The sequence below is a fragment of the Lupinus angustifolius genome, chromosome LG14 (assembly GCF_001865875.1).
Source record: "Lupinus angustifolius cultivar Tanjil chromosome LG14, LupAngTanjil_v1.0, whole genome shotgun sequence".
Lineage (NCBI taxonomy): Eukaryota > Viridiplantae > Streptophyta > Magnoliopsida > Fabales > Fabaceae > Lupinus > Lupinus angustifolius.
Window position 1 is genome coordinate 13,511,433 of NC_032022.1, and position 53,145 is coordinate 13,564,577.

At 32.4% G+C, this 53,145-nt stretch overlaps 6 protein-coding genes across 9 annotated transcripts; 3 read left to right on the plus strand and 3 right to left on the minus strand.

Annotated features, from left to right (window-relative positions):
• LOC109327112 (cryptochrome-1-like) lies at positions 9,953-14,267 on the plus strand. 2 transcript variants are annotated; one of them, XM_019560152.1, is made up of 5 exons: positions 9,953-10,462; positions 11,037-11,255; positions 11,776-12,482; positions 12,988-13,787; positions 13,947-14,267. In XM_019560152.1, the coding sequence occupies exons 1-5, from the start codon at positions 10,117-10,119 to the stop codon at positions 13,948-13,950; spliced, it is 2,076 nt and encodes a 691-aa protein (XP_019415697.1). In that variant the 5' UTR covers positions 9,953-10,116; the 3' UTR covers positions 13,951-14,267. The 2 variants fall into 2 exon arrangements, with proteins under 2 accessions (XP_019415697.1, XP_019415696.1); XM_019560151.1 differs by lacking the exon at positions 13,947-14,267 and adding an exon at positions 13,868-13,919.
• Positions 14,946-20,163, minus strand: LOC109326205 (5'-adenylylsulfate reductase-like 4). 2 transcript variants are annotated; one of them, XM_019558900.1, is made up of 4 exons: positions 19,795-20,163; positions 16,856-17,043; positions 16,653-16,777; positions 14,946-15,897 (listed from the first exon to the last, which is right to left on the minus strand). In XM_019558900.1, exons 1-4 carry the CDS (start codon positions 19,999-20,001, stop codon positions 15,455-15,457), a joined length of 963 nt encoding a protein of 320 aa, XP_019414445.1. In that variant the 5' UTR covers positions 20,002-20,163; the 3' UTR covers positions 14,946-15,454. The 2 variants fall into 2 exon arrangements, with proteins under 2 accessions (XP_019414445.1, XP_019414444.1); XM_019558899.1 differs by lacking the exon at positions 19,795-20,163 and adding an exon at positions 17,806-18,173.
• LOC109327186 (methyl-CpG-binding domain-containing protein 8-like) lies at positions 23,322-28,031 on the minus strand. 2 transcript variants are annotated; one of them, XM_019560255.1, is made up of 4 exons: positions 26,961-28,030; positions 24,460-24,592; positions 23,984-24,377; positions 23,322-23,953 (listed from the first exon to the last, which is right to left on the minus strand). In XM_019560255.1, the coding sequence occupies exons 1-4, from the start codon at positions 27,890-27,892 to the stop codon at positions 23,727-23,729; spliced, it is 1,686 nt and encodes a 561-aa protein (XP_019415800.1). In that variant the 5' UTR covers positions 27,893-28,030; the 3' UTR covers positions 23,322-23,726. The 2 variants fall into 2 exon arrangements, with proteins under 2 accessions (XP_019415800.1, XP_019415799.1); XM_019560254.1 differs by having other exon boundaries at positions 23,322-24,377; positions 26,961-28,031.
• Positions 40,111-41,165, plus strand: LOC109326404. The gene is made up of 2 exons (XM_019559088.1): positions 40,111-41,059; positions 41,149-41,165. The coding sequence occupies exons 1-2, from the start codon at positions 40,111-40,113 to the stop codon at positions 41,163-41,165; spliced, it is 966 nt and encodes a 321-aa protein (XP_019414633.1).
• Positions 41,244-42,771, minus strand: LOC109326405 (putative 4-hydroxy-4-methyl-2-oxoglutarate aldolase 3). Its single transcript, XM_019559089.1, has 2 exons — positions 42,621-42,771; positions 41,244-41,700 (listed from the first exon to the last, which is right to left on the minus strand). The coding sequence occupies exon 2, from the start codon at positions 41,676-41,678 to the stop codon at positions 41,244-41,246; it is 435 nt and encodes a 144-aa protein (XP_019414634.1). The 5' UTR covers positions 41,679-41,700; positions 42,621-42,771.
• Positions 45,266-46,339, plus strand: LOC109326406. Its single transcript, XM_019559090.1, has one exon. It carries the CDS (start codon positions 45,266-45,268, stop codon positions 46,337-46,339), a length of 1,074 nt encoding a protein of 357 aa, XP_019414635.1.

Genomic DNA, 53,145 nt, shown 5'->3' on the forward strand with positions numbered 1-53,145 from the left:
CCTTTTATTAAAAGCGTTTCTTCTCTTTCTATCTCTCCATTTCCACAAGAATTCGCAGCCACATTGCTTTAAAATATGATATAAGCCTAAACAGTGCCACAGAACCAACTACCTTTTTTATCTGCAATAATGTATATTATTATGGTAAGAGAGGTACGGTAAAAGAAATTACATGTGGGTTCTATAGCTGCTAAAAATGCAGCTATAGAGTAGTTACCTTGTGCACTATAGACCCTATATATCTTATCTAGGCTCCATTATATTATGCACAAGTTTCTTATTTTTAATAAGCACCTAAACCTTCCAAAGTGGAAGGTAGCATAATTGGTGATGAATTGTCATTTTTTTTTTAATAAGTAAAGAAATCCAATAAAAGGCATAAGGGGTGCCAACTCAAATACAATCTCACAGTCAATTACAACCAAATACTCTAAGAGCTAAAAGAAATACAAGACCTAGGATTAATACACCAATTAGAAAAATCACAATACCAATGGCCACTAGAAGAAGAGAACCATGTCCATGATCGGATTTGAATCAGATCCATAACTTGGATGAAGCTAACCTCTTTGGCCGAAAAAATCGTACCATTTCTCATAAGCCAAATCGACTATAACACAGCGAACCATAACATTCTCCAACATTTTCTACCTTTTGGTGAATTATAAAATGAATCATGCATCACTAGAAGATCGGAAATAGAGTTAGGGAGAAGAATTGGAACCTGTAACCAAGAATACAAACTTTTCCACACTACAGTTGCAAAGGACAAGTTAAAAATAAATGGTCTCTTGTCTCAGTTTGCTCCATACAAAGAACACAATTCATATCTAATCCATTAATAATATGACGTCTCTGAAGTTCCTCCTTAGTGGCCACTCTCCCTCTCAAAGCTTTCCGGACAAAGCATTAAGGACATGTTCCCGAGACTTTTCTTGTTAGCTGAGAACAAACAAGCCTTAGTCGCAGATTATGGAGTGTGGATCAATGACTTATGGAGTTGGCATATTACTTGGCGACGACACCCTATGTCTTAGGAGGAAGAATCGATTGATCATCTATACAACCTGATAAATCATCATGGTTGTCAACAAGGTGTATCTGATAGATCATCATGAATTGTCTAACATATAATTAATGAAGGCCAAATGCATGTTAGTATGAGTTTCAAATTTTTAAATTGTGTTCCAACAAGGTGTTAGTCTAATTGTGTAAGACTTTACTAGATCTCCAAGATCAAAGGTTTGATTCCTGAGAGTGACATTTATACGTTACATACCCCAAAAGTAATTAGTCTACCACAAAGGTGGAAGAATAACATTGGTAATACCAAATGTATGAGATGTGCCAAAAATTTAAAACCATAATAAGCATATACATTTATGGAAATGACTGCTTGGAAGGGAAAACAAATCCTTGGTTTCCATCATGAGCAGTTAGATTTGATTCATTTTCCATCAAGAAGTTGACTGATAAACCTTTTTAAAAATAACACCCTATTGCAAAGTCTTCGCATTGAAGCTAACGTGTAACAGATGTACATGCACCAGTAGACTTCTAAAAATATTACCCCACCTTTTTGGAATGTACCTTGTCAAAATCTACATGAATAATTTGATTAGTTGAGGTCAAAGTTTATAATTGTTATTAAAATGGGATAAAATTTGTCTAAAATTATGTTCCAAATTAATAAAAAATTAAATATTCATTATTTTTCTATTTTCTTTCTATTTTTGGTTTTTTATAAAGAAATATAGCATTAAAAGAGCACAAAAAGTGCACATCTTAATACAAAAAAGAAAACAATTCATAACTTTGTGGCATTTAACGTTATATAAAAATTAGGATACATACACCAATTAGCAAACGACAAAGATTTATGAGGAACAAAAGAGAAAAGTCAAATCCAAATTATAATTTGAAATATACTTTAGAATAATATATCATTTTCCGTAAAAAAGTGACTAGAAATTCAAAATGTGGTTAGGTTTATTCTCCTCCACACTCCCTTAATTTAAAAGTATTGGAAAATTTTCACCACCTAATCTCACCTATTCGTTGTGTGCCACTTAAAGATTCTTATGTCACTGCAATTATGTTAACTTAAATAAGACTTTTAACATCTAAAATAAGCATGCTAGACCTTGCTTCGATTTGATTGATGGATATATTCAATGGCAATATATAAACATGGACAATTGTGATATTTTAAAATAATGGTACCGATTTGGAAGTTGGAAGTGATAGTTGTTCTGCGAGTGACAACATCAAGGAAGAAAATGATGTAAAGAACAATCATACTCATACAATCATTTTTGTAGTCATGTATGAATTTTATCAACATACATATAACAGACTCGTGTGTGCTTGAGTAATTGTTTATAGAGGAGTTCTATCGTTTCAACATCAAAATTCAATAATTTTGTATTCTACAAATTTAAGTTACTTTTATATCATGTTTTATATATAGCAAAAGTTTTGTTGCACTGTTGTTTTTGGGACATTTAAGTATATAAAAATAAATAATTTAGGAGAAGAAAATGAAAAGAGAGAAAAGAGATAAATTTGTTGATTGTTTGGTTGGATAGAAAAAACGGAAAGGGTAAAAATGGCCAATGTGTATTAATCCAAGTATGCCCTTTTTGTTTTGTATAATTAAATTTTTTTGTCTTGGAAGCCATTTTTGGATATTTTGTTTTTTCACCTCTTTTCTTCATATTCTCTCTCCAAATTCGAGAGAATTTTTTTAAGTGGACCCATAAAAATTTATCCTTTTCTCTCTTACACCGAATAATAAGGAAGATTCCACAAAGTCACTCCCCTCTCTTCTCATTATCTATGAAACCAAAGATAGACTAATGGCTAAGAATAAACAACAATAAAAAAATATTTTGGTTTGGAAAATGACACATTTAATGAAATAAAAAGTAGTGGATTTAGTTCCACGTCGCATATATGGGGTGAGCGTGTGACGGGTTGAGACGAGTTAAGTATGTCTCTCACTCGTCCCTAAATATTGAGTGAGTCAATTTTTGAACTCGAATTCATCCCAATTAGGATGAGATGAGTGTGGGACGAGTCCAAAATAAGACAGGTTAAGATAGAGACAAGTCTGGTTTGAAAAATGACAAACATATATTTTTTTCTCAAATCTTTAAGTATGGACATTCAAATCACAATTCTAAGTCATCTTAATATTTAAGCAATTTTAACTCATCTTAATATTATTGCATTACTTAAAGATATGTGAAAATAATCTTTTTAATCCTTATACAAGTAGCAAAAGTTACTTTAATACTCAATCTCAATCTTATTTTTTTATACAATTGTAATCCTTACCTTACTCATATTGCAACATAATCAATTGATATGATTTGTTTTCCATAATGCAATCTTTGATTTATTATTTTTTGAATTCCTAAATATTTATTTTTTATCAAGGTATGCAGTTTAATCAATTATATGATTTGATTCAAATTACATATTCTCAAATCTTTAATTTATTTGATAATCAAACCTTAATAAAAGCATATTTTTAACTCATTCATTTTTTTTAATGAATAATTTTGAAGAACATTTTTTTGTCGGACAAAATTGAGTATTCACATTAAGGAATAAAGATCATATGATAAGTGATGTGGGTGTGGGCTACTTGTAGGTACTTTAGTTATGTTGGGTGAACTTAAAGAGTATTGATAGGTACTTATTCAACTATTTTTTATATATAACCATAAGGGGTGGGTCGGGTGGCTCGGATATAGACCTAAACCCATCCTTTTTGACAATAGGTCTATCCCTTTTAATCCAGATTGTGCTGTTTTATTTATTTGGACGGGTCAAACTAGTCCCTATGTTATCGGATTGGAATGAGTCAACAGGTCGGACCGGGTCTTGCTCTTTCCCAGTTATTTGTATAGCTCCCTATAAGATTCTTATTTTCCTTTTTGGATTTAAATATTTTAAAACGAGTGACCCACTAGAGAATAAAGTGGGAAATTGCCATTGATCTAAAAATCTATATTAAATTTTTTTAACAACTCTATAATTTATAATACATGTAGATGTATCTTACCATAGTCTCAATCATAACCTTTATCAATGGTTGGATTTGCATTTTATAAAGTGCAAACCTACGCTCTACATGAGTCAAATCTTTTATTTTTTATTAATTTCAAAATTGCAATCTGATTCAAGTGCAAGTTATCAATCATATATATAATTCTAAGTTCAAATTCTTCAGATTCATCCTTACTATTTATTTCTTACAAGAAAAATTATCATTATTTATCTTTGCTCTCATTCATCCTCGTTGAATAACGAATTACTAACTATTCCACATGGAATTTTTGAAAACTTCAAATAGATAAATATCAAACTATTATAATTTCCCTCTTCCACATGGTAAAAGTGAGTGTGATTCCTCCCACTAAAAATAGAAGTCTGTCAATTTGGTTAATAATGTGGAATACTTTAATTTGACAAATGTTATACTTATATATAATTTATTTTCCTCTTCAAACATTTTCTGCCTTGCTTTTTAGTTTTTTTACTCTTCCAAAGATAACTATTATATTTATCATCTTCAATCATGGATGAAGACATCTTAATATCTTATGGACCTTTGCTTGAAATTTGAATTCTTTATGTATGCCCAAAAAAGTAGAAATTATCTTGTAAGTTTCTTAAATAATAAATAATAAATAATAAAATATAATCTAACCACTTGCACATTTTCATGAGCTAAAAACTAGTTCCACATATTTACCTCATAAATTATATTTATACAGTATAAAGATTTATACATAATCAGTTATCATTCATCATTCATTTATATTACTTTTTTTAAACTTTGAAAAATCAATGATGATCAAAGTTGAATAATAGATAATACAATGATAGTATATCAAACTCATATACTATCATTATATACATATTTTTCTCATATTTAAATTGGGGCCTTAGAACTATTGCCAAATTTTAGATTAGACTAATTATTTGACTAGATGGAACTGTGTTGTTATGTGATACTATTCACCAAGTTGTTATTTGTATTTGTCCATAATATATTAATTTCTCTCCTTATCAATGGCAAAAGACAGTCAAACCAGCCTGCCTAATGCGATGGTCCAGCCTCAAAGATTTTTCCACACAAGACATACCTATTGTCCTTTTTTGTCTTACTATTATTCATTAATTAATTTTTTAAATTATCTTGTCTTGATATTTATTTAAAAAAATATAGATGAAGCATAGGACATTTTCCAACTTCACAAGACAAGAGTATAAATTAACATATGGGCAGAAAAAATAGGAAGGTCTTGTATGTAAATAACAACATTGGGCTGATATGGGCCAGTTTATCTTTTAATCTCATGGAGTGGAAATTGAAGAGATACACTTGTTTGGTAAAGAATAGAAAGAAAGAGGTGGGAACACACATTTTTTTACTAAAGATCTTATCTTTGTTCATTTATGGTATATATACCTTAAATATAATAATTCCTTTCTACTTTTAGGGGTATTTTTGTTTTGGAAGATAAATATGAAGATGAATATTATGAAACACGAGTTGGACATCAAAATGAAAGATATCTGGTTAAAGGTTTAAGTAATTTAATTAGTTAAATTCTTTGGTCGTACCAAATGATATTATATATAATTGACAATATATATCAAATGTAAAGATTTATATACAATTAGTATATCATCTATTGTTCATTTATATTTATTTTGGAAATGATGATTGAAAATGAATGATAAATAATGGACTCACAATGTATAAAACTTTTATATTGTTGGTGCATATATATTTTTCTCTATATAATTATATATAAATGTATATAACTAGTAATTATCTGTAAATATATTGAAGTGATATGATTTCATCCTTTTTTACCCAAATAAAAGAAAATGATAAAGTAGTGTTTTGTTTTTGTAATTTAAGTGAATTATTTGGTTTACTTCCGAATCATTCTAACTTAATATGATTGGGTGAAAATTTCTCTATGACACAACTCTTCATTAAGTTAAAACCGTAAATGAAAGTAATTTTTATATCTAATAGCACCTCCTCCCCTCACATCATTAGAAAATAGGTTGAATACTATATGTATGACGTTTTCTGAATTTCCATCGTGTCAGTGAGTCAGAACTTGTAATGAAATGGAATGAACGCATATTTTTAACTCATTCATTTTTTTTAATGAATAATTTTGAAGAACATTTTTTTGTCGGACAAAATTGAGTATTCACATTAAGGAATAAAGATCATATGATAAGTGATGTGGGTGTGGGCTACTTGTAGGTACTTTAGTTATGTTGGGTGAACTTAAAGAGTATTGATAGGTACTTATTCAACTATTTTTTATATATAACCATAAGGGGTGGGTCGGGTGGCTCGGATATAGACCTAAACCCATCCTTTTTGACAATAGGTCTATCCCTTTTAATCCAGATTGTGCTGTTTTATTTATTTGGACGGGTCAAACTAGTCCCTATGTTATCGGATTGGAATGAGTCAACAGGTCGGACCGGGTCTTGCTCTTTCCCAGTTATTTGTATAGCTCCCTATAAGATTCTTATTTTCCTTTTTGGATTTAAATATTTTAAAACGAGTGACCCACTAGAGAATAAAGTGGGAAATTGCCATTGATCTAAAAATCTATATTAAATTTTTTTAACAACTCTATAATTTATAATACATGTAGATGTATCTTACCATAGTCTCAATCATAACCTTTATCAATGGTTGGATTTGCATTTTATAAAGTGCAAACCTACGCTCTACATGAGTCAAATCTTTTATTTTTTATTAATTTCAAAATTGCAATCTGATTCAAGTGCAAGTTATCAATCATATATATAATTCTAAGTTCAAATTCTTCAGATTCATCCTTACTATTTATTTCTTACAAGAAAAATTATCATTATTTATCTTTGCTCTCATTCATCCTCGTTGAATAACGAATTACTAACTATTCCACATGGAATTTTTGAAAACTTCAAATAGATAAATATCAAACTATTATAATTTCCCTCTTCCACATGGTAAAAGTGAGTGTGATTCCTCCCACTAAAAATAGAAGTCTGTCAATTTGGTTAATAATGTGGAATACTTTAATTTGACAAATGTTATACTTATATATAATTTATTTTCCTCTTCAAACATTTTCTGCCTTGCTTTTTAGTTTTTTTACTCTTCCAAAGATAACTATTATATTTATCATCTTCAATCATGGATGAAGACATCTTAATATCTTATGGACCTTTGCTTGAAATTTGAATTCTTTATGTATGCCCAAAAAAGTAGAAATTATCTTGTAAGTTTCTTAAATAATAAATAATAAATAATAAAATATAATCTAACCACTTGCACATTTTCATGAGCTAAAAACTAGTTCCACATATTTACCTCATAAATTATATTTATACAGTATAAAGATTTATACATAATCAGTTATCATTCATCATTCATTTATATTACTTTTTTTAAACTTTGAAAAATCAATGATGATCAAAGTTGAATAATAGATAATACAATGATAGTATATCAAACTCATATACTATCATTATATACATATTTTTCTCATATTTAAATTGGGGCCTTAGAACTATTGCCAAATTTTAGATTAGACTAATTATTTGACTAGATGGAACTGTGTTGTTATGTGATACTATTCACCAAGTTGTTATTTGTATTTGTCCATAATATATTAATTTCTCTCCTTATCAATGGCAAAAGACAGTCAAACCAGCCTGCCTAATGCGATGGTCCAGCCTCAAAGATTTTTCCACACAAGACATACCTATTGTCCTTTTTTGTCTTACTATTATTCATTAATTAATTTTTTAAATTATCTTGTCTTGATATTTATTTAAAAAAATATAGATGAAGCATAGGACATTTTCCAACTTCACAAGACAAGAGTATAAATTAACATATGGGCAGAAAAAATAGGAAGGTCTTGTATGTAAATAACAACATTGGGCTGATATGGGCCAGTTTATCTTTTAATCTCATGGAGTGGAAATTGAAGAGATACACTTGTTTGGTAAAGAATAGAAAGAAAGAGGTGGGAACACACATTTTTTTACTAAAGATCTTATCTTTGTTCATTTATGGTATATATACCTTAAATATAATAATTCCTTTCTACTTTTAGGGGTATTTTTGTTTTGGAAGATAAATATGAAGATGAATATTATGAAACACGAGTTGGACATCAAAATGAAAGATATCTGGTTAAAGGTTTAAGTAATTTAATTAGTTAAATTCTTTGGTCGTACCAAATGATATTATATATAATTGACAATATATATCAAATGTAAAGATTTATATACAATTAGTATATCATCTATTGTTCATTTATATTTATTTTGGAAATGATGATTGAAAATGAATGATAAATAATGGACTCACAATGTATAAAACTTTTATATTGTTGGTGCATATATATTTTTCTCTATATAATTATATATAAATGTATATAACTAGTAATTATCTGTAAATATATTGAAGTGATATGATTTCATCCTTTTTTACCCAAATAAAAGAAAATGATAAAGTAGTGTTTTGTTTTTGTAATTTAAGTGAATTATTTGGTTTACTTCCGAATCATTCTAACTTAATATGATTGGGTGAAAATTTCTCTATGACACAACTCTTCATTAAGTTAAAACCGTAAATGAAAGTAATTTTTATATCTAATAGCACCTCCTCCCCTCACATCATTAGAAAATAGGTTGAATACTATATGTATGACGTTTTCTGAATTTCCATCGTGTCAGTGAGTCAGAACTTGTAATGAAATGGAATGAACTATAGACATATATGGAATTTGTTTTATTCATCCCATACCCATAGTGTATAGGATAAGAAGAGAAAAAGGAAAAATCTACATAACCTAAAGTTGTGGCTGCAATTTGCCTATCAATTTCATTGTATCCCCACTCAGTTTACCAATACTCTTCACTTCCCATTTCTTCCATTCCAACTTATCTCTCTCATACTTTGTAATTTGAGAAGATAAACTAAAAAAATAGAGTAGAATAATAGTATCATCTCTAATTTGGTATCACATTTCAGGGAAAAGCAAAAGGGAGGAAAAACAAGTGTTTATTTTTCTGAACATGTCTTTACATTTTTTATACAAAAGAAATTGTATAAAATAAACTTTACTTATCAACAAGAATCACATTTATGTGTATGTCTATATATTCAACTTTAAAATTTGACCTTGCGTTAATTTTATAGAGTTGTAAGAAATAAAATGTGAATACTTGAACTTAAATTTCAGTTGATGAACTGGATGATTGTTTTAACTTAATGAGGTGTCTAGAGTTTCAATTAACTTAATGAGGTGTCTAGAGTTTCAATTAATAGAAAAATGAAGCTAAGTTAAACATTTGATAGAAAGAAATCTTTCTTCTTATCAATCTAGCCCAATTTGAATAGGATTGTGTCCATAAAAATACTCCTTGTTCAAACAAAATCAAAAATATTCAGAAACATTAATTTTCATTTGCACACTATTAGTCTACCATGTCTATACCAACATGTCATTTTGCAACCGTGAGATCCTTTGATATAAACCCTTATAGATGTTTTTTTGTCCAAGTAATTAATATTTTGCTAACAATATATTGGTCTAGTGGTGTAAAATATTAGATTCTAATGAGTAATACTAAGAGTAATCACACATAAAATATATTAATTCCTTATAATATAAGAAAATACCATTAATACTACCAAAATCATCAAGATTTTTATTCAACGGAACGATTTCAATTTTATTGGGGAAAAAATTAGCTTCACCCAAAAAAAAAAGTATTCAATAAATTGGGTGAAAGAGAAGTACAACATAAGTGCCCAAACTAAAAAAAATTCTTCAAACCTAAATAATTAACCAAATAGTAACTAATTTACCTATTTTTTTGGCTTAAAGTCCTCCACTTATCATATTAGAAAGAAACACCAACCCAAGAAAGAAAAAAAAAAGCTGAGAAGTATAGACAACATAAAAAAGATAAGAGTGATTTCCTGGTTGGTTTTTTCAGCATTCAACAGAAAGGAATAAAAGAAACATGTTGCATGGTTAACAAGACCAAGAATATTGTATGCATGTGTGTGTGAATAGTTTGTGTAGAGATATGTCAAGTGGTGGATGCAGCATAGTATGGTTCAGGAGAGATCTAAGGGTAGAAGATAATCCAGCACTGAGTGCAGCAGTTAGAGCTGGAACTGTGGTTGCACTTTTCATATGGGCACCTGAAGAAGAGGGTCAATATCAACCTGGTAGAGTTTCTAGGTGGTGGCTCAAGCATAGTTTGGCTCATCTTGATTCATCTCTTAGAAGTCTTGGTACTTCTCTTATCACTAAGAGATCAACTAATAGTGTTTCATCTCTACTAGATGTTGTTAAGTCCACTGGAGCCACTCAAGTCTTTTTTAACCACTTATATGGTTAGTTTCTATTCTTTTCTCTTGTCTCAATTTCTGTTACTTAATTCATTTTTTATGTATGTTTTGTCTCTGAGTTTACTAGTTTGTGACTGTGTTATGTTTGTTTATGATAAATTCTTCATGCAAGTTACTTTATCATCTTTGCTAAAAGAACATTGGATTTGCTTGTTTGCAATCTCAAAATTAGAGTAAAATTATTCTGTTTTTAATTAGGTAGCAATATGAAAAACATGACAATTGGAATTGTTTCTTTCATTATTTTGTAAGCTTCTTGTTTTTTAATTAGGTAGCAATTTACAGAACAGGACATCTTAGTTGTATGATTTTTAGTTTAATTTTTTGTTACTTACAGTTTATGTTATAGTTGTCTATGGTCAAATCTTCATGCAAACTACTTTATCATCTCTAAGCATTTTTTTTTTATTTTTTTCTTGGATTTGTTTTTTTACAATCTCAGATAAAGAGTGAAATTTGTTCTGTTCCATGAGGTTATTTTACTTTCATCAACTCTTGCTTACTAATTCAGGAGAAAAGACTTCCTCTAAATGTTTACTTGTGATGTTATATGTTGCAGATCCCTTGTCACTTATCAGGGATCATCAAGCAAAGGAGGTTCTGACTTCTCACGGCATTACGGTACTATCCTTCAACGCGGATTTGTTATATGAACCATGGGATATCAACGATGCCTGTGGCCAACCATTCACAACTTTTGCTGCCTTTTGGGAAAGATGCCTTAGCATGCCTTATGACCCAGACTCACCTCTTCTACCTCCTAAGAAGATTATTCCAGGTCTTCTTTTGTTCAATTCTTTTCTCAGCCTCAGTCTTCTTTTAATTTTATTGATACTTTTCTGGTTGTAAAGTTCATAGTTCACTAATCTTTTGTGCTTCCTGTTAAGTACTGAATAACTTATCTACATTGGAGAAGTGACATCTATGCTCTGTTTAAACCACTTGATAAGTAGATATTTAACATATTAAAAAATATGTGAAGTGTTTTAGTTATCATGATGGAGTTTATTTTAGAAGCACAAATTCATAGTTCAGTGTGCCTAATTAACTTTTAGGCATCAAACATGGTCTACCAGATACCAAAAGTTAATACAATTAAATAAGTATTCATTTGAATTGTTGTTCAATTCTAGCTTTCAATGTCAAATTTTGTGTAGTATGCAATATATGTATTTCATTGCTTGTATAATCTCACCATATATACATTTGTACTCACCATATGCTTGTCCTAAGAGGCATTGTTCCTTTTTCAGGTCTCGGTCGATTTGCACTTATTGACAGCTAATGCTTTCTTTCAGGTGATGTATCAAGGTGCATGTCTGATATATTGGTGCTTGAAGATGAATTAGAGAAGGCAAGCAATGCACTTCTTGCTCGAGCATGGTCACCTGGGTGGAGCAACGCTAACAAGGCTTTGACCACATTCATAAATGGTCCACTGCTTGAGTATTCGAAAAATCGCAAGAAGGCTGACAGTGCCACAACCTCATTTCTTTCCCCCCATTTGCATTTTGGTGAGTTGAGTGTGAAAAAGGTTTTCCATCTTGTCTGCATCAAGCAAATTTTATGGGCAAACGAAGGAAACAAGGCCGGTGAAGAAAGCGTTAACTTGTTCCTCCAGTCTATTGGCCTTAGAGAGTATTCAAGGTACATTTGTTTCAACCACCCCAATAGTCATGAAAGGCCTCTTCTAGGACAGCTTAAGTTATTTCCTTGGGTAGTGAATGAAGGCTATTTTAAGGCATGGAGGCAAGGCAGAACTGGTTACCCATTGGTGGATGCTGGCATGAGGGAGTTGTGGGCCACGGGTTGGCTGCACGATCGTATACGTGTCGTGGTTTCCAGTTTCTTTGTGAAGGTTTTGCAGCTTCCCTGGAGATGGGGAATGAAATATTTCTGGGATACCCTCTTGGATGCAGATCTTGAGAGTGATGCTCTCGGTTGGCAGTACATATCTGGTTCTCTCCCGGATGGCCGTGAATTAGACCGGATAGATAATCCACAGGTGCACATGCTTTAGTGTAAAACCTAGTGACTTTTTGGATGTATGATTGTATCTGCATGCCTTTTAATATGTTAACCTGAAAAACCACATGATATGTTGCATAATCCTGCTATACTTTTTATAGTTTGTGCACTTAGCCAGAGATTCTATTGTGCATCATTGAGAGTTTTTCCAGAGTAATACTCTGGCTTCTTTTAATTTCTCCCAACTTTTCCCCATTGAAATATATGTTAACCTTTTTAGTCTTGAATACTTCCAAATATATGATCAATCATAACTATGAGGCCTAGAGTTATTTTTTCCAAAATTATTTTTGTTTGTTTTGCTGCCTGTCTTTGTTCCTTCAACTTGAGGGGAAATTGGATTGAATTTTGAGATTGTGATTATTAACATTGGTATTGACTTTTCAGAGTTAAGTCCTATTGAAAGCTATTTGACTGCAGAAAAATGATAAATTCTCTAGTAATGGATACACTCATGTCATTTTTTTTTTTGGATTTTATAGTTTGAGGGATACAAATTTGATCCAAATGGAGAATATGTACGGCGCTGGCTTCCAGAGCTTGCTAGATTACCAACTGAATGGATACATCATCCATGGAATGCACCAGAAGCGGTACTCGAAGCTGCTGGAGTTGAGCTTGGATCAAACTATCCCCTTCCAATTGTAGGAATAGACGCAGCAGAAACCAGATTAGAAGAAGCACTATCAGAAATGTGGCGACTAGAAGCAGCTTCAAGAGCTGTCACTGAAAATGGAACCGAGGAAGGGCTTGGTGACTCATCGGAATCGACTGCTGTTGCTTTTCCTCAAGACATCCAAATGGAGGAAAGTGATGAACCTGCAAGGAACAATTCTCCTCCTCTTGCTCGACACTACCAGGATCAGATGGTTCCAAGTATCACTTCTTCCCTGACGAGAGTTGAGGAGGAAGTAACTTCTGATATTAGAAACTCAGCAGAACAAAGCAGAGCTGAAGTACCAATAAACGTAAACACGCGGCAAAATGCAAGAGATGCATTGAACGAAAGGATGTTGCAGACTGCTCAAAGGAATGCACAACTACACTACAATAGTGGAATGCACATGAGAAATGCAGCTGAAGATTCCGCAGTAGAATCGTCAAGTATTAGTAGGAGGAGGGAGAGAGATGGAGGCGTAGTTCCAGAATGGTCTCCTTCGGCTTCTAGTTACTCGGAGCAGTTAGTAGGAGATGAAAATGGCATAGCTAGCAGTTCATCTTACTTGCAAAGGCATCCTCAGTCTCACCAATTGCTGAATTGGAGGGGACTACCTCAGACCGGGTAAGATTTCTCGAATCACTGAAGTCTGAAAGCATTAATAATCTATACCTTATACCACTTGTCGAAAAAATTTGTCGCAGGATCCTATGTTCTAAACATTTGAAGAACATAAAATGAATTGCCAATCTTCTACACTCATTATTGATATTTTAATTACAGGTGATGCATATATAAAGCAAGCAGATTAGAAGCAAGGAGTTGGAAAATACACTATTTCTTTAAGATAAAGTGGGATGGTGAACCTGCATTGAACATACATGTATTAGTTTCCTACTCCTCTTACCTGTCTCAATACAAGATTAATGGCTGACCTTTGATGTGTATGAAAATTTCAATTCATAGAGCAATACATCCACAGTTCCATTTTGGTTTCTTGTACAATATTTGTTGGCTTGTTGTATAGTATATTTTGTGTAGTGAGGGAGAAAGAGACACTATAAGATCTTTGGTCCACTAATAAACTCAGGTTTGTACTTATTATTTCGGCATATTAGTCCAGTAATAAACTCAGGCTATAGTTATTGTTTAAAGCAAATATAGTACTTTTATCAGTTTTATGATCCATGCTTTATTTACATTTTGTATGCAACTCATCTTGGTGCATAGAAAATGTAAAGTGCACCTCATTTTGGTGCTCACATTTCTGAAAATTGTGTGGCATTACAGTCTAAAATGCTGAAACACATTTCTTAATATTTATTCTTGCAAGACAAGTCATGCTTATGTGGGGAGAAACAGTCAACTATAAATGACAGGAAATCAGCAATGATAAAAGAAATGATAATGTTATTTCACATAAATTTTCCTCACATAATTTGGATAATATCAATCAACTTATTTAACTCTTTTAAAGTGGGGGTTCCACGAAATATATTAATCATTGATGAGAAAATCAATGGTTGGTATTATAATCAAATGCAAAATGAGAGGATTTTACTGATTCATCTTGAATTTATTTATTTATTTATCAATAGTCTTTCCCTTTTTCTCTTAAGTGATTGAGCTAAATTCTCAATAAACGCCATTTGCTTTCCTCTATACTTATTGTCCTTTTCTCTCTCGTCCTTGTCTTTTCAACCAAGATTACTATTCACTAGTTACCAAAGAAAAAATCCGAACAGAACTTCTATTAATATAAAATGCCTCTACAACATTTAAAATCAGATTATCCCCATCCTATTATGTTATAGCTTTTCCAAAATAATCAAGCTGTGTACATGAACATTGCATGCGATCAGTAGTACATCTAGGTAATCATTCATTCCCAACAAAATTAATTTATTAGTGATGGTCACCCACTAACCTTCAAGTAAACCTACAAGTCAAAGAATTACAGATTTTAAGCTCAAGTTTTGCTACATTTATAGTATACACATTGAAGTTTCAATTCTCTACAATGCTGGATGATGTACTTTCTTAAGGGTCCGTTTGCGACTGAGTTTTGGAGGCGAAGAAAGGGAAAATATAGGCTTGTGAGACATGAAATACACTTGTGAAGCCAAGTGATGCATTACATCATTCAGTAACATGGTTGAACTCACTCGGCATAAGCCTCGAGGGTTTGAAGATGATCTTGGTACAACAGTAGATGGCATAACTTGTAGCCAAGCCTCTCATAGAGTATATCCAAATTGCCAATTTCATGAGGGGAAACTGGCTGGTACAATTTACTTAATGGTGCATCCACGGTTGGTGCTTCCCTCTCCAATTGAAACAGTGGCAAGGGACTTGGAAGCCCATGCTTTAGCATTCATTGCTCCTTCCTGTAGATTACTTATCTTGTATGGCTCTTTCAGACATTGAAATGACTGTATTATTCGCTTCAGATATACCAAAGGATGTTCCAACATGCTCCCTAATCTAACATTTTGAATGGCTCTTCTCCAAGCAAATTGAACACAAATAAGCAGTGTAGGAAAAAACAAGAGTAGTCTCAAAACCACAAATGCAGTGGCCAGAGCCAAATAAGTCTCCTGCCTCAGTAAATTTTCTGGAGATCTAGCCCATGAAAATGGGAAACTTTCTAGCTCAGTGTGACCGTGCTTCTCACGAACTGCCAAACGCCCAATTTTCTGAAGGGATGGTTGATCAAGTGAATCAATTCTGGCCCCTACAATGACAGCCGAACAATGAACTAAATACAAGATTGCATAAAACACCATTTACTCTCGCCCAAATGTTTACCTTTAGCATGTAAAAGGCATGGTAACAACTCAATCACAATAAAGACAATTAAGGCACAGACAAAGCACATCAATGGTCAAATGTTCAAATTTATTCTCAATCATAAAGGTGCTCATCATAAAATAAATAATGCAAAAAACCAAAGAAAATCATTCACATGGACAAAATAATTAAATATAACATATTTCCTTGGTCTGAAATAAATCCATTTGTTTAAGGTTTCTCTAATGGGCTGACATGATCGGAAACTAGATTTTAATGAGATCGTACATTTAGGGTGTTTTTGAAAGCTTCACAAATGGCTTGAGCGCTCTGTCTAGTGCAGTATCCTCAATGGTTTTTATTACTAAATATTAATTATTAAGTGTTTAATGTTTAATCCATTAACATTATAATGAGTTCTACAGTGCCTGTGAGGCTGTGGACCACACAGCGCCACCTGTTTAAAAAATTGATAAAGCTTTGCTGGAAATGAAAAACACCAGTTCGATTATGTGGCACTTCCTATAGTTTAGTGAGTGTAAAAAAGTACAGTAGATCAAATTTAAGCTCTATTTATTAATTAAATAGACTAATGAGAAAATCATGTAAATCTTACTGTTATATTCATTTATATGAACAAAATATCAAGATTAAAAAAAGAAGGAATCTCTATGTAACGAGTGAAAGAATGAGCCTTACCAGTAACATCGCTGTAGAAACTTATGACCGAGTCCAGTGTCCGAGATCCATGGTAACGGACACACATGGTAGAATTTAAAATGAATAGTGTAGGGAAACCACGGACACCGTATTTTGACAGGGTGCTACAAGAATTGGACATGCGTTAAATTGAAATAAACCATGAAAGAAAGAAAGGGTGTGCATTGAATGAGAGCACGGACCTTGGCCTGACAGATGATTCTTCAATAGCAAGATGTGGAATGGAAGCACTGAGGGATGACAGGATTGAGAAAACTTGTCCAAATATCTGAGAGAAAGGACACCATGATGCATAGAAAAGTACGGCTACATACTCCTGATTATTCTTGTGAACCATGTTTAGTGCCTTCTGGAAAGAAACCTCATTTCCCTGCATATTGCAGAATGCTTAGCTTCCATGAGAATCATAATTACAATCTTGTATTAGCATCAAAACCAATAAGCTACATGATACAAAGCTTAATACAATATACAAATACACACACACACAATATATATATATATATATACATATATCAGAACATAATCTACATGTTGCACATAACTAACCGTTCCCCAACTAGGAAGCACAGATATAACACCAGAAACGGACACAGCAAGTTCTATAAATTATGAATGCGACACAACTCTGCTTCAAATAAATTTTTTACTTAAGGTTAATATTAAAACACAAATCTTAAATTAGAAGAGATGAATAATGTTTTAAAAGTCAAAATATGGGTTATTGTAGGCATGATAAAAATGCAAAGTTCATCTAATTGTAGTCGTATTTTCATCTATCATGGTATAAGAATTAAAATAAATGAAAAAACAACATAAAAACAGTCAAGAGTGTCTAGGAAGTATCCAAATAATTTGAAGTACCCATGATTCAGAACTCCTAAGGTTGTTGATGCCGACAAGGAACAATGACTAATGTTAAGGAAATAAAAGCCAAGTGGCATAAACAGTGTACCAACACAAAAAACCGGGAGTTGCAAAATGTTGAGGATTGAAGCAATCATATACTCATAATCTCAAGATTCGAGTACAAAGATACTAAATTTTCCAATAAAAAATTACAACATGTATAGTACCCAAATAAATAGAAAAAAAAATTAAATTTTAAAAGGAAGAAGAAAGAGTTAGGTACCTCGGTAGCACCAATATAACGAAATGATGGAGGAGAATGAGGAATAGAGCAGGTAGAATCTGAAAACCCTAAGATGAAATCGAAAACAGATTCCCTCCGACACACGGTGGAGAGAGAAAACCTGCCGGTGTTAGATTCCCCGGAGCAGGAAAGGGACCCACAAATCAAAACGGCAAACACGATCTCCAATCCCCAATTCCTCATCATCACTAACTAAAAATAGAAATGGATAATTAGAAACCCTAATAAATTAAAAAGAGTTATAAAGAGGAATTGGGTTGGGAATTGAGATGAAGATGAAGGGTTAAGAAGGGGTTGTTGTAAGTTTTCCTGGCATCACTGTTTTCCTTTGAAAGAGAAAGAATAAGAGAGACTCGTCACCATGTTTCTCTTCAACTTCTATCACTATGGCTGGGTTTTTTTCCTCTTTTGACATTTCTTTACTTTATTTTCTCCTAATAAAATTATTCATTATCTATTGTTTGTTTATAATAATTAATTTTGTTTTTTATTTTAATCTTATTAGAAAATTATATTTTTATCTTATTTATATTATTTATCTGAAATTAAATTATTATTATCACTAGTAATATGATAAATTTAAAATATTCTAGTATTTAAAGTTATATTTTATAGCTATAAAACTTTTGTTTAGGTTAGTATTAAAAATATGTTTGTCAAAATACTTTTGTTTTAGCCAAGAATTTATCTTATATTTTATCAAATTTATAATTAAATTACTTTGATAACAAATGTCTATATAGCATATATATACTAAATTTATAATTTTCGTATGTTGTACGGATAAAATAAACAAGTACTCAATAAATTAAAAAGATTATACTTCACAGCCTTGGACCTTGTAAGCAACAACATTCATCATATTGGATTCAAATTCAAGCCTTTATGAAGTATTTTCCATATCCTAACCTCCTTGAGGAATCTCCAATTGCAATGAGATAATATTATGAAGTAAATACATAACCAAATTAATAGTTTTAAACAACTTGCCTTTATGGTTGTAAGAATTTTTTGTTCAAATAACGTGATTCTATTCTCACATGGCAGAGAAAGAGAAGGCAAGAGAATGCTCCTACTCTCAAATAAGTAACTTGTCTAAAATACAAAGCATTCATCATGATTTCACCCATGTCTTAAAGAAGGGTTTTTCTTTCATATTAAATAAATTCACATTAGAAAAACCCTTGAACCAAGGAAAAAAAACCTTAAAATACATAAATTGAGATGTACACTTATGCACACGTCATAAAAATCATTCTTTAGTTTTTTTCTTTCCGAAAACCTCTCCATAGAAGTAATCAAATCAGAAATAAGCTTATTCACATCTTTAAAAACAAAAACATGTCCTGACATACCAAATAAACTATGAAATGCACATAACTAACCGTTCCCCAACTAGGAAGCACAGATATAACACCAGAAACGGACACAGCAAGTTCTATAAATTATGAATGCGACACAACTCTGCTTCAAATAAATTTTTTACTTAAGGTTAATATTAAAACACAAATCTTAAATTAGAAGAGATGAATAATGTTTTAAAAGTCAAAATATGGGTTATTGTAGGCATGATAAAAATGCAAAGTTCATCTAATTGTAGTCGTATTTTCATCTATCATGGTATAAGAATTAAAATAAATGAAAAAACAACATAAAAACAGTCAAGAGTGTCTAGGAAGTATCCAAATAATTTGAAGTACCCATGATTCAGAACTCCTAAGGTTGTTGATGCCGACAAGGAACAATGACTAATGTTAAGGAAATAAAAGCCAAGTGGCATAAACAGTGTACCAACACAAAAAACCGGGAGTTGCAAAATGTTGAGGATTGAAGCAATCATATACTCATAATCTCAAGATTCGAGTACAAAGATACTAAATTTTCCAATAAAAAATTACAACATGTATAGTACCCAAATAAATAGAAAAAAAAATTAAATTTTAAAAGGAAGAAGAAAGAGTTAGGTACCTCGGTAGCACCAATATAACGAAATGATGGAGGAGAATGAGGAATAGAGCAGGTAGAATCTGAAAACCCTAAGATGAAATCGAAAACAGATTCCCTCCGACACACGGTGGAGAGAGAAAACCTGCCGGTGTTAGATTCCCCGGAGCAGGAAAGGGACCCACAAATCAAAACGGCAAACACGATCTCCAATCCCCAATTCCTCATCATCACTAACTAAAAATAGAAATGGATAATTAGAAACCCTAATAAATTAAAAAGAGTTATAAAGAGGAATTGGGTTGGGAATTGAGATGAAGATGAAGGGTTAAGAAGGGGTTGTTGTAAGTTTTCCTGGCATCACTGTTTTCCTTTGAAAGAGAAAGAATAAGAGAGACTCGTCACCATGTTTCTCTTCAACTTCTATCACTATGGCTGGGTTTTTTTCCTCTTTTGACATTTCTTTACTTTATTTTCTCCTAATAAAATTATTCATTATCTATTGTTTGTTTATAATAATTAATTTTGTTTTTTATTTTAATCTTATTAGAAAATTATATTTTTATCTTATTTATATTATTTATCTGAAATTAAATTATTATTATCACTAGTAATATGATAAATTTAAAATATTCTAGTATTTAAAGTTATATTTTATAGCTATAAAACTTTTGTTTAGGTTAGTATTAAAAATATGTTTGTCAAAATACTTTTGTTTTAGCCAAGAATTTATCTTATATTTTATCAAATTTATAATTAAATTACTTTGATAACAAATGTCTATATAGCATATATATACTAAATTTATAATTTTCGTATGTTGTACGGATAAAATAAACAAGTACTCAATAAATTAAAAAGATTATACTTCACAGCCTTGGACCTTGTAAGCAACAACATTCATCATATTGGATTCAAATTCAAGCCTTTATGAAGTATTTTCCATATCCTAACCTCCTTGAGGAATCTCCAATTGCAATGAGATAATATTATGAAGTAAATACATAACCAAATTAATAGTTTTAAACAACTTGCCTTTATGGTTGTAAGAATTTTTTGTTCAAATAACGTGATTCTATTCTCACATGGCAGAGAAAGAGAAGGCAAGAGAATGCTCCTACTCTCAAATAAGTAACTTGTCTAAAATACAAAGCATTCATCATGATTTCACCCATGTCTTAAAGAAGGGTTTTTCTTTCATATTAAATAAATTCACATTAGAAAAACCCTTGAACCAAGGAAAAAAAACCTTAAAATACATAAATTGAGATGTACACTTATGCACACGTCATAAAAATCATTCTTTAGTTTTTTTCTTTCCGAAAACCTCTCCATAGAAGTAATCAAATCAGAAATAAGCTTATTCACATCTTTAAAAACAAAAACATGTCCTGACATACCAAATAAACTATGAAACCAAGAGAAAGATTATACAAGATGTGATTCTCATTCTTTATTTTTCTCCTTCTTTTTTGTTCATCTTTTCTTTCTCATTCATACATGGTTCTACCGTTTTAACATGGTATCAGAGCATAATTATTATTTTGATAGATTTTGCTTCCGCTTCTATGAACTTTCATCTTAGCTTGTTCCACATCCTTTCACCAGTGCCAGAATATAGGTTTGTAATATCATTGGAGGTCATGAAATTCCTCTAGAATCCAAATGAAGTAACTCATTGCATTTCCAACTTGTTATTTTGGGTTTCTATACTATCATTCACTTGAATTTGGTGGATCATTATATTCACTTTGGTGGCTTGGTGAGACGTAGCATGCATGCATGGTGAAGATAATATGTATTTTGATTTTCTATGATATCATTTGATCTCTCTATGAAGGGGGTGCAACAACAACATGATCAAGAAAAAGAAATGGAGAAATTCATCCTTGCACCAAGACTATTATCTTCCTTATAGTCGGATAATTCTTTTCTCACTCCATGGTCCCATTCCTAGAATTCATTCAACTACAATTGGAGGACCAATTCTCAAGTCAAGAGTTAAATCCTTGCTCATATTCTCCCTAAACTTTTCATCGAGGAGGCTGCAAGAACTATTATTCTTTCCGGAAGAAACTTTGTTGATCATACTATAAGAGACCATACAAGTGCATTGGAAAGATTCAATGGCATTTTTTATGGGAGGGTTTTCGCTTTCATATTTGATTCTGCTAATTAAAAAAGAAAGAGAATAATTTGTTGAGTTTGTATAGAAGCTTTGATGGGGAACTTGTTGGTGTTGTTGGGAATTCTTGGTTTTTGAACACTGATCATGTTTATGTTACTTGGCATTCTAGTAGAGGTGTTAGAGAAGAATCCTATGATGAAATTGTTTTGTCTTATTTTTATGGGAAATTGATTGCAAGGGCAGTTAGATTGGCCTTGATAGTTGAAGAGGTGTGTTTTCTTGATGTTTTTGATGGAGCATCATTTTCTAGGGCAGAGAAGCTTACTTCTTATGGTGGCCTCATGGGTAATGCCCATGAAAAAGCTCTTTTTGGAGATATGTGTTATAATCAACAATAAATTGAATTTCATTCATGTTTATTAAAAGTCCATACTCCAGAATGCCCCCCATTGGTCGATCTCTGTCAACACTGTAAGGTCTGGTTCTCCACTACATTTCCATTTGTAATGGTTCATTATCACTACGCATATGGGAAGATGAACACTATAAATTAAATCTCGATTAAGAGGAGAAAATAAGTTATTGATTAGGCCTTCGTTCCAGAATGTCTTCACCATTTGGCAGAGTTCTAATCATCAAGTAGTCAAATCCATAACCATTTGGAGATACTGGTCCGAAGGGCTAATGCCTAAAAAAACAAGGATCTCTCAATACTTCAGCTTGAGCACCATTTCCAATCTTCCACCAAATACCTCAGGCTAAGATCCTCTCTCTTCTTGTGTTCACTTGGGTTATTGTCAACCATTCATCGACTATGATGACGAATTTAAGTTGAAAATCTTATCATTTAATGGTTATAAAAGTGATCAGGATTTGCATAGGATTTCCAGTAATTTATGCCCCAACTAACTATAGCCAAAACAAATTAACCATTTCTAATGATTATTAAGAGTTTAATATTTATGCACGGACAATATAAGATTTTTTACACTATAATACATCATTCACCATTTATGTATATATCATATAGTAATACACATGAATGATAATAAAAGATGTACGAGTGGTATAAAAAACTTTAGCAACGATACATAAATATTAAACTCGGTCTTATGCTATGACAGTTCTTAAATAGCCTGCTAGAAAATGTTGCACAAAATGGACTGCCTCAGAAGACAATTGAACCATGAAGCAGCATATTTCAAGGGGGAAAAGTGATCTCCGAGTTATGGGAACCTCAATTCTTTCATGACCCAATTCCACCTTTTCAAATGGATAAATACCCATTTCATATACAAATCTCTAATGTCCATCATGTAAAAAATAAACCATCATCCTGCCAGGTGCAAGAAAGTATTGACCATTTCACCGCAGTCTAATGGCCATGAACAACACCACCCAGATGAACATACAAGAGAAAGGGTGGGAAAGAAAAGTAAACGAAATAGTAAAAATCCGACATAGAAGTCCAAAACAATGTCATAACAGTTACTTTCATGTCAAAGACCAAAATCCAAAGGTCATTGGGTTTTTCTCTTTCGAAAAAATAGGGGGCAAATAATCCCTTCTGCATTAGAAGGTCCTACCTAAAATTCAATGTAAGCGGTATACCAGATTAAAAAACATGTTTGGAACCAAAAAGGAGTCAAAGGAAAACCATGGATGTTTTTCTAGTCTATCATCCTCAATTATAAATTGAGAAAATAAAGGCAGAGACTTGTGGTTTGGTTTCCATAACACACTCTGCACTCTACCATACCTGTTTCATCTATAAATTGTTTCATGCACTGCATTTGTCATCAAATCTGCATCTGAATCTACCTGACTGCTATTGAAATTTTGGCATATCCACAGGATCAGTTTGAAACATCTTAACTTCACTCTGAGAAGGCTCTGACAAGCAAGATTTATTTCCATCAAGTGCATCAAGGGTCCCAGCAGAAATATTATTCACATAATCATCAAAAGCAGAAAGGTATTCATTACTCATCAACAGACTGTCCATTTTGCTCCTTTGGTCAGTTGAAATATCCTCAGCTGCTTTGCTAGGAGCAACAAATACTCCACCAGACTTGGATGCATCTTGCAGGCAAGCGCTAACTGAAACATTACCAACATAACCACCAGGAACATTATCAAAACGTTTTCCCTCAGCAGAGTCCTTCGGCATTTCAGACTGGTTTCTAGTAGAAATAATTTGTTGGCTACCATCCTTAGCAGGCTTTCCATCACTAATCCCCATGTCTTCCACTGAGCTAATAAGATGCTTACCCTCTATATTGTTGCCATGGCATCTAAAGGTGCTGCCAACAGAATCTCCTAATTTACAACCCAGATTCAGACCATTATTGGAATTCCCATCAGAAGAGTTTAGCTTCTCATTTTCAATTGAAGATGCAGTGGCCTGCTTCACAATAAGCAACTGTATAGCATTGGCATCAGCCTTCATGTCTCCCTTAGGGACACAGTCAACACCCTTCTGCATGTGTTTAAAAAATTAAACAAGTTTCTTTTGTATTCGGAATATAAAAAGAAGTAAAACATAAAAAATATTAGCTTACACTTTCCAGTGCCACATTGATATTACTGCCATCAGCATAACTAGATTTTAAATGGTTTATATCTTGAACTCCAAAATGGGAAAGCAAGTACGTTGAAACTTCCTTGTACGAGTCAAACTGGTGTCCATCAGGTCTGTATGATACAAAATTAGAAAAATTGCACAAGAATCCAACATAAGTAACAGTTATAAACTTATAACAACAAGAAAATAAGTCAAAACATGCATAGAGAATAACAATAGAATTTAGGTTTTAGCAGGCCACAAAGTGAATATTACAGTAAACCCCATTTTTAGTCTCTCAAATAAATACTTCACAATTTTGTTCCTTAAGGATTAATTTTATTGATTTAATCTTCTCCCATACTTCAGTTCCCCAATATTTTTTTATCCCTCCATCCGTTTCATTGTAAATGCTACCAAAAAATGCTGAGTTTTGACGAGTGAGATAACATTATTTTCAGAATTTTCCTTAAACAGAGTTATGATGAAATAGAAGGGAGGATGAGATTGTTGGGGATTTGATGTTGGAGGGGTGAAAAATAATTTAATTGCCGTGATACAAAAATGAGACGAGGGACAAAAAAGAGTTTACTCTAAGAGTAGTAGAAAATAGAACACAGGTAATTTAAGAGAAATTACAACTGCAGGACAGAAAACTAGAATGCCACAGTACTGCAGTCTGTATGATTCAGAGATCATATGCATGCTGAGATCCAAAAGCACATATTATCATACTCATTTGTTGGATACAATGGAAATCAAAATATGCATGTACGAAATTTTGAGGTTCACTATTAACATGGAAAGAGGGCGAGCCTTAGCGTAATGGTAAGGTTGCTTGCCTTGTGATCTATAGGTCATGAGTCAAATCCTAGAAATAGTCTAGGGTAAGACTGCATACATCTACCCTCCCCAGACCCCACTAGGTGGGAGCCTCGTGCATTGGGTTTCCCTTTACTATTAACATGAAAAAGTACGAAGACTAGTATGGCAATCAAACTTCAGTCTTCCTTCTACCCACTACTATTTTGCAAAGCTTCAACTTCCTTCCTTCTTTTCCCAGTATGCACTAATAAAATCTCCATATTAGCTCTCTTCTCCTTTTCTGGTATTACTATTAGCTTTCCTATGCTGGCATGCAATGAGGGAGAGAGCGATATTGACTTAGCTGCATTCCCTTACTATCATCAATCAATCATTCCTATGATGACATCTTGCTGCCAAAGGTTCATTCTTGTGATGACATCTCTTCCTACTGATAAGTCATTCTCGTGTTGAGTACGGACTACGGAGACAAATAGTCTCCTCATTGATCATTCAGATAGTTATATTGGCAGCAGGTATCAAAACAACCTCAGATTTAATTCCCAAGTTTACAGTATCTTTTACACATCATAGAAGATCTTTAGAATAAGTTGTGGAATCAATTAGCCATCCAATTGAGGAAACAATCTCAGGAGTTGTTTCTGGATTTTATTATATTTATTTAAAATATAATTGGAGTTAGTAGAAGGGGAGCCTTGGCACAATGGATGGATTTTTTGCCATGTGACAGGGAGGTCACGGGTTCGAATCTTCTAATTAACCTCTTATAAATGCAAGATAAGGCGGGACAACATTAGGATATCGATTAACATTACCTTATATGATTTAATGTGAATCAGAATATAGATTAACATTACCTTACGATAGCATTAGGCACCTAGACAGAAAAATACACAACACAAAAACTTCCACAAAAATTATGAAGACATTGTTTAAGAATTCGAGTAATGTTGACATAGACATGAGTTAATGGTAAACCCTATCACATGGTGGCAGCGTATATATCACTGAAACATATTTTGAAATTACAAATACATGTATATTTTGAAATTCAGTTGTAAATGTTCTGCTACGGATAAGGTTTAATGTGAGTCCAATTATATATTAACATTGTCTTAAGAACATAGTGTTTGACACACGAAAAATACGGGATGAAACAAGATGTATTTTTCTCATTGGTTCTACATATTTCAGTGAAACCAAAATGTTTCTACTTAATAATCTTGTATCCGTTCTATGTACAAAGTATCCTAACATAGAACAAACTCATATATTTGGTATTGTCATGTTATGACACGTCTACCACGCGCTACCTGAGTTATGTTATGACACACCTACCACACGCGCTGCCTGAGTTATGTTATGACACATCTACCACACGCGCTACCTGAGTTATGTTCTGACACATCTACCACACGCGCTACCTGAGTTATGTTATGACACAACTACCACACGCGCTATGGAAGTCCTATTTCTGACACAACTACCACACGCGCTGCAGTCCTGTTCTGAAACTTCTACCACACGCGCTACTTAAGTATTCAATCATTGACTTTAAACATCAATTGAAGGCAGTTTACAATAATTCCATCCATGCAGACATGCAGTTAGAGGCAGTACAACATTAAATGTTCAGATAACATTACATAACAGGAAAGGATCAAAGAGAAAAACCTTACGTAACGGCGACAAATCACCGAAGCACGACCAGCTCTCTTCTGAAGAATAAGGATAATCTTCCATTCCTTTGGCAACAAGTCACCAAGCTCACTAGCCAGCACAATTCTTCTCTTCTTCCTATCACTTCCCCATTCTCCATTCAAACCCTCCAAAAATGCTAACAATTGTTCCTCATTCTCCATCCCCCGAGTCCTCCTCTTCAATTCCTCCCCAAACGGATCACCAACCTCTCCTACAGCAACCGCGTCGAACGGTAAATCCTTCTCATTAACCATCGCCGCCGCCGCCGCCACGTCAGTACCAGCTACACCTTCCACCACCTTCTTTGGATCTGCTTTTGGCTTTCGCCCTCGCTTTCGTTTCGGCTTTGGTTCCTCCTCTTCCGCGATAACTATAGCCAAATTCTCGTTCTTCCTTGGACGCCCTCGCTTCCGCTTCCTCTGACTGCTATCTCCGACGTCAATCGGAACGTTCAGTAAAGGAACAGCCGCGGATTCTGGAAGCGAGTGTTGAAATTCAACCGGAACGGGAACGAGGCTGCTACCGCCGCCGTTTGATTCTTCGACGTTGGATTTTGGGATATGCTCCACGCCGAATAGGTCTTGGAGAAGAGAGATAATTTTTGAATTTTCTTGTTCAACGGCCTCCGAAATGGGGCGGGGAGCGCGGACAGCGGTGGCGGGGCGAGAAGCGGGTTGTTTGTCGCGGGGAATGAGGCGGAGACGAGAGTACGTTTGTTTGCGGCTGCCGGCGGATTCGTTGAAGACAGAACGGTTGATTACGGGGGCTATGTATTCTTCTCTAGAGCGTTGGGAGGGTAGAGATATTGAGAGAGAGGAAATATCTGATGGAGTGAGGTGGCGTAAATCGAGAAGCGAATGGAGGTTGAAGGTCGGGAAATGGTGGTCGGTGGTGGATTCAGCCATGGCAATGGGATTCGCCACCGTGTGTGTTTGAGCGTTTCTGAGTGAAAGAGCCAAAAGATGAGAAACTGAATCTAGAATCAGTATTGTATTTTGGTAAATGAAAACAAGGAACTATCAACTATGCTTGTAACCGTACGGATACATTGTATTTTAATTATATTATTTTAGCGTTATATTACATTTGCCGGAAAGTCGTGGACCTTTTCAAATAATTACGGGATTGGGGTACCTTTTCAAATAATTACGGGATTGGGGTATTTTTCTGAAAGTCGTGTATGGGGTCCATGACTTTGGCATAATCGTGGATGACAGGCACGACTCCAAGGGAAAGTCGTGGACCTGAGCCACGAGTTCCCTTTAATTTTCTCTCTCCTCACTGAAATCGTGGATGGGGAACACGACTTCCAGTGTCGTGGACCCCATACACGAGTTTGCATGGGTTATTTCGTTTTACGTGTTTTTTTTTGTTAAATTAATGTATTTTTTTTGTGGTTAAATTAATGTATTTTTTGGTTAAATTAATGTATTTTAGTATGGTAATTTAAGATGTTATAATTTTAGTTAAATTAATGTATTTTTGTAATTTTTTAGTATGGTATTTTTGTATTTTTTTGGAATTGTCATAATTTGTAATTTAAAATTAAAAAAATAACAAAAATGGAATTGGAAATGGAAGAAAGTTTCATAAATTGTAATTTAAAATTCAAATACATTTAATTAGCGGGAAAAAAATATCCTAATGGCGTCTATGAGATGATGTTCCACATCCAGGTGCCTTTCTCCTTCGAGGTGGTTGAACTCTTAGTTGTTGTTGTTGTTGCGATTGATTTTGTCTTCCACCTCTAACCAGTTGTGGCTGCTCCTCGTCTTCGTCTCCACTATCGTCATAATCTTCATCGTCATCGTTTGTTTGGGAAGGCATTGTCGGCTGATAATATTGTTGAGAGTTGAATGCCGAGAATGGAGTATTTGAAGTAGTGCCAAACATTGATGGCATTCCTTGAAATTGTGAAGATGATGGTAATTGAGAGAAGGAGTAGTCACCCATTGCTCCGTAAGGTTCAAACCCAAACGGATGTTGTTGTTGTTGTTGAGGAGCAGGAGTCTGAGTGTATGCCTGCGGAAAAGTATCCGTCTGAGTTTGACTCTCATATTGTTGATATTCAGGTGCAAAAGGCATTTGGAAGTGTTGTGGAGGAGGAGCTTCAGAAGTAGTTGAGGAGAAGACGGTTGGAATTAGTTGAGCAAATGCTTCCATCATCTCATTGCAGTTGTGATAGACGTCATTCAATGACTGCAACGGATTTGGAAACACATTTGTAGGAGCACAGCTATCCCGAATCATTTTGATAAAATTGTACTGAATAAATGGAAAAATTGAATTTGTTAGAATATGTGAAAAGAAAATAAAATAAAATAAAATAAAATAAAATAAAATAATATGCTATTACCGATCCGGCTGAATATGCTCCATCTGGAGATATGTATTTCCTCGTCCTTTGTAAGTACCATTGCATATACTGCGAGTAATGGTACAAAGGCTGGTTATCGGGAAAACCGTTGACCACATAGTTTTCCCGGTTATTCCAAACCTGAATCCACTGGTCATGCTTTTGAGGCCAGTTGTAGTCATTTTTCCCACGTAGATCCATCTTGTGTTGTTTCTCCAGATTAATTGGATCTTCTGGGATGGGTTGTTGTAGACCAAACTGTCTCATCACCCTATCAGCAGCATGCCACTCAACAGTTGAAAAGCATATGAGTGGTACACGTGCTCTGACTACATCAGGTATGGGGCCCACATAGGTAATGTTCCTATATGGGGTCCACACAAACTAATATATAAAAAAAGTTAGTAATTAATGAATACAAGAATAGTTAGAAATAATAGTAAATATATTAAAATTTTGAATTTGAAGAAATTACCTGATCAATGCGCAAGCGATCCAAACTACACTATCCCAGTAATTTTTCCAAAATTTGCCTCATCAGAATAAAATTTTCACTAAGTTACTCTATCAAATATTATGAGAAAAAAATGTTTGTATCCTAAGGTAAGAATTATTTTACTCTATTGTTATATCAATTCACTATTCATAGTTAAATATAACTATAGCTAATACAAATAAATAATATATTTACTTCTGTACAAATTTTATACTAAAATGAGATGATATTATATTTGCTATCAAATTAGTTTTTTAAGAAATTCATCACTATTTTATTTACTCAAAATTTAAATCCGTCACTAAATTAGATGCTAAAAATTATCATTATGACTTGAAAAATAAATTTATGTTAATATATTCATTAAGATATTATTAATAGATGTACTAATTTTTTCACCGATTTAATTTTTAATTAATAAATTCGGTGACATATTTGATTGAGGGATTATGTTGGCGACATTGCAATTTTTGGAAGTAATATTTCTGGTTATCAAGATAAAGATTTAAATAACAAAGTCAAGCTTCACAATCAACACATTGCATGTAATAATTTCTTTAATATATAATCTAAATCATTTGCGTATTAAAATACAACGAATATATCTATGAGGGAAAAGTTATACAGTTTCTTATATTCATTACTTCTTGTTCCGTTTGAAAATATATGTTTTAGTTTTGAACTTTATATATACGAATTAGATTCAAAAGGAGTGTAAAAAAGACTCATATTTTATGAACTTCATTATATATTTATAATATAGGTTATGTAAAAAATGTTACATGAAATTGATTAATAATTTAAAAAGTATTGATTCTCAAATAAAAAACATTCACCTATGACAAAGACAATGGCATATATGTACATAATTTGTCACCATATTTAGTATTTTTTGTTGATACTATTAAGGGTAGTATCTCACTTTTTTTTATAAGAAATCAATTTTTTTGAGTATATTGATGTCTCTGCCAACAAGTGTCGCTCACATGATAAATTAGAGTCATAAGTTGATGACAAAATTAATCATTAAATGATTAATGATTAATATGATAGTAAATCTATTTAAAGGAATAATTTGGCTGTCAATATAATATTAAAAAGACTAATATGTGACAACTTTCTTAGGACAAACTAGTGACAAAAGGTAATATTTAATATACTAATTTGATGTCAAATTTGGTATTTATAAATTTTTGAATATTCCACTTTGATAATCGAAAATGTAAAATTCAACTTAATACTTGACAATGATTATAAAAAATTTAGGGATTATTTTCGGTTTTCAATTTTTCATGGTCCAAATTGGCATATGAAATTTTTTAAGGGAAGGAAATAGTTTTTTTGGTACTACTAATGGTATTTCCTCACTTTTTAGTAAGTAACTAATTTATTTCGAGGTGCTTCAAGAAAATATACTATTGAAAATTCCTTAAATAATATTCATAAAAAATGTTAGATTGTCTCAAATAAATGTTGAAAACACTATTTTATTTTTAAAAAATTAATGTATGGGTTTCAAATTGTCACTTTTATACGGAAAAGGTAAAGGTATAGTTTTATGCAGCTAATGGCAGGATATCATTGTCTGTCGACAGAAAAAAATCATTCCATTCTTTTCTTTTATATAATGAAAACAAATCTTTGAAATTAATAAAGTATTGCAATTTTAAAAAATGTTTTAAAACAAGGAGACAACATTTCTTTTATTTTTTTCCTCCACACTTTTTTATTCGACTCTTTTAAAGTAGAGTTCACCAAAGAGGCGTTGGACGATCCAAGGCCAAAGTCAAGGTTTTTATTTATTGGAACAATATTTATTAGTCGGAACAATCATAAGAGATTAGTTCTTTATTTATATATAATAATTAGCTAACCTTCATTATACCATAATAAGTAGGGTTCAACAAAATAATTAATTATAAATCAAACAACTTTGAGATTATATGATAGGAAAATGAACCTCTTTTTTATAATTGATAATATAAATATAGAATTGTTTAATTGGTAAAAAAGTGGTTCATTACTCATTAGTTTCTAAGTTTATATTTCATTGTCGACTAAATAGTTCGATTTCAATGAGTGACACTTGTAGAGAAGAACATTGACACACTTCGAAAGGAATTAATTCTCCACTCAAAACTAGTGAAGGATTCACCTAAATTTTAATTTAACTAAAAATCATTAGTAAACATTTCGCCTTCACATTTAATATGTATTTTTAGAATTCAAATATAATCACTATCAATAAAATAATAATATGGTCAATAAAATTTATAAATTTAAGAATTGGAATAAGCACGTGGGATGGAAAGCATATGCTTAATTTTTAATTATGATATTCAGATTTGAAAATAATGAGAATTAGTTAGTTACTAGTTTTCCGAAATTTAATAATTATTTAATTTTGAAATTTTCTAAAGTAACTTTGGTTTTTAATTATAATAAATAAATTTGGAAATGATAAAAATTAGTTGGAAAGTTTTTATAAAAGCTAATATATATTAAACATTTATAAAATAATTCCTTTAATCTATACGACAAATAGCGAAGTCAATGTTTTGAATTAATATTTTGTATTTTTATTGTAAAGTTTTTAGCTGGTCTTATATACGAGTTGCATATAAAATAGAATATACATTATTATTAGAGTAATAGACATTAAACTAATATATTAATGCGCTAGAGTTTTGTTAAAATGAGTTGCATGGAAGAAACTACAACTAGATTGATATTAGTGAAAATGTGGAACGACGGCCCACCTAATTTTAGCTTAATAAAATAATTTTGAAATCATAGAAATATATTTTGATCGATGATTCATTATTATTTTTATTTTCTGTCAATGCAGATTCTTATTTTATAATTCATGATTATTTTCCTTTATTATCATTACACTTGATTATTTTTCTTTTATTACTTTATGGATCGCCTTGTGATACATTTCAGTATTAATAATTTCCAATTGATATGAATGAAAGTTAAAATAATATAATGTTTTTCTGGTTAAAAATAAATATTGTCGCAATATACTGAATGAGACTGCACGAAGTGTATTCTCATTTTATAAACAAGACCGTTGATATATGTTATTACAAATAAAGTCATAAAATTTAATTAAGTAAATTAACTAATACAAAATTTGTATATATATCATGGTATGTTAACACTCTTGCATAAAAGTAAATAAACCCTCTTTATTCATAGTACGGAAGATGAGAATCAACCAATTGCAATGAGACAGTGGAGGCCAAGAATACTATTGTGACTGAGGAACAATAAAGATTTAGAAAGAAATCTTGGGATTTAATCTGTCTAGGTTAAAAATGTACATTCAGTAATGAGAATACTACTATATTGGTTTACAAAGAGAAAAAGGAAAGTAGAATCAAGAATAAAGACAAAATTTTAAGACAATAATATCCAAAAATAATAAAAATAATATACGCAAAAATTACTTTTAGTATTGTTATAAGATGATGTTTTTTCTTATTGATAATTGGTTTATGGGTAAGAGAATTTATAAATTAATTTCGTCTTTACTAATAAATTAAGGAAAAAAGAGATCTACAATGATAGTGTTAGATTTTTACACTATTATTATATTATTTTTTATTCATTTTTAACAATCAATAACTTTTAACTAAAAAGTAATATAAATAAGTAGTGAATAATGCACAAGCTATATATAAATTTTTATATTATTAATACAAAGATATTATACTATTAAATTAGATATGACTGAACACTCTATAGCTTCATGGGATGGAGCCCGAAATTTTATGCCACCAGGGAAAACTCATAGTTTTACAACACAAAATATAACATTTCATTTCTAAAGACATGATTATTCTTCACATTCATATTTTGGACACATTGAATGATATTTTACTTTTAATATGCTCATAAATATCTCTCTATACAAGTAACTAAACAAAAACAATCATTCATCTCCTATATGATTTTTATATCTTATTCGTGATGATATGCATAATATAGAAAATTCTCTGGATGGTTGCAATTGACACCGATAATATAGAAGCTACCTCTAAAGTTACCTTTATGTCAAACTAATCTATTTTGATTGAAAAAAATACTTTATAAACAATATTTCTTAACCTCATTGCTATCACTTGTATGATAATCTTAATTTTTTTTGGCCTTAAACCATATTAGGAAGCTTTTTCAAATCAAATTCTAATTTTTTTCAAAGATGAAGGTAATATTCTACTTCCACATTCACTAAGTGTTTAAAGATAATATGATTCATTTGGAGGTCTTTAAATATAATAATATATACATTGTTTATTCTTGAAATAGAATCAGTGTGAGTATATAACCACAAATGAATACATGAAAACATAACCAATAGTGGAAGCAATTATACTCTTATTAATATATTATACAAATAAGATTATATTAATATTACTATACGAGTATGTGTGTATCTATAATTTTTCCATGGAGTATGCCTATGCAGTATGAAAATAGCTAAATCATAGAATATATTATACATATGCATGAGAAATGAGACAAAAAGCTAAGTAAATTAGGACGCTAATTAACCATACAAAATACAAGGAAAGGAAGATTGAAATCAAATTAAAACGTGAATTTGTTGAGTGCTGCATTGCTAGACCAATCTGTCTCTAAATTTCTGCAACCTGTGTATAACGGGAATGGGATCCTCTGTCCCTTGCTTTTATTGTTTCGATATTCTAAATCAATCAGTGTTCATAAACAAATGAAAAATACTGTTTCGATATTCTAAATCAATCAGTGTTTATAAACAAATGAAAAATAATACTTTAATTTAATTTAATTTTACAAAAATAATTTATTAAATCCACATGTTTAAATATAAGTGACCGAGAAAGGGAGGGACAAGGGACTACAAAACTAAAGGGCTAAACTTGTGAAATAAAGCAACCCTTACATATATTTATCATTTTACATCTTTCACCAAACCTTAATATATAGAAATAAGAACTCAGAAATTAGTGGGGTCAATGCATTCACACTAATACACGTTGCTCGGTCTTATATTAGATAAAAATGCAAAAATTAAAAATATAAAATTAACATATTATTATGTTAAGATTTTATCTCAAAATCAATTAGTAATATGATAAAAAGTCAACATTCATTTAAATCATTCATGAAATGATGAGGAATAAGATTTAAGATTTACTTCAAAATATATCATTCCCTCCCTAGAAGTCCATCAAATCTAACAAAATGTTATCTTGACCTATGATTTATGGTTGATATGGAATATCATAATTATTTTAAACCATGATTGTTGAGAGGCAATAATTGTAGGTTTAGTCAATATTGAAGGCAAAAAAAAAGTGTCTAATTCAATCAAAGTTGAGCTTGAGTTTGCTTGAAATAAATTATTTTAGTAAGTCCTACCTTGCCTATGATTTGAATGAATGAGGGATGTCAATATTATATTGGGTTTAAAGTCTTTATTTCAACTTGTTCGAGTTAGAAACACTTTAGTGTGTATGAACTTTCTTTTCTTCCGATACTTTTAGAGTATTGTGAAGTGTAACTTTGGCGACGACAAACCTACCTTTGGTATGCAAGAATTAGAGAGGAAAGAAGTTGTGAAGAGAAAAATAAAAGAGAGTTTATACTTTTCTCCCCTTCGGTTGACATGTAAAATAGGGAAAAGAGAATAAAAATTTGTGAGACCCATGCCCAAAATCACTCTCTTCATGAATGCAAAGAAAGTAGAAGTGAGAAGAGAAATGGTGAACAATGACAAAAATAACCTCACTTATCTTATTATCTTATTTTCTTATACAAACTACTACCCACTATATTAATTGATTGAATGTAAAAAAGTTGTGACAATTGTATTATAATGAACAAGTTTTAATATTTAACATTATAATATTTAATTTAACGTTTGTGGGATGGTTTAGATTAGCAGGCTTGTGGAATTGTTGAAGCTTCTGGTCATGCTGGTGGTATTTGGATTCTCAATAATGTGGGCAGCTCCTTTTGTACCACTATAGTTGACACATTTTCTCAAGCTATCTCAATCAAGATTGAGAATGGGGGTCGTGCTTGGATTTGTACGACTATCTATGCAAATCCTTCATCCTTTATCCGTGATTCTCTATGGGAGTACTTGGTGATATGTCAAGGCCGGTTACACTAGAAGATATTACTAAGGAGATTATGTCAATGCACTCTTTTAAAGCTCCTGGGACAGATGGCTTTCAACCTTATTTCTTTAAGAAATATTGGCATATAGTGAAGAATGATATTTGGAAGATGGTTCGAGATGCGTTTCAGAATGGATTTGTTGATCCTCGTCTTCTGGAGACTCTTGTGGTCCTTATTCCAAAGGTCAATCAACCTACAACATTAAAGGATCTGAGACCAATTAGTTTGTGTAATGTGGCTTATAAGGTGTTAACCAAGGTTCTGGTTAGTAGACTGAGGCCTTTCTTAGACAATTTAATTGGGCCCTTGCAGAGTAGCTTTATTCATGGGAGAGGGACCGCATATAATGTTATCTTGGATCAGGAGGTTATGCACTACATTCACAAATCTAAACAGAAAAAGGGTGTGTTGGCATTTAAGGTTGACTTGGAGAAAGCCTATGACAGAGTTAACTGGGAATTTTTGGAGAAAACTTTGTTTGACTTTGGGATTCTTACTCTTACTGTGAAACTTATCATGTGGTGTGTCAGATCTGGCACCATGTCCATTCTTTGGAATGGATCGCGGTTGGATTCTTTCAGCCCTTCTAGAGGTCTCCGTCAAGGTGATCCCATCTCACCTTATTTGTTTGTTTTGTGTATGGAAAAGTTATCTCTTCTTATCCAAGAAAAGGTAGATTCAGGTTTGTGGCAGCCTATTACTCTCTCCAGAGGTGGATCTCCTATTTCACACTTACTTTTTGCAGATGATGTTCTACTTTTCGGCAAAGCCACTAACACTCAGGTCAAGTTGATTTCTACAACTCTTGATGAGTTTTGTAAGGCCCCGGGAATGAAGGTGAACCTTGAGAAGTCTAAGTTCATATGCTCCAAACATGTATCCAACAGAAGGAGACATACTTTCATGTCAATTTGTGAAATGAGAGTTGTCTCTAATCTTGGTAAATAGTTGGGTATCCCGCTCATACAAGGGAGGGTCTACAAATCAGTTTTCAATCCCTTGATGGAGAAAATTCAGAGAAGCATGAGTACGTGGAAGGCGAACCTCCTCAATAAAGCCGGTAGGCTTTGTCTTGTTAAATTTGCTATTAACTCTCTACCAATTTATACCATGCAAAGTATGTGGCTCCCTCAGAGTATTTGTAACGATCCTCAGAGTATTTGCAATGACATTGATAGAATGTCAAGGAATTTCCTTTGGTGTGGTGATGCAAATAAGTGTAGTCTAAACCTGGTTAAATGGGAGACCCTGGCTAAGAATAAAAAAGATGGTGGCCTTAAGATTCGGGACTCTCGCTCGGCTAATATATCTCTTCTTGGAAAACATAGCTGGAATTTGATCCAAGGGAGTAACAAACTCTGGTGCAATGTTTTAAAAGAGATGTATCTTGAGGATTGTTGTATGATTTTTGCAACTAGTAGGCCATTTGCTTCGCCTGTTTGGAAGAGTATTGTGAAGGCTACCGAGGAGCTGAGGGGTGGCTTTACCTTGCAGTTAGGTGATGGAAATCGACCTGTTTGGTATGATAATTGGTTTGGGTTAGGAAAGCTTTGCAATTTGGTGGATTATGTTAACATCACAGACACTCAGCTACATTTAAAGGACTTATGGAAGGACTGTTCTTGGGATTTTAGCATAATTTATACTCTAATTCCTATACATGTGAAGGAAGTTATTCTAACAATTCCAGTTTTGTCTTCCTCGAACATTATTGACTCGTGGATCTGGGAGGGTAGTGCAACTGGGTTCTACTCAGCTAATTCAGGTTATTGGTGGATTAAGAATAATAGCGACGAGGTCACGACTGTTCAGATTCAGTGGAGTTGGTTGTGGAGACTGAATGTTCCAGAAAAAGTCAAATTTCTTTGTTGGCTCTCTGCTCATGATTCCTTGCCTATTAACTCTCTCCGTTTCAGGAGACATATTACCATCTCCCCTATGTGCCCTCGATGTATTAATGATAGTGAGGATCTTCTCCATACCTTTAGAGATTGCTTTCATTTTACACTCCTATGGCGTCATTTGGGTTTTAATGATCAAGGATTTTGGACTACTGAGTCTTTCATGTTGTGGCTGGCGAAAAATATAAGATCTCACAATGGGAGACTTTTTTTTGACAGGCTTGTAGTGGGTTTTTGGCGGTGGCGAAATAATTCATTTTTGGTACTACCCCATGGGATTCAAACTATGTCACTAGGAATGTTCACCTCGATCTTAAGGATTGGTTTTCTACTGATGCCCTTTCCATGGATGTAGCTTTGGCTAATACTCGCTGGTGTCGCCCGGAGTTTGGTTGGGTAAAACTTAATGTTGATGGAAGTTGCACTATTCGTGATCAAATTATTGGTGGAGGAGGAGTTATCCGGAACCATGATGGAATTTGGCTTTCAGGTTTCTCTGGTAAGTTTGGAAATGGGTCTCCCATCCTAGCTGAGCTGCTTGCTATGGATCATGGGCTTCGGTTGGTGCTTAGGATTGGGGCCATCGAGCTGTAATCTTGGAGAGTGGTTGTCTTGAGGCTATTCACATAATCACTAATAAGCTGCAGGTTCAACTTCAGCAATTGATCCAATTATTTATAGCATCGCTAATTTAGTAAACAGAAATTGGCAGGTTCGTATTCAACATATTTTTTGGGAAGGAAACATGATGGTCGACTTCCTGGCCAAGCTTAGTTTGAGTCTCCATGTCTCTTGGATGTTCTGGGATACACCACCTGTAGGAGCTTCATCTATCCCACATATGGATTTGTACCCTATGTTTTAGTTTTGTTGTTTTTTTATATTTTCGTTGCACCAAAAAAAGAATAAAACACTTCTTTATACCATAGTTATTAAAACCGTACCGTACGGCCGGTTCGACCGGAAAACCGGTGAACCGGTCCCCAAACCCGTACGGTACGCATATTATACCGGATAAGTATTGAAACCGGTGTAAACCGGTGCAAACCGACCGGATTTCGTTAAAACCGGTGAACCGGTGGGAATTTCATTGAACCGGCCGGTTTGCACATATAATATTTTAATTATTAAATAATGAAGACCAGTTGCACTGTTGCAGCATCAAAGAGCCCAAGAGGGTTTACACTTTACACTTTCCCCTTTTCACGTCACTTTCCCCTTTTCTTCCAATCTCATTCCATCATCTCTTCCATCATCTTCTTCACTTCTCCAATCTCTTCCATACTCTTCCATCATCTTCTTCCATTCACTTTTCATCAATCTCCGTCCACCAACATATCATCTTCCAATCTTCCAATATTTTGAATTTGAGGTAACACCACACTCTTTGGTTATATCTTTGTCTCACTTTTGCTGCATTTTCTCACACTAATTGTTCATTATATAGTCTAATTCGTTATTATCATATAAGTTGTATACTAGCTATTTTTGGCTCTTAACTTATGAACTTTCAACTTCAACTACCTTATGAGATTTCATGTAGCTTATAGTAATGACAAACAGAACCATAGTAATGACAAACAAAACCTTTGATGTATAAAATGAATGCAGTGATCATTATGAAGGTTCATTGTTATATTTATATGGTGATATGTGCCATTATTAGGGTGGTTAAGGTGGCTGTGTCTTCAAGTTGTGAGTGTGGGTCCTAGTTGGATGGATAAGTACCAAATTTTAATGTGTTCTAAACAATTTTCTTGACAAACTCATAGGTGTTCTGATTGTAGTAAAATATTTGTATGAAATGTGGATCATATTAATCATAATATTTAGAAGAATATACTGTTGTATAATGATGATACACATAAAAAAGAACATATAAAATTTATCTGTTCTGAAAAAAGAGTAAGGTTTTGGTCAATGTCATTATCTAATATCCTAAATCCACCTTATTTGCTATTATTATTGTTGGAGAATGGGAGAGTTTCCCTTGTTTGGACAACAAAGCCAATTAAGTTATTCTTTTTGCCTAAAAACAGTAGTATTTATAAAATGACAGCAAACAATAGATGGTAAAAATAGTAATGTTCTTAATTGTTCATGTAAGATTGTGATTTATTCCTTGTAAGATTGTGATTGAAAAATAGCCATCAATAATATAATTATTTTTAATTGTTCATATTGTAGAAATACATGGCATCTAATGAACCTGAATTACCAACATCACAAGAAGCATCAACAGAAAATACTTCTATAAGTAGTTATAGGGGGAAATCAGATCCAGCTTGGGCGCATTGTAAGCAAGTTGTTGCTGATAATGGAAGAACAATTCTATTATGTCTTTTCTGCATGAAACAAATTAAAGGTGGTGGTATCACCCGGTTTAAGGCTCATTTAGCTGGAGTAAAAGGACAAGTTGAAAAGTGTAAGAAAGTACCAGCAGATATTCAACATCAGATCCAGAAATCAATTGAAGAAATGAAGAGCAAAAAAAGAAAAGTAGAAGAGGAATATGAGGATGGTAATCCTTGTGATGAAGTTACTGATTTATTGCACACTCAACTGATTGAAGCACCTCATACATCTACATCTCAGAAAGGTAAAGGTCGCATTGGCAATTACTTTATGCCTAGAACAACTCCTAGTGCTCAACCCACTTCAAAAAGTGTCATTCAAAGTAAAGAAGTGATTGAGAAATGTGACCTCGCCATCTCTAAATGGATGATTGATGTTTCTGTGTCGTTTGATGCAACTAACTCAGCTTATTATCAACCCCTGATGGATAACCTTTGTAGCATGGGTCTGGGTTATAAAGGTCCCAACTATTATCGTGTTCGTGGTCATTTGCTAAACAAGTGGGTTGAAGATGTGAAAAAACTTGTAAACGATTATCGATCAATTTGGAAGCGAACTGGATGCACTCTTATGGCTGATGGTTGGACTGATCGAAGCAGACGAACTCTTATTAATTTTCTTGTTTATTGTCCTAAAGGGACTGTCTTCATAAAGTCTGTTGATGCTTCACATGCTTCCAAAACTGCAGATTTGTTGTTCAAGCTTTTTAAGGAGATAGTGTTGTATGTCGGTCCTGAGAATATTGTTCATATTGTTACAGACAATGCTGCTAACTATGTTGCTGCTGGTAGGTTATTGGAGAGAGAGTTCCCTCACATATATTGGTCTCCATGTGCGGCTCATTGTATTAACTTGATGTTTCAAGATATTGGAAAGATACCAGAAGTAACTGATACAGTATCACATGCTGCAAATATTACTAAGTATCTATATAATCATTGCCACCCGTTGTATCTAATGAGACAGTTCACTCATGGGAAAGAAATACTCCCATAAATAGACACATTCTTTTCACCATTCCCTTTCTTAATTGACTTGAGTGGATGAGAAGCCAAAGCCCTCACACCAATGTTACATTCATTTATCTCATCCACATCTCTAATGCACCCATTCACTACAATCCCAACCCAACCCATATTTTGTGCCAATTGACCCAAATTTCCACCCACCAATGCACACCTTTTGCTTCCACCACCATCAATCACTAAAACTCTTCCTTCTCCTTTTGTTTCAAGTGCTTCTCTAACTAACACATTGTCTTCAAATACCTTTAGAGTCATAATTGGGCCTGAAAATGACTTGGATTTACCATAAGTTTTGAAATCTGGATGTAGCACCCTCAAGTCACCATTTTCTATATGTGTTGCATTTGTGTCACAAATATCTGCAGTTGCTAAACCAGCCATGTTAATTGTATATATATTACTCCTGCACCCACATGTCGAATCAGATTAGTTATATAACACTTATTGGAAAAGACAGTCATATATCGAAAAAGATTACTTTCTTATCTATAGGGTGAAAGGATATCTTTAGTAATACAAAAAAAAAACAAGCTTCATTTAGAGTTATCCATCGATTACTAATTACATTAAGAAACTAATAGCTCCCTCATCAAGAATGGATCCACAAAATATCAAGGAGGGAAATAAATACATATGTAGTGCATATTTTTTGAATAATTATTTTTTAATATTAAAGTGATAATACATACATACAAGGCTTAAAGTTATTGTTATGATCGTAATTGTGGTTATGTTACATTTATGATAATTGTGTGAGAAAATAAGACTTATTTAACTAATAGCTATGGTTATATTGCAAAGACTTCTAAATGCATAATTATCACGACTTCAATTGCCGGCTACGATATATATCAAGATAATAATGTATCTTCTCATATCAGGAGATAACTTATCTCCTCTAGCCAGTAAAAATGTGACATGTATGCTATTTTGTTTATTTTTAAAAATATTTTTATAGAAAACGATGAAACATGACATATGTTATAATTTCACTGGTAGGAGGAGATAACTTATCTCCTTATACTAGGAGATACTTCATTCCCATATATTAATAGTAAAAAAAAATATGTTTACAAAGGACGCATGATTTATATTGTAACAAAGTTTTGGAAAAAAGGAAATGTCCTCATTTTTTATTTGTTAAATTGGTTTGAAACAACCACTATTACATGCTCATAGACATGGCTTCAAAATCAACTAAATTTTAGAATTAAAAACTAATGAGAACAAGCTTGTTTTGCATATCCAAAGTAATAAATTAATAATATCGTGTACTCTAATTACAAAGCATAAAACAAAACCAAACATATATATGGTTCTTACCCAAATGAGAATAGGATGAAGCAAGACTTGAAAGTTCAAAAGGGTTGAATGAATGATGTTGGTATTTAGGTTTATGTGAGTCAGTATATAAAACATGTTCCATGCAAAGATGACCTCACTCACTCTTCTTGGTGTCTGTGCCATTAACATAGGATTTGTATGAATCAACCAAATGTAAGCAACACGCATTGGTTCAAATGGTACATGCTTGATTCCCCTTAAGCAAGAACCTGGATTCGAGTCTTGTGGATGGAAAAAATGTCTACATGGGTATGTGAGACTAACACTCCTAGTGAGTATTTTTTCTATCTACAGTATTCAAACTCAAGATTTTACTTAAAGAGAATCAAACATGTATTACTTGAATCAACATTCGTTGTTGGTATTGGTATTAGTCTCTCTAATATGAAATCAGATCTAAATTGAATAAAGGTATGAAGATAAGGTAGTGTCCAATACCTACTTGCGGTTGTAGGAAAGCTCTTGGAAATGGGACAAACATCGTTTTCTTTGGTTGGGCTTTCAAGGACATTTTCCTTCTTATCTTTTCACAAATTATTACTATGTTGAAATAGTGATGTTGGAATATACTTTATTTGTGTGACGGTACATATGTTTTAAAGAATATAAACAAAAAGATGATTTTTTTTATATAATCAAGAATATTATGCTCTCTTTCAACAAATGATACTCTTATGAATCGAACTTTTGATAGTTGGAAAATATATTTTTCAGGGGTTTAGTAGAGTCTTATACAATTAAAGCAACATCTTGTATAAAACAAAATAAAAGATGAAATTGTTAACTAATTGTGTAGTTTATAAGGTACTAAACTATTTTATTCGGTCAGGTTTTAATTGTCGCTTTAAAATAGCACTTAGATTAAAATAAATATTTAATCTGTTAATTATAATGTAATTTTGACTAAAATATCCCCAATAATATTTCTCAAAAATTATAAATGTTATTTTTACTTTCAAGACAAGTAGTTTGAAAATTAATGCATCACAACAAAATAAAAAGGGAAAAAGAAAATATTTAGTGATTCTTGATTTTATGAATTAAAAACTTATGTGAAAAATTAAAAAATAAGAAATTGAAAATTAAAATGGAACGGAGTTAATACTAATTTAATAATAATAAGGAAATATTAACAAATTCCAATAAAACATTCATTAACACAACTCGTAATATATAAACTATAAAGCTTCTTTATTCTTAATAAGTTATTTTATTAATTAAAAAACTACTTATGTAAAAGCATAGTTGTAAAAGTCGTACCGTACCAGCCGGTTTGACTGGAAAACCGGCGAACCGGTCCCTAAACCAGTACGACACACATATTATACTGGATAAGTATCGAAACCGGTGTAAAATAGTACAAACTGGCCAAATTTCGTTAAAACCGGTGAACCGGTGGGAATTTCATTGAACCGGCCGGTTTGCACATATAATATTTTAATTATTAAATAATGAAGACCAGTTGCACTGTTGCAGCATCAAAGAGCCCAAGAGGGTTTACACTTTACACTTTCCCCTTTTCACGTCACTTTCCCCTTTTCTTCCAATCTCATTCCATCATCTCTTCCATCATCTTCTTCACTTCTCCAATCTCTTCCATACTCTTCCATCATCTTCTTCCATTCACTTTTCATCAATCTCCGTCCACCAACATATCATCTTCCAATCTTCCAATATTTTGAATTTGAGGTAACACCACACTCTTTGGTTATATCTTTGTCTCACTTTTGCTGCATTTTCTCACACTAATTGTTCATTATATAGTCTAATTCGTTATTATCATATAAGTTGTATACTAGCTATTTTTGGCTCTTAACTTATGAACTTTCAACTTCAACTACCTTATGAGATTTCATGTAGCTTATAGTAATGACAAACAGAACCATAGTAATGACAAACAAAACCTTTGATGTATAAAATGAATGCAGTGATCATTATGAAGGTTCATTGTTATATTTATATGGTGATATGTGCCATTATTAGGGTGGTTAAGGTGGCTGTGTCTTCAAGTTGTGAGTGTGGGTCCTAGTTGGATGGATAAGTACCAAATTTTAATGTGTTCTAAACAATTTTCTTGACAAACTCATAGGTGTTCTGATTGTAGTAAAATATTTGTATGAAATGTGGATCATATTAATCATAATATTTAGAAGAATATATTGTTGTATAATGATGATACACATAAAAAAGAACATATAAAATTTATCTGTTCTGAAAAAAGAGTAAGGTTTTGGTCAATGTCATTATCTAATATCCTAAATCCACCTTATTTGCTATTATTATTGTTGGAGAATGGGAGAGTTTCCCTTGTTTGGACAACAAAGCCAATTAAGTTATTCTTTTTGCCTAAAAACAGTAGTATTTATAAAATGACAGCAAACAATAGATGGTAAAAATAGTAATGTTCTTAATTGTTCATGTAAGATTGTGATTTATTCCTTGTAAGATTGTGATTGAAAAATAGCCATCAATAATATAATGAATCTGAATTACCAACATCACAAGAAGCATCAACAGAAAATACTTCTATAAGTAGTTATAGGGGGAAATCAGATCCAGCTTGGGCGCATTGTAAGCAAGTTGTTGCTGATAATGGAAGAACAATTCTATTATGTCTTTTCTGCATGAAACAAATTAAAGGTGGTGGTATCACCCGGTTTAAGGCTCATTTAGCTGGAGTAAAAGGACAAGTTGAAAAGTGTAAGAAAGTACCAGCAGATATTCAACATCAGATCCAGAAATCAATTGAAGAAATGAAGAGCAAAAAAAGAAAAGTAGAAGAGGAATATGAGGATGGTAATCCTTGTGATGAAGTTACTGATTTATTGCACACTCAACTGATTGAAGCACCTCATACATCTACATCTCAGAAAGGTAAAGGTCGCATTGGCAATTACTTTATGCCTAGAACAACTTCTGGTGCTCAACCCATTTTAAAAAGTGTCATTCAAAGTAAAGAAGTGATTGAGAAATGTGACCTCGCCATCTCTAAATGGATGATTGATGTTTCTGTGTCGTTTGATGCAACTAACTCAGCTTATTATCAACCCCTGATGGATAACCTTTGTAGCATGGGTCTGGGTTATAAAGGTCCCAACTATTATCGTGTTCGTGGTCATTTGCTAAACAAGTGGGTTGAAGATGTGAAAAAACTTGTAAACGATTATCGATCAATTTGGAAGCGAACTGGATGCACTCTTATGGCTGATGGTTGGACTGATCGAAGCAGACGAACTCTTATTAATTTTCTTGTTTATTGTCCTAAAGCGTCTGCCTTCATAAAGTCTGTTGATGCTTCACATGCTTCCAAAACTGCAGATTTGTTGTTCAAGCTTTTTAAGGAGATAGTGTTGTATGTCGGTCCTGAGAATATTGTTCATATTGTTACAGACAATACTGCTAACTATGTTGCTGCTGGTAGGTTATTGGAGAGAGAGTTCCCTCACATATATTGGTCTCCATGTGCGGCTCATTGTATTAACTTGATGTTTCAAGATATTGGAAAGATACCAGAAGTAACTGATACAGTATCACATGCTGCAAATATTACTAAGTATCTATATAATCATTGCCACCCGTTGTATCTAATGAGACAGTTCACTCATGGGAAAGAAATACTCCGTCCAGCTCCAACTCGCTTTGTCACTAACTTCATTGCATTGCATTGGCCCAAAAGGATGCACTTAGAGCTCTTGTAACATCAAGAGAATGGACAAACTCGACTTATCCCAAAGATGCTAAGGCAAAAATATGTGTGGAACAAGCGTTGGATTCAAACTTTTGGAAACAATGTGCTGACATTGTTAAAATTACTAAGCCACTTGTTCGCGTGTTACGCATTGTTGACAGTGAGGATTGTGATGGGTTTTCTTTATCAAGCATTCTTTAAAGCTAGAAATGACATGGAGAGGAGGTTTCAAAGAAACAAGACCAAAATAAAACCTTATTTGGAAATTATGGATAGTCCGTGGGATTTGCAATTAAAAAGAAATATCCATGCTGTTGGGTATTGGCATAACCCACAATGTTTCTTCAATGTTGAAGAATTTGAAAAACATAAGTTCACAACATCCGACCTTTTGGATGTTTTAGAGAAGCATGCTCATGGAGATCCTGATTTGCTAGATAAGCTAACCAGTGAGATGAGGATATATAAAGATGCTGAGTTAGATTTTGAAAGAGCTGCTATACGTGAATGTAGTAAAGTGATGTCAGGTATAATTAATCTTTCATGTTTGGTAATTGTCTTTAATGTCTATTATTAATTGTCTTAACCGTTTATTATTAAACAAGATGATGAATTAGATTTCGTGCAATGTTATAGATCAATGGTGGGAAACATATGGATGTCGCACACCAAATTTGCAAAGGTTGGCAGTCCGCGTTCTAAGTCAAACATGTAGTGCTTCCGGTTGTGAAAGGAATTGGAGTGTGTTTGAACACATCCATTCTAATAAAAGAAATAGGTTGGAGCATCAAAAACTTAATGATCTTGTTTTTGTTCGTTACAACTTGAGATTACAACAAAGGTATTACTCTTTTATTCAAAATATGACCTTAGTTGTCGTTCTTTATATATTTATATGTAGCATGTATTTATGTTTGTATATAATAAAATCTATAAATGTAGGAGTATTTGAGGCATCAAAATTATGACCCAATAAATTTAGAAACATTTGAGGATCATTCTCATTTTATATTGGAGGAGTCACCACCATTTCTAACTGTTGAAGAGATTGAAGCTTTACGAAATGACCTTGCAAACATTTCCATCCAACCATCATTTGATGAAAGTGGTATGTTTTTTATTGTCTAATGATTATGTTTTTCATTGATTTCCATCAATTCCTTCCTGTTTTAAATTGCTAACAATATGAAAACTAATAGTATTGTAGATCAATTAAATTTAGAAGATGATGATGATGCACAACTCAACCTGATGGAGAATGTGAACTTGTATGAAGACAATGTGGGTCAAGCTTCAGGCATAAATGATGAAGAAATAGAACCTCGATATGAGACAACTTTGACTCCTTGGTGTTAACATTAAAACACCAAATATATTTTTTGTAGACTGCGTGGTGAACTTATGTCATTTACTTATATTTTGTATTTGTTAAGTGATACTTTTGGATTGAATAGGATCAGTTGATTCTTTAACCTTAATATAGGTAAAATGATATATCTATGTGCAAACTTATCTTTTTGAGTACCTAGTGAATTTTGTTGTTATACGTTTTTATATATGTGTATATATATAAGCAGATATGTCTGGTTTCTATATAAGCAGATATGTCCGGTTTAACCGGTTTAATCGGCATGCGGTTTAATTACTGAACCACCGGTTGAACCACTGTACCATTATACCAGTACCCTGACCGGTTTGATAACCGGTACGGTTTTAACAACACTGTTTTATACTCTCTTTATTGTATTGATATTTTTACCATTCAAATATTTATTTTTATCTTTTTCTTTTCTTTTTCTCTTCGCTTTCTCTCATACCAAACATTATAAAAATCTAATGTAATTCTTATTTATCTCTTTCTCCCCTCACTCTTTCTCATTAATCTCTTTTCTCTCATTTTCTCCCCTTCAACCAAACAAAGCATAAATGAATTGGGTTAAGAATATGGGAGAGAATAATCTAATTGTTATAAAAAAAATCACATGCTATTATTTTCTAATTATCTTTGACAACGACTGTGGTTTTTTTTTTGTCCTGATCAATTTGAAGTTTTCACATTATTTCTTGTATTTAGGGTTTCCTATGTTGTTTCTCAATTTGTTAAAAAATATAATGAGAAAGTGACATGTTTCGCAAGAGATTGAATAACAAACGCAAGTCTATTTCATCAGGGTTTTTTTGACAATTATAATTATTAACTATACTATGTTTTTATAACATGCAATTGGTGATGCCCATTCGCAATTTCAATGACCAAATGAGTTTTCTATGCATTTCAAATGTCAATGGATACCAAGTTACAAACAAATTAAACAAATGGTAGTGTCATATCAAGTACTTCTCATTCATTATGGATTTTTACTAACAATAATTATTGTAAATTTAGGAAGGATCTTATTTTTAACTCAGTTAGGCAATCTCTTCATCGGATTATGGACTCAGTAAGGTAGAAATTTTGGCTTTGGGTCAATGGTTAGCTGGGGGAAACTCAATTCTTTATTCCGGCTGAATTGCTAATTTCCGAGTTTGTCTTAATATTGTATTGTAACTATTTTTGTTCAACTCCTATTTTTTCTCATAATTTTTTTTCTTTTGCTTAAAAAAAATTGTTGTGAATTATAATGTGTCTGTTTTTATAACATGTAATTGATGTCCATTCGCAATTCCAATGACCAAATCACTTTTCTATGCTTTGTCTAGTGTTAATGGATATAAATGCAAAAAAAAAATAATAATAAAGAATTGTAGTGACACTTGTCATTGACGATGCATTATAGGTATCCCCAATCAACAACTTTGAAGCCTCGTCAAGGGAGATGAACTCCACCTAAAGAGTGATTGTTGTTAATACATAATAACAACTCCAAGGTCTCATGCATTTCAAGCCAACAAAATCATACAAAAGATAATAAGCAAATAATTATGATGTTGAATATTTCATCTCATATAACTTTAAATTATTTTCTCTCTATAATATCCTCTCTGTTTTTTATCATGCCAATTAACATAGAAATTAATCATCATAAAAACATGTGATAAAATAACAACAAAAGTAAACACAACAATAACAATAGTGAAAACATTGATATTATTTCAAACATTAGAAGGTAACAAAGTTTGAAAATTGGAACTTTAATTATAGAGAATAACATATCTTTCATTATAAGAAGGGAAACTATCTACTTAACTGTCACTACCCTAATATCACTATAGACTTTGGATAGTGAATCAGCCACCACCGTCCACCATTATTGTTGTGTCATCTTTAGACCATAGTCGCACTGCCACCTCCACACCATCAATTTCTTCTTTATTCTTCTCCCCTCTCAATTTTCATTTTTGGGCAAAATTTAATTTGGCCAATTTTAGTGATAAATTTGAATTGTTTGATTGTCGTAGGTTTTAAAATTTTCCTTAAGTTACCAAAGATTATCTCTATTTTGTGAAAATCCACATTGACATAAAGTAGAATGTCACTCTAACCATTAATGCTTTGTTTGGTTGAACAAAAGAAAATAAGAAGAGAGAAAGAAGTGAGAAAGAAAGAGGTGCGAAAGAGAAAGATGAGAAATTGAGTAGATTTTAGTAATGTTTGGTATAAGAGAAGAATGAGAGCAAATGAACATAAATAAATATTTTCTTCTCTTTCTCTTTTGTTTGGTTGGATAGAAATGAGAAGAGAGAGGTGATGTTATGATTCAAATGACAAAAATGTCCCTAAAATAAAGAAATGAGGAGATAAATGTTATTTTATTGTTAACTAAAAATAAAAACTATAATTTTAAATAATATATTTTATTATAATTTCAATTAACATTTTTAATCGATATTTTTATATTTAAAAGAGAATTATTTATATTAATAGTATTTAAAATTAAGAAGTATATTAAAAAAATTGGAGGGCATTTATGTCAAAATGTTCATCTCCTCTCAATTTCTCACGAAAGGAGGAGAGAAAGATTTTTGTGTAGGTCCACATGCTTTTTATTCTCTCCTCCCTTTCTCTCTTTTCAACCAAACAAGATAAATTCTCATTTTCTCTTCGGTCTCTTTCCCATCCTTTTTTCTCCCTTCTAATTCTCCTGTAACAAAGAAAGGCGTAAGGAATTGAAGTGTGTGTTTTAGTTTTTTTGTTCAGCACTTAAATTTATTTGCTCTATGGATATAGAATAGAACAATAGTATTTTTATCACTACTATATTTTTGGCCTACGTCAACGCCTCCACATTCAACGGTTTTAAAAACATGGTCTTAGAGTATAAAAGTGTTGCCTATTCATTGTATTAGACCATAGTTTTTTGTAATATTATCATAGGTGTTCTCAAAACAATGATATATTATAATTTAAGACCACAATTTTAAAGTCCTTACATATCCTTTGTATTAGACCACAATTTTTTTGATATTGTTGTTATAATTATTTTTAGTACCATACTATTGGACCACAGATTTAGCACCGTTGTCCGTCTAAGTTTATTAAAACTGTTCTCTTTTATTTTTATTAATTTTTTATTTTGTTTAACTTCAACTATTACATAAACTTCTTTCATATATAGCCTTCTCGTCTCCTTCTTCAAACTACGAACCTTAACCAACGGGCGTTGGTTTAAGTAATACATGCTTAATTGTTCTTAAATAGGTCTCAGATTCGAGTCTTGTGGATGGAAAAAATATCATATGAGATGTTCCTGGCTGGGACAGCATTGCTTCAGTGCGAGAATACAGAAAAAAAAAGCTATGAACCCTAACCGATGTTAGCAGACACTTGATGTTGCTCAACAAAATCTTGGTTTATTTTCCTTCCCCCTTCTCTCACTCGCTTCTTCTCATTGAGCTCTCATTTCCTCGTTCTCCGACTGCAACGTATTTCAACGTTGTTGCTGCCATTAGCGACACCTTCACCGTCAATCTTCAGATATAGATTTTCCTTTTGTAATGAATAGTTTCAATAGAATGGTAGATTGTTGGTGCGTTAATCTTACATGTGTAGAAAATTAAAGGTTTCATTCAAGGTTACTCAGTGCCATTTTATTTTCAATTTAAAGCAGAGACTCTAACAAGGTGGATGAGCCCTTCAAGGTTGAAGAAGTAGAGACTGTAATGTGCTCTAAAGTTTGAAGTACTCTACAATTTTAAGTTCATAACCATAATACTTATGTATATATGTCTTTTATGATCTAATACTTATATATGTAGATGAACCTATTTTTAACTTCAATGTTATTATTACATTTGTAGATCATGGGTTTAATGTTGCCAGACTTAGTAGGTTTATTTGATGCTTTTTCATATTTGTGACAACAATTAGTCTTTCATGCTTTAAGTATTCCAACTACTGTTAATCTTTTTTCCTTATGATTATTATTCATGGATATTGGGATTATTATGAGATGTTAACCGTAAAGCCTGATGTACTTAAATTAAGTTGTCATGACACCTCATTTTCATATTTATCATTGAACACTTTCGAAGTTGCTACTAACACTCTATAGGTTTGTTGCATTGATCCTTTACTTTTCTCATTTCTAGATTTTGTCTTGTACAATGAATGTAAAAGTAAACTTGATAAGGCCATGGTAAAGAAAAGTTTTCTAAAACTAAAGGTTTTGGGGCCTTCTCCTGAGATATCTATAATTTATCAGAGTATTTGGCCTGGAAAGTGACACTAATGAAAGAAGGTTGAAGGAGCTTTTCATGAAGGCTAGAATGTATTAATATCCATAAGATGTATTATTTCCTTGCATTGTGAACTGAATGCTTCTACTTTCTATACCTAATGCTTCAATAATTGACTTTTTATATGTTTCATTTATTCATGATTATATCCTTTTTAGCATATGCCAAGTAGATGGAACCTCTTGTATAAATTTGAAGCACTGAATTGAGTATGTTAGGATTATTTACTAATTAATTGATAAATTTAATTAAAATTTGAATATTTATTAGTGAGTTTTCTTAAAATCAGTCTTTTACTACTGAGGATCTGAACTCATAAAATAATATTTTTTACTTGAAATGTTGCATTTAAATAATTAAAATGTTTCTTAAAATGTGTTATTTTTTAGTCCTTAAGATCAAAACTCTTAATTAATGGATAAGATTGTCAAAATAACTAGCAAGTTACCCGTGCATTTGCACAGGACGATAGTTTTTGCCGCATGATTAAGAACACATATTATATGTGCATTTATGATTAAGAATATGTATGTTGCTCGTGCATTCGTATGGTTAAAACCATATATGTTATCAGTGCATTCATATAGTTAAAAATTATTAATTATATATAAAATCATACGGTCACATCATATGGTTTAACTGTTTAAATCGGATAAACTTAATATGGGTCATCTACTGGTTTAACATCTTGCTCGACTTTCTCAACATTGTTTTTTACACATATATAACATGATATAGTTAGTAGTATCCTATTAATCAAAAAAATCATCAATAAATTTATAATTTCATTATTATTTGATTCTAAAATAAAATTAATATAAAAATAAATATTATTTAACTCTAAAATAACTACAAATAATATGTTATGATTCATATTATTATTATTATTTTAATATTGTTATAGTAACATTATATTTTAATATTGCATAAATAATCATATTCATTTTATTTTTAAATAAATCACATGTAATAAGGGCTTGAGAGATTGATACATGTCATGAGGGAGTTCTTGAGAGATTGACACATGTCATTGAGAGATTGACACATGTCATAAGGGATCTTTAGTTTTGATGAGAGATTGACACATGTCATGAGAGTTTGAGAGATTGACACATGTCATGAGAGAGTTTTTTTATTTAA

Coding starts and splice junctions, on each gene's coding strand:
- LOC109326405 (XM_019559089.1), bottom strand. CDS start 41,678: ATGGCTGGTTTAGCAACTGCAGATATTTGTGACACAAATGCAACACAT.
- LOC109326205 (XM_019558900.1), bottom strand. CDS start 20,001: ATGATGAGGAATTGGGGATTGGAGATCGTGTTTGCCGTTTTGATTTGT. Junction 17,044..19,794: donor GTTATATTGGTGCTACCGAG/GTACCTAACTCT, acceptor TGCAATATGCAG/GGAAATGAGGTTTCTTTCCA. Junction 16,778..16,855: donor GAATCATCTGTCAGGCCAAG/GTCCGTGCTCTC, acceptor CAATTCTTGTAG/CACCCTGTCAAAATACGGTG.
- LOC109326406 (XM_019559090.1), top strand. CDS start 45,266: ATGAAACAAATTAAAGGTGGTGGTATCACCCGGTTTAAGGCTCATTTA.
- LOC109327186 (XM_019560254.1), bottom strand. CDS start 27,892: ATGGCTGAATCCACCACCGACCACCATTTCCCGACCTTCAACCTCCAT. Junction 24,593..26,960: donor ATTTGTCGCCGTTACGTAAG/GTTTTTCTCTTT, acceptor TGTATCATACAG/ACCTGATGGACACCAGTTTG. Junction 24,378..24,459: donor TCAATGTGGCACTGGAAAGT/GTAAGCTAATAT, acceptor AAACACATGCAG/AAGGGTGTTGACTGTGTCCC.
- LOC109327112 (XM_019560151.1), top strand. CDS start 10,117: ATGCATGTGTGTGTGAATAGTTTGTGTAGAGATATGTCAAGTGGTGGA. Junction 11,256..11,775: donor TCCTAAGAAGATTATTCCAG/GTCTTCTTTTGT, acceptor GCTTTCTTTCAG/GTGATGTATCAAGGTGCATG. Junction 12,483..12,987: donor ACCGGATAGATAATCCACAG/GTGCACATGCTT, acceptor TGGATTTTATAG/TTTGAGGGATACAAATTTGA.
- LOC109326404 (XM_019559088.1), top strand. CDS start 40,111: ATGGCATCTAATGAACCTGAATTACCAACATCACAAGAAGCATCAACA.